General features: G+C 34.0%; 2 protein-coding genes across 4 annotated transcripts in view; one reads left to right on the top strand and one right to left on the bottom strand.

Moving 5' to 3' along the window:
* The window catches only part of LOC105214565 (protein timeless homolog), a 458,589-nt gene extending 440,665 nt beyond the window's left edge, over positions 1-17,924 (top strand). For both annotated transcript variants that reach the window (XM_054230454.1, XM_054230457.1), the window contains 5 exons: positions 4,677-4,818; positions 11,167-11,372; positions 11,754-11,839; positions 15,524-15,724; positions 15,797-17,924. In XM_054230454.1, the coding sequence (XP_054086429.1) occupies positions 4,677-4,818; positions 11,167-11,372; positions 11,754-11,839; positions 15,524-15,724; positions 15,797-17,667 (2,506 nt within the window). In that variant the 3' untranslated portion in view covers positions 17,668-17,924. The remainder of the gene's footprint in view (positions 1-4,676; positions 4,819-11,166; positions 11,373-11,753; positions 11,840-15,523; positions 15,725-15,796) is intronic.
* Positions 17,925-22,574: 4,650 nt separating this feature from the next.
* On the bottom strand, positions 22,575-47,985 carry LOC105214563 (venom allergen 5). 2 transcript variants are annotated; one of them, XM_011188063.3, is made up of 6 exons: positions 47,304-47,985; positions 28,149-28,349; positions 25,923-26,083; positions 24,827-24,924; positions 23,928-24,065; positions 23,337-23,800 (listed from the first exon to the last, which is right to left on the bottom strand). In XM_011188063.3, exons 1-6 carry the CDS (start codon positions 47,392-47,394, stop codon positions 23,569-23,571), a joined length of 921 nt encoding a protein of 306 aa, XP_011186365.2. In that variant the 5' UTR covers positions 47,395-47,985; the 3' UTR covers positions 23,337-23,568. The 2 variants fall into 2 exon arrangements, with proteins under 2 accessions (XP_011186364.2, XP_011186365.2); XM_011188062.3 differs by having other exon boundaries at positions 22,575-24,065; positions 47,304-47,982.
* Positions 47,986-72,089: the final 24,104 nt, after the last annotated feature.

Below are 72,089 nucleotides of genomic sequence, written 5' to 3'. Positions count from 1 at the left end.
CTGTATTATAAAAGAAAAATATTCAAAGTCCACTGTGGTTTAACGCTTTTAATAATGAATAATGATTTGTTACTTATGGCACTGAAATTTATTCCCTTAAGAATAAAGCTTGATAATTTGATTGAATTGAGAAGGAGGTTATTGATCACTGTTTTTGTAATTTAGTAATATAAAAATTACTGTAAAGTACACGCGATAATCAGTGGTCGTTAATGCACCAACTCTTGTTGTAAAGTCAAGAGATAAAGTAAAAAAGACATTTGCGTGAGAATTAACGCTGCTGAACACACCTTAGCCACACAAAAACAGCAACCCTAGCAAATGCGTTTGCACTTGAAGATGCTCTGCTCCCTTTCACTTTTGTGTTATTAAGCGCGCAATAAAAAAGTTTTTAAAGCGTTTTGGCCATTTGGTCAACATTTTGGGCGGAAATTGCATTTTTATCGCTTATGCATGTAAAGCAGCACCTTAATATTTAATTACAAGACTGCATAAACACCGTTCGAAATATATATTAGATATATATATATAGATATAGACACTTGAGCCATAATTAAAGCTAATAAAGTGCGAGTTAAAAGATCAACAGCAATAAACTTAATGTGGCAGCTGTTGGAATAATAACGACGTTGCGCTTTTAAAGTTGCCGGTGAAATGATTTAACACAATAAGTTGTTTGACATGGCGTATACGTAACCTGAAAATTAATTTTTGATCTTTTGGTGTGGGATTTGTAACTGTTAGACTAACTTTTAAAACAATAACTTTTTCAAATAAAACTATATTCCAACTAATCACAGCAGAGGCAACGTAGAAAGCTGCAGCGTATTGCTCAGACCTAACCCTTCAGTTTACCATTGTACCCCTTACTAAAAGAACACATATAATTTCTTAGTGAAGTTTTGCCCAAAATTTGCTATTAATTAAAATTTCCCTTGATTATGATATTTATTTTTGTACTTAAAAACTCTAACCGAAACAGACAAGCTGACCGCACGCTTACGAAAGCATTTTCCTTCTGCATACTTTGCAATAAATAAAACTCATATTGAGAAAAGAAGAACAAAAGGAGAGAATTTTGCATTCCCAATCATTTATAATCGGATTAGTTTACAGTTTACAGGCCAAGTTTTGCAGAACTTGAACTCAACAAACAATGGTCAACATGCAAAGAAGCAAAACATTTTCAAAGGCTGTAGTGAAACTCAGACTAAGAATGTGCTTATTTATGCTGAAGCAAAGGGCGAACCTCAATTATTTTGCTTTCCGAAGCGGTTTTGTAATGTTCACCTCAAAGTTATTATTGACTTACTGGAAGAGAGTAGAGCCCTTAAACGCTGTTGTGCTTAACAATTGAACAGGTTAATCGTGAGTGTATTTTAAACAATAGGCATATTGATTTTTATTGTTTTAGTATTTCGTAATTTACCTAAAAAATGGTTGGAAAGCTATATAAGAGAAATGTAAATTAATTATTATGAGGTTATGAAGCATTTTCTTTGACTAATTTAAAGTAAGAAAGTTGTTCATTTTGAATTTGTCAGTTAAAGTAACGACCATAGACAAGTATTATGAGTTTTTATCCCAAATTACTAATAATTTTCATTCATAAAAAAATAGTTTTCAAATATTTATGATCTCAACATTTCTACAACAAATTGAAATGCATGCTTAAAAACAAAAAAATTCTGTTATCATATTTATTGATAGTTCCCCAAATATTCCAATACAAATAAATTATATAAAATATTATACAAATACCTTTCTATGTAATATGTAATAAAGCTTTTGGAAAGCTCTTAAATTATTTTTAACTAACACACAGCCAGCAGCTGAGCCAGTTAATCGGTCATGCAAACCAGAAAATGTTTTTCCTACTCCCATGACAGCAACATGGCCTAAAAATATTTTCAATTGTAGAACTTTTTGTATTGTCATGTTTTATTGCTCGCTAGCATTGACAGCTTTAAATTGTAGTGGTTTCAATACATAAATATATATACTTTGTTGAATATCATTGCAAATTTTGAGCTGCCATAGCAGCATTTTAGTAGTCACAACTAGTACCGCTACCAAGTTTTTCAGCAGCTGAGCCCACAACAAACAGACATTGGAGCATGAAGTCCTTCAATTGTGTGCATGCTTTATTGTAATTACAGGGTTGCCACGCAGGCGCCTTGTTTATTTTGCAATATTTTTTTTGGTTTGCAAATTTATAGTCAAATTTGTAATTTTTTTTTATCTAGATTAGAAAAATTGAAATTATGTCTTCTAATATGTTTTAAATAAATAATATTGAACATACATTCTTAAGATCCTGGAATTTGTTTTTCAAAAATTCTATAAATTTCTCAAATATTTCCAAAACTGTATATACATAGTTATGTACAGTAATGAACTACTCGGCCGGTAGTTTTCGACTTCAAATATTTTTTTTGCACTTTCTATCAATTTACGAGTTAGAAATGTTCTTGAGTCTCTAAAACCACCATTTTCGAAAAAAAGCAAGAAAATTATTGAAATGTTACAAGTGTTAACCCGATATAATTCTGAAAATCTTTACTTTATGTACATACATGTTTTTCAATTTAGAGACGTTTCGAAAAAAATTAAACGCATAATATTTTCAAAAAAAAAGAAAAGGTTGCTGAAAGTTTCTGAAAAATTTTCACTTCAGGCATATTTGAGTATAGAGTTGCCAACAATATGTTTTATTGCCTTCAATACTTTTAGTAAGTAGTCCAAAAAATCTTCAAAGTTATATCCCGATTACTAAAATATAAAATAAGATATCACTATTTGGAATTATAAGTAAATATCGTTTTCATAAAGGAAGTTGCCATCGCTTAAGGTCGATTTCGAGCTGGTCCATGAATTTCGAATATCTTAGAAATAAACAAATATTTAAATGAAATAATTATTATTCTTATAATTTTTTTTTGTCGTTGTATTCTAGACTACAAATAATTTTAAGTCGTGTTGCTGTGAGTTTCTGACATCTTAAACCTACAAAATTTTGTTGTTGCCATGTTCTGATATTCTGACACTCATGAGTTTAAAAGTATTATTTTTAAAAGTTGTCTAGTTAATTTTCCAGTTGGTCCTACTACATATATAGCATTGTATAAATGTCTGCGTATTTCCAAAAACTACTACTCATATACTATCCAACCTACCAACCTCTTTTCTCTCCAATCAACATTGCACGCCTTAATGCCCCTTCACTTTCGCTTCGTTTCATATGCATCATTCGGTGTTCTGTGTAAAATTTAATTTATTTTTACTACACACCCCATCAGCTACGCGTCCACTATAGGCGCTCAGCTAGTCGTATTTGGTCTCTGCCAAATCTTTTGTCAATTATTTGTGCTACTATTCCTTGCCACACTTTTGCATGCAGACTGCTGCTCCATAGCTGACAGCAACAAATTGTAATCGCTTTTGTAACAAAATGAAACCTAAATATAATATATTTGTCTATTTACATACAGATATATGTTTGTGTGTGTGTGTATTTGTCCGTCCGTATTTCATTGCCTGCCTTTGCAGAGTTTGTAGCAGCTCAAGTTAACAGCATTTGGTAATTTACATTGTAAGTAAAAGGTTTTGTACTTCTCTACTCTTGTTAACCAGCAGCAGCAGCAGCAGCAGCCGCAGTGATAGCCTTGGGAGCAGGCTACGCCTATCGCATGTAGTTGTTGGCATGTGGCCACTGGCAAAGTGTGTTGTGTTGCATGGAAATTTTGAAATTTTTAATCAATTCTGCATGAGATTTGACTCACTCATGTTTGAATTCATTTCGATTGTTTGTAATTCCAAAAGAGATTACATGCTTTTGCTCCCTTGAGTCTCACTAGCTATCTCACTATCTAACTATCTATCTGTGTATGCCTTCCACTTTGTATTACTTGTGACAAAAGTAAGTTTTTCTGTCGAAAATCTTAAATTACAATACAACGTAGAAGTATCACAGCAGCACTGCTAGTCTATTTATTGGCCTGTCCAGTTTAGCACACATCAATGAATTTCATTATCAATGTATGGCGAGTACACATTTTGCTCGGCACTTTATTTCTGCTCAATCAAGCATGGCGTTTGCACCTACAAAGGACTTTAAATAAAAATGCAATCAACTAATGTTCGGTGCGACAGTCAAAATCACGGGTGTGTGTGTGAAGTTATGCTTTTGAATTTTGCAAAACCCAAAACAATTAATTTTGAATACCTCGATGCTCTCTGGCATTTAATGCCGCTCGGCAGCTCATGTTTTGCTCGGTTTTCTTTTACCGTTGCAAAATTTTAATTGAATCAACATCAAACGGTTTGTGTAGAGTGAGCGAGAGAGTCTCTCGAATGCTTTAAGAGCAAAAGCTTAATTGCCTAAATTAAAACATGGCAACTCGATGCGCATGAAACATTAAACCTAAGCGTTTTCAATTAAATATAGATACCTGCTCACTCACACACATGTGCACTTTGTTGTGCTTGTATTTATTTAATTAATTTGAAATTAATATTTAATTCTCTTTCCGCTCGGCTTTCATGTGTAGCCACTGTGTTGGTCAATCAACATTTGTCCCATTCAATATTCCCAATTACTGCCCAAACCGCGCTAACCATTTCATTGTTACTGATTTCATTTTGTTTTCATTATTGTTGTTTTTGTTTTTGCACAGATTACTAAATCCGAAAATCGTACGCGCGTGTACTGTGGTCCTAACCGATTGGAATCATATACCAACAAAATCATTGAAGGCAGCTGTGACCATATTGCATCGCGTCGCCGTTGCCTGTTGCTGCCCGGCCATGTTGTATCATGTAAGTATTGTGATATTATCTGTTTTATAGAGGAGTTGAAATTATTTATAATGAAAAAATGTGATTATTCTTCTCCGAAATGTGTACTATATATTGTAGTATGCTTTTTGGTATGCTTTAGAAATTATGCTTCAATTAAGTTAATGCTATTTGCAATTCTCCATGCATTGGAGAGGAAATATATATACGTACTTCTAGAAGATATGCCTCAAAGCAAATTTTGCCTAGTCAATGTTCTTTTAAGAGTCCACGTAGAACACCAAAACATATTAGAATCTTTTGAATACCTGTCTCTTTAAATTTAGAACTGTACTAGTAGGGAAGGCTTAAGTTGGAGTACAACCAAACTGGTCAACTCTTAGCCATACTGTAAGAATATACATACATATATTTAAAGGATTCCGGGTTAGGAATTTGTAAAAAATAATGTGACACAATACTCAAACGGAGTTATGAACCGATCTTTATATATATGTATATATATTATGTTGGCAAATACCTCCCTTCCGTCTTTTTTGTCTTTTGTATTTCGCGGATCTTTGAAAGGTATTGACATAACTTACATGACACTATGCATGATTAGTTTGGATATTGCGTTCAACAGTTATAGACGTGTAAACATGGAGTTCCATAACGCTGAAATTAGCGCTATTTTAAAGGCAAATCCGCTAGAGAAACGTTCCGTGAGATTAATGATGTTTTGGGGGATGGTACTCTATCACTTCGAACTGCGGAGGAATGGTTTCGACAATTCAGAGCGGATGAAAATTGCACCATGGATAAGCCAGCCGGCGGAAGACCTGTGACGACGAATGCCGATCAAATCATGGAAAACATCGATTTAGACCGGCATTTGGCATCTTCTGACATCGCCCAGGAGATGGGAGTTAATAACCAAACCATTTTAAACCATCTGTAGAAGGCTGGATACACAAAAAAGCTTGATGTTTGGGTGTCGCATGATTTGACGCAAAAAAAAACCTTCTGGACCGAATCAACGCTTGCGATATGTTGCTGAAACGGAACGTACTCGACCCATTTTTGAAGCGGTTGGTGACTGGCGGCGAAAAATGGATCGCATACGACAATATCAAGCGAAAACGGTCGTGGTTGAAGGCCGGTGAATCGTCCCAAACAGTGGCCAACCCGGGATTGACGGCCAGGAAGGTTTTGCTGTTGTAGTATTCCACCAGGACAACGCCAGACCACACACTTCGTTGATGACTCGTCAGAAGCTACGGGTGCTCGGATGGGAGGTTTTATCGCATCCATCATATAACTCGGACATAGCGCCAAGTTATTACCACCTGTTCCTGTCCATGTCGAAAGTCCTTGGTGGTGTAAAGTTGAACTCGCTTGTGAAAAGTAGCTGTTCGAGTTCTACGCCATTAAGGAGGGAGCTTCTACGAGGGGGGTATTATGAAATTGCTGTCTATATGGAACAGAATATCGAACGAAACGGCGCATATTTGAACTAAATCCTCACTCGTAACACTTTTTATAAAACATAATAAAGAGCAAAAAAGCGGAAGTGAGATATTTGACAATCTAATATTATATCACATCATCTTAGAGCACATCTAACATATAAAGGGTTCTTTTTTTATATGAGTGGTTTTAATGAAGAAATAATACGCATTTAATTTAAAATAATAACCAAGAATTGGGATTTAATAGGAAGATAAGTGTTAACATTATGTTCTTAAAATGATTTCGACAAGTGACCGTAGAGGTTGACTCGAATAAATTCAGTCGAGAGGTCGAATTTTGGAGGAATTTTTGTAACAATTGGGGCAGTATGTCAGCGATAAAAGTTGTTCCGGAAAGGCAAATCTAACTGAGAAGAAATTAAGTGAGAGTTGTCAAACGACCAACTTCCAAAAAAGTATTGCCTCATTGGAAAGAGCACGTCTAATAAACATAACGGGTATTGACATAGGAAATCAAGAAGGTCTTGAGTTAAATTATCTTGACCAAGTTCTTATTATTTTACTTTTAGGTTCTGTTTTTTTATTTACGTTTATATTTAAGTTACACACAATTGAAATAGCAAAATTTAATCAGAAAGTGACATCTAACATTTACAGTATTGCCGCTTGAAGCGCTGTCAACTTTTAACAACTTTTTCTCAGTTTTGTCTAATTTTTCGTTTTTGTTTTCGGTCATTCTCCTACATTATTAGATTTCGTGCGCAAATCGCTTGAAATTAAAATGTAAACCTGTGGATTTTAGAAAACCAAAGTTTTTTGTTTACTCTCTGTCCAAACAAGTCGTAGTTAAATAAATGTGTTGCCAACATAAAATTATACCTCAAAAACATGCAAGCAAACCCACGGCCGACCAACAGCAGGTGATCCGCCGGGCTAAGAACTTTGCAGACAAAATGCAACTTTGTGTTTAATTGTGAATTTCTCGGATTAAATATGTAGACGGAGCGCCAACAGCGCCAAATGCTAGACCCTAGACCACAGTCGCTGCCTTATTTTAATTTCCACTGTAATTTAGACATGTACATAGGTAAAATTTTAATTTCAATTTCAAATTTTCGCTATTTGCACGCCATACACCAACACACACACGCAGATATGCACTGTTAAACATGCAAGCGTGGCCATGCCCGACTCGACATGGCGGTCTCCTCTATAGCCGTGGTCTCGTGTTTGCCGTTAAATTTGTTTTGCGCTTGGCGAATTTCCGCCGTATTCTCGCACGCAAAGCAAACATAAATCAAAGTCACTGGCAAAATATTCCCGGCAAAGTGCACAGCAGCCACAGCCGCCAATGAGTGTAAATAGAAATAGCTACTTAAAAATATACGCGCTGCAATGAGCCGGTGTGTGTGTGTGTGTGCATACTCATTTGTGTTTGCTTGCGTTGTGGCATTGCCAGCATCAATTCATGCCACAGCGGTAGCCACAGGCGCAGCAACGCACGTATGCGCGCCGCATCTGCCGCCTAGGCTGGCTTAGTTCAGTCTGGCCTGCCGTGATAACGTCTGCAGGCTGCCTAAAAGGCAGCAGCCTTGTGCATGTGTTTGTGTGCCTTTGGTGGTTGCCTGACTACGGCTGTTTGCTTGCTGTTTTTTTTTTTTTTTTACTTTCGAGGCTTCGCCCGAGGTGCAGCTGTGCGAGTCTGTGTTTGTGTGTTGCAAAAGTTACAACTTCCTGTTGCTCCTTGCCGTTCTTCCGCTCTTCGCTTTAATGCTTGCCGTACTCGCTCTTCTTTTGTTGTGCGCTTCTTTTTTTTAGAAATTAAATGAACTTGAACTTCGCCTGGCTGCTGATCCAGCTGCAAAGATTTTGTGGGGCGCCAAGTAATGACAGCGGCAGTTTAACTGTAATGCAGACTAAATAAATTCTTAGGTGCCATAAGCAGAGGAATTTAAAATGTTTTTTTTTGCGTTAATTTCTGCAGCGAAATTTTATTTTATTTTCCAATTTTTCTTTCGCAAATTTTTTCATTGTAATTTGATATATTTTTGTCCGCTCGCCTTTTTCATTATTCTCATTTGCAACTGCCTAAAGCTGCCTGTGAAAAGCACAAAAAACAGTAAAATTTGAAAAAGTATGAGTAATCATAATTTATTTTGGCGTAATTTGCTTTGTAACAATAGCTGAGCCATAAAGCGAGCGCGCGCAAAGGATTCCTGCTCCTTAGTAAGCTCATAAATCAAGATATGCGCGCGCTCAAGCGGCTTTTTGTTGTTGAAATATTATGAATTGAATTAAAAATTTGCCAAGAAATGTTGGAATTATTTTTGCTACAAATTAATGCTGTATTTTTTTTGTTTTTTTTTTTTGGTTTGGTATGTGATTTATTGCAGTAGAAAAACTGAGCTGTATTCTTACATTAACTGCAGTGTTATTTATAAAATATAAATAATTTTAATATTTCTGCAGCAAGCAGCTTTATTTTTGGTTGCAAGTAAATTAGTTTTGGAAAATAAAATATTTTTTTTTTTGCAATAAAACCATAAAAAATTATATATTAATCATCTGCATCGCTTTAGTTTTCCGCTTTAGTATGAAAAAATATATATTTTGTGCGCCTAAAAGGCCACTACACCGCGTTGTAGCGCTCTCATTGTATTTCGGATAGATTTGATTTCACTTGTGTCTACATCCCAAAGGAGTTTGTATAACTGTCAAGCATACACATTACAGCCACGCCAGTTTCGTATAGTTCTCCATTAGAAAACAGTGATTTTGAGTCATCAAAAATTAATTCAAATATTTTTATTTAGAGATTATCAGCTAATTAAAATATCACTCAATTTAATAAATCTATACATTTCAGAAACAAACTTGTACGTAAGAGTGATTCATTTCGACATTCCCTACTTTTTTAAAGAAAAAAACACAGAAAATTCAAATTTAATGGGGAATGTTTATTATCAGACGAAAGAACATTTTTTGGCATTTATTTTTTAAATATTATATCTCTCAATGCTCTCGTCTCAGATGGTCCATACGTTGAGTCCAATTTGCGATGACTCGTTCGAGCATTTCGTGAAGTAACTGTTGAAAGACACGCGTGATGTTTCGCCCCAAGGCTTAAATCAAAGCGACATTGTTCGCATAGACTCTTCATATCCCCGCAGAAAAAAATCTAACGGTGGCCAATCGACCGGGTCAAAACTTGAAATTATCTGCTCACCGAAATGTTCTCTCAATAAATCCATTGTTTGTTGCGATGTGTGGGAAAACAAACGTAGCTGAGATCACGAGTATCAATTTCAGTTCGTGTTGCTGCGAAAGGCACTGAATTGACTCTCTACGGTCTTCGTTTACATTCTCAGCTATGGCTGCTATATTTTCTAAACTACTATTTTCTAAGGTCTATTCGGTCTAATATTATTCAATAATAAATGTTGAGATTCAAGATGGTTGATGGTGTGGCGAATAGTACGCTAAGTAGGCCCATTATGTTGATCATAAGTTGAGCGAAACACACTCCTTACAGATCGTGAATTTTCGTAAAAAAGTTGAACAATTTGTAAACGTTGTTTAGGCGTAAGTCTTTCCATGATGAGATGCCAAACAATACTGAACAAAAATAACAAGACAACTTGACAACACTCACTCGTGATCTGTCAAAAAAAGGCTATTGAAAAATATATCCCTACTTGGATCACCCGATGACTTTATTGTACTATGTATATTTTTTACGTGGTCGTTGATTTCCGCACGAACGTTACCTTGCCATCGTGACGATCTCAGAAAAAAGAAGAGAAAGTCCAGTCTGTAATGAGTAATTTATATTAAATCGCACAATCTAGACGGCCAAATGACAAACCCCAAACGTGAAATAACCTGTTCACAAAAAATCGCCTTTTTTTCAATAAAATCTTACCACCAATCACAGTAACGTTGAGATAAGCAACTTCTTTGAAGAAATACAGCCCAATGATGCCGTCAGACCTTAAACCACACCAAACTGCGCCTTTTGCTGGATATATTAATAGAACTTGCAAAGCTTTGGCTGCTCTTCATTCCAAAAACGGCAGTTCTGTTTGTTCAAAAAAAGTGGATCTTCGACCAACTTTTCAAGATCTCATGCACTCATGAACGATACCACTATGTGGCAGAGGTTGCTCGGCTTCAATTCATACACCAGTTGTATTTTGAAAAGCTTTACACCTAAAACCCTTCAAAAAAATTGCACGTAGTGGAGCAACAGAGACCCAATTGCTACGAACTGCGCCGAATCTATAATTCATTGTCATCCCTAACACTGTTATATATCATTTCAACCCACTGTGCAGCCAAGCTATCGACTCTCACTGCGGCGGACTTAAACGCCACAGCATGCAATGACACCAGACAACAAACACTCGCCAGCAAATGCAGCAGGATAATTGAATTGCTTTGACTGTGGCGTCTGGGTGACTAACTGACTGACTGTCTGTCTGACGGGCAGGCGACGACGTGGTTTGGACTCAGTTGTGCGCATTGCAACCGCTAATGATTTTGTATATGCACGCCCCTTTGTAGTGCGCGCATAAACACCCAACTAAGCGTGTGTGCGCAGGGATACATTTACATGTATTTAGATTTGTATAACCCTATAACGGTACTTGCGCACGTATATGTGCAATTATAAAATAAATTGCACGTACAACCAACAGCTGGCACTTTGTCTAATATGATGCTGGAAGACGGCACTGCCTTGCGCCGCCTTTCGGTTAACCGCACTTTCAAGCCATTTTCAAACAAGTCATCACCATCACAACCTCTTCAACACTTTGTTATTTTCGTATTTCACTCCACACATTTTCAGCGAATTCCTGCCTAACCTTAAGCTCATTCATTATTAATATTATTTGTTTGTTTGTTTGTTTGTTTGCAGGCGAAACTCTTTCGCATCTTCCAGCAAGTCTTCGCAGTCGAACGTGATGCCCATCACGAGGAGTTGCGCCGTCTCGGCATCTATGTGGTGCGTAAATTTGTCGAAGCGGCGCCCACAAATCCGAAAATCTACGCTGAATTATTATTCTGGAAGAGTGTCAAGGAGGCCAACGAGCTGGAAGGCGGCTATTTGGATGCATATGAGCCGTAAGTATGAGCGCCGACAATTATTAAAGCCAAAGCAGCGGCGGCGACGGTGGTCTTCGGTTATAAAGGACTGCCGGTTTGACTCCCTGGAGCATTTTTCATTTAACCGCGTTCATTATTTAATAAATTCTGTTCTAATTCCTTTTTTGGAGAGAAACAGACAGCATTATTGCTTTCTACTTGTGAACCGACGCCACTCAACTGCTCATGTGACAGCGGCAGTTGAGCTATTCATGTATCCGTCAGGCGACCTGCCTGCCTGCCTTGCCGTGCCTTGCCGTGCCTTGCCGTCTGCTGCTGATGGCATGATAAATGATTGTTTCGCCTTTGTATTACTAACTTGCTGACTTTCCTCTTATACTCTATCTCCTACTCTTCTAGCGCTAAGGGTGTTTGGACTGAAGAACAGGAGGACCAACTGCGTATGCTCTTTGAGGAGAATCAGCGTAATCCTGAAACTGATAAGGGTAAGTTGTCACCACCTATGTTTATACATTTGTATACAGTTATATCTAACTGTATCGCTATGAATGTCATATCTCCAGTGTACGCTTCTAACCTCAATCCAGCCAGCCTATAATCATTCATGCGCTCAACTTAAAATCACAAATTTGTAATTGCATCCATCATAGAGAGTGCTTTGAATAGATTGCCGTCAAACATCAACCGACCGACACCACACCACACCCACTGTCACACAAATGTCAACATTATTTCTTCACTTATTTCACCGTTCACCATTCGGCCGTGACTTTGTACGTGTGTTCGTGTGGTGGTGTTGGAGGCGCTGTGCCTTTTGTGTCCGTCGCGCATAATTGCGCACATCATTTGTGTCACTTTGAGACAGTTTTAACAATTCATTGAAATTGAGATGGCATTTTAGATGTGTATATATGCGTCTCTCTATGCATAGGTATTCGTTTAGTGGGCAGCGCGCTGACAAGTGATGACACCATTCGCCGTTGAAATGACAAACTAATATTTGTTTTTATTAAACTGTCAGAATTGTCGAAATTAATGGGGTTGATGTTAGAGAAATAAATATTTGTGAATTGTGCAGGCGGAAGCGGCGGTTGATTTATTGTTTATTCAAATTGATTACACCGACTTTCGAGTGCCAGTGAGTGAGGAGTGGCAGCATTGCTATGCATTTTTTTGTTGTAAGTCTATTGTGTTGAAGTGCCTTTTGATAACATAATCGATTTCGTTTTAACAGTCATTGCTCTCATTGTAGTAAATTAGCTTGGCTGGTTGGTGGAGTAACTTTTGATTTTTCAAATTATTAATATAACTTTAAAGCTATGATTTTATAGCATTGTACACTATGAGTCGATTTTCGGGCCTAGGAGAACCGCGTCTTATGGGTCCCACTCTCTCAGTTGAATTTTGCACGACTCTTCCAAAGTATCTGCATATCAGCTCAGACTATCGACTGACGCGTTCCCTCATTAAAATAGTATAACGGCCTAAACTAAGATGACAAATTAATAAGCTAATTTCTTGATATGATTCCGTCTCAAAAATTCGGTTCAATAAATGGATGGCTTTGCATGGTGCATGGTTTACAATACGGTTGGATTCGGGTCAAAAGGCATGAGAAATTTGTTTTCGGTGATCAATACGATAATCTCTATCTTTATTTTTTGCAAGACCCGACTGTCATGAGAATGGATCACATTTCTTAATGTTTCTAAATTTTTAAAGTAGAATGGACGCACAAGTATGTTCCTTCCTACTAAAGAAAAACCTATATGAAACCTATTGAGTACAAAAGCGATTCGGGAAGCACTAGCTCACGGCTAAATTGGTTCGTTCTCTAGGAAACAGGAATGATTATATGCAATTTACTATAGAAAATTTCATTTATTTTTATAGCTAAAAGCGTCCATGATGATGTAGTTACGGGGAGTCGGTTATAACTCCAGTTTCACATACCCGACTGTCTTGAGAACGTGTCATATTTCTCAGTGGTCATACATTTTTAAAGAAGAGTGTACTCACACGAAATTTTCTTCCTTCAAAAGAAAAACCTATGCGGGTCACTTCTTGAGTACTAAAGCGATTCGGGATGTACTGGTTCATCAATAGATTGGTTCGTTCTCTATATAAAGCAGCAATACTATCTACAAACAACGTTATACAACATCTCAATAACATCGACGACCCGTTCAATATTGTATTATAATACAGATCTCGGATTGGCCGATCAAACTACAGATATGTTCCAATGATGCCTGTTGGATTAGTTTCAAACGCATTTAAAATACTTTTTACGGACTGTCACATTCGTTAAAGTTCTGTAAGTGACTAATCTAACAGATCTATCTCCCCCTTCATAAAAATTAGTTCGAGCATATTGGTGATTATTTTCTACACTGATGGTTTCTTATGTTTAGACTTGGCTTGTTCTAGATTTTTGCTCCAAAGCAATACCATCCTACCATATCCAATTTATCTGGCTAGTCTCGTATATATAACTCTGCTATATAGTGTATTCAATGAGTTTCTTTCTAAAACCGATTCTTGCGAAAACCGGCTGTTATAATGTCATTGCCTGGATTCTTCCTGTGTATTAGCAAGAGTTTTTCAATAAGAGCGCTAAACAAAAATGGTTTGGGATATCAATGAAATTCTTCATTCCTGCGAAAGTACATTCGCTGTTATTATGTACCGATTTTATTTTCATGGCCACCACGGGCACGCTTGCAGAAGTCCAGACGCTGAAACCAATTTTCGACGGTTTTCAAACATAAATCAGCCGATACTGCTTCAATTTCCCGTTCGTTCATCAATCGTCGCTGGCTTGGTTTTCAGTAAATCACTGTGTGGCTTGTGGTGTCGTCCTGTTCGAACCACATATTGTCCAAAACCATATCATTCAAGTCGGACCAAAATATTGGGTTATCATTTAGCAGTAGTGTATTCCCATTCACAGTAACGTGCCGGTCTTGATCATCATGGAAGAAGTACGGTCCAATGACACCGCCGGCCCATAAACCGCACCAAATCGTAATTTTTCCGTTGTGCAATGGTGATTAATGGAGTACGAGTGGATTGCTGCCTGACCAATAACGCATAATTTTCTTATTGACCATTCACCAGAAATGAGCCGACCATAAATTGGACGTAACGCTCTTAAAGTTGAAGATACTGACTTTGAATTTCGGTAGTAATTTTTAATCATTTCGACTCGTTGTTGGATAGTATATCTTTGCGTGATGAAAAGGCTAACTTTACTGAAGAGAATTGTCAAAAGCGCAGGTGTCGTTTGCTGTCCTTGTCGGTCTTCTTTTGTATCGTTCCTTTTGAAAAACACTTTACATATGGGTCTCACAGCATAAGTCGCTTCGAACCATTCATGGTAAATTCTTACTAATATTCGACTTCCTTAACACACCTCTATCTATTAATTAGCAAATATATTATATAGTATTTCCCGCAATGTTATTCCATGCACTTAAATTTAAAGCTTGTTAAAATGTAATGGCACTCAATCACACATCCACTACTTAGTCAAGCGATTAGCAGCACAACTCACACGCACAAATTGTCGAACTGCAAATCACTCTTCACACACACCAATAATGGGATAGACACATATGTACGTTGATTTGAGCGCATAAACACCTTCCTTATCAATCTTGATTGTTGGCAGCCGTCGTCAGTGACGCGCAAAAAACCGAAGCCGAAACCGAAACCGCAACCTCAACAACTAGCGAATGGCAAAGTAGACGACACTTTCAACAAATGCGCCAACAAGCCCCAAAAACACCAACAACCAACAACGAACAACGAACTTACTTGCATACGGTTAGTGGAGGCCCAACAACAATAACTACTTGACCACAAGCCGAAAAGCACTTCATCACTTCGTCACTTTTTTCTAATTCGCAACCATTTAGTTGGTGAAAAGGGTTTACCGTAGTTGAGGTCCGTGGCGAAGGGCGCATTTGGGCAAATTAAATTTAAATCCTTAAATGCGCGGTTTGGGGTGTGACAGAGAGGAATAAATATAACTATTTTTTTTTGTTTCTGGTATGGAAGTACGAGAGTGGAACAGATTGATTTGTAGGCGGCACTTGCTGATTGAGGAAATAGTTTTAGTTGCAACCTAATACATTAGGCAAATTTTTACTCATTTGTCTTTGCAGATGTGATTGATTGGATATTGGAGCATATGAATGAGCAGACACGCACGCGACGCATGGTGCTGAAGAAGATGAAGGAGATGGGACTGGTTTTCAAGGCGCCCACAAAGCGTACGACAGCCAGCGCGGTCAACAAGAAGCTCTGGTCCACAGTGGAAGATGAAGAACTGCAAAGCCTCTACGATGAACATCGCTTGGAAGATGGTAAGTAGCTTGTGGAAAGATTTTCCAACTATATTTGAGCTTTACTTACCTACACGCATCTCTCGCTTACAGATTGCTTGCAACGTATCATCGACGAGTTCGTGGATCGTCGCACGAAACGTCAAATTATACAACGTCTGCTGCAATTGCATATAATCGCGGATAAATCAGAGATTATGCCAAAGAAGAAAGTCAAACGCAAGTCGAAGAAGGCGGGCACCAACTCGGAAGGCAGCGATAACGAGGGTGAATATATGGAAGAGCCGCAATTTGGCGAACCACAATCGCCCAGTGGTCTTAAAGCCTCGAAGTCTTCGAAGAAGAAGAAGAAGGATAAATTGAAGAAGAATAAGTTGGCGGCAGCAACCAAAGCCGCCAAACCGGTGAAACGTAAAATCGTGCGTACGCCACTCGATGTGGGTACTCTGCGTGCACTGATAACACAAGTCACCGATAAGTATCAGGAGGCAATTGATTGGTTGAAAGAATGCCTGGACGATGCAGCCGAAGACACTGAAGAGCCCAGTGAGGAGGATGATGGAGTGCCATTGGTGCCACTGCAAGAAGTCGCACGTGAAGCCATGGAGAATGCTGATTTCCATAAGATACTCGTCGCTTTGGGCATACAACCACCCTTATTGGGCACAGAAAGCTATTGGCGCATACCCATATACCTCAATTCGGCCGATTTGAAGTTGCGCGCGAAAATCGTAGCCGGCGAAGAGGTCGACATCGATATGGAAGGTGTAGAGGAGGAGGGCGACGCTGATGCAGATCCAGAAGTGGAGGTCGCTAGCGATGACGAATCGGATAATGATGATGATGAGTCAGATAGCGATTCAGATAGCGATGCTGGTGGCGCCGCAAAGCAGGACAGTGAAAGCGAGGAAGATTTCTTCGATAAGTTCGCTGAGAAACATAAGAAGCGCATGGCGGCAATGGACCAATTCGTCGAGAAGCGTGCGCAGAAAATGCGCAGCATTATGTTTAACAAAAGCGATGAGGAGGACGTTGAGCGTGCCGGTATCGGACAAAAGAAGAAGCGTGGCCGTAAACCCAAAGCGAGCAAAAGTAAGAAAGCGGACGAAAACTCCGACAATGATGCGGCCGAGGTTGATGAAATCGTAAAGAAACTCGAGAAAAAGCGACGTCAACCAGCAATCAGTAGCGATGATGATGACGATGATGAGCATGAGGATGTGAATAAAAGCCATGCCAAAGAATTATCCGTTTCAGAGAAGAGAACCGATGTTGTGAGCGATTTATTCGATCAGCTGAAATCTCAAACTGCCAAGAAGAAACGTGAGACGACCACTTACACCGAGGAAATGGACGAACTCAATTTCAATTCAGAAGACTATCGTAAGCGACTGGCGGAGCTGGGCGACAGCGATGAAGACGACGAGGACGCCACAACCAGCAACATGAACAATAAGACTCGCACGCGGCGCGCTAATATAATTGACTCCGATAGCGAAGAGGAGAGCGGCAATGTAATTGATGAAATGATTGGTGGCGACAAAAAAGACAAGGACATCGACGAAGACAACAAAGGCGTCGACGATAATGATGGCGTCGTTGACAAAGAGGTTGCGGCCGTTTCCGTAACCCGTGGTGTTGCTGATGGCGACGCAAGCGGTTCGGTTGCTGGCATTGTTGACACAGCAGGCAATCAGGCGCATGTTGATGACAGCACAGAACCTGTTGATGAGATTGCACCACACACAACAGCAAATAAACGTAAACGAGATATTTTGGACGATAGCGATGAGGAAAATAATGACAGCAATGGCAAGGAGATCGATGACGACGACGAGGAAGAGGATACTTTCATCATGCGCCGGAAGCCAACCAAAGAGGAACAACAGCGTTTAGACAGCGGTGAGGAGCCTGCCAAACGGCGTCGTATTGCCATCATCGACGATGACGATGATGATGAGTAGAAGAGTGCTGCCCCAAACGCCAAGGAATAATGTGTACTGTACGCCACATCTCGTTTCTCAACACCTCGTGGCGCAACAATTTGAAGTTTTGAATTAATTTTGCATTTAGTTTTCAATATTCTTTTAATTATCATATTTATGTTCATTATCTACACAACTCATTACTTTGTATGCCAGGCTTATTTGTATTTGTTTTACTTGAATTGTACTTTCATTTTCGTTTGAATTGAATAAAAGATTAAATATTATTAAGCGAATTATGATTTTATTGCATCGGTAACATTTTTATTAAGCTCCTAACTCCTTAGAATAAAATATTTTTGAAATGCTATAGTCTACTGCATTTATTAGGCAATTGCAGCAAAAAAGTTGGCACAACTACTTCCGGTAGCCAGGAAATGATAGTTATTCGTATAACGAAACATACCCCTAAAAGCAGACAACATTTCAGCATCAAAAATGTCCAGCCACACACTTCCGGCAGCAAAGAAAAAATTCAATCAAATTGCCCAATTTCACGAATTCTACTAGGCGCCCAGAAGTGACAAGTAAGCAATTGCAGAGTGGTTTTTTCGAAATATCTCGAAAACCCTTAGAGGTTTTGACTTTTGGTAAATTGCATAGCCAGTGTAATCGCTTGGTCCACATTTCTGCAACGAAAATTTTGACCTAGCTCTATTAGCCTGAGCGGGAGAATCGATTTTTGAACGAAAACGGCGTTTTTTGGTATATAGGTTGTAATATCTCGGGAATCGGCTGAGATAATATATTTTTGATATATCCATTGTCTGCCTCATCGCTTGGGCTACATTTATGCATTAAAAATTTTGACCTAGCTCTATTAGACTGATCGAGAGAAGTGGTTTTTGACCGAAAACGGCGGTTTTTGGTATATCGGTTGACATATCTCGGGAATCAGCAGAGATAATACATTTCTAAAATTTCCATAGCCTGCCTCATCGCTTGGACACCATTTCTGCAACAAAAATTTTGACTCTACTGCTTCTATGGCCTTGGAAATGTGGATTTTTGTGCTGAATCGATAGGCTCAATTTCCACCCACCATTGTGCAGCGGAAGTGTGATACTAGAATGCCCCTCAGCATATGCAACATTTTTGCATCAAAAATGTCCAGCCTCACACTTCCGGCAGCAAAGAAAAATTCAACCAAATGGGCCAATTTCACAAATTCTACTAGGCGCCCAGAAGTGACAAGTAAGCAACTGCGGAATGGTTTTTTCGAAATATCGCGAAAACCATTAGAGGTATTGACTTTTGGTAAATTGCATGGCCAGTGTAATCGCTTGGGCCACATTTCTGCATCGAAAATTTTGACCTAGCTCTATTAGCCTGCTCGGGAGACTTGACTTTTGAACGAAAACGGCGTATTTTGTGTATATCGGTTGTAATATCTCGGGAATCGGCTGAGATAATGTATTTTTGATATATCCATTGTCTGCCTCATCGCTTGGGCTACATTTCTGCATCGAAAATTTTGACCTAGCTCTATTATCCTGATCGAGAGAAGTGATTTTTGACCGAAAACGGCGGTTTTTGGTATATCGGTTGAAATATCTCGGGAATCAGCCGAGATAATACATTTCTGAAATTTCCTTAGCCTGCCTCAACGCTTGGGCTACATTTCTGCATCAAAATTTTTGACTCTACTGCATCTGTGGCCTTGGAAATGTGGATTTTTGTGTTGAATCGATAGGCTCAATTTCCACCCACCATTGTGCAGCGGAAGTGTGATACTAGAATGCCCCTCAGCATATGCAACATTTCTGCATCAAAAATGTCCAGCCTCACACTTCCGGCAGCAAAGAAAAATTCAACCAAATGGGCCAATTTCACGAATTCTACTAGGCGCCCAGAAGTGACAAGTAAGCAACTGCGGAATGGTTTTTTCGAAATATCTCGAAAACCATTAGAGGTATTGACTTTTGGTAAATTGCATAGCCAGTGTAATCGCTTGGGCCACATTTCTGCATCGAAAATTTTGACCTAGCTCTATTAGCCTGATAGGGAGACTTGACTTTTGAACGAAAACGGCGTATTTTGTGTATATCGGTTGTAATATCTCGGGAATCGGCTGAGATAATGTATTTTTGATATATCCATTGTCTGCCTCATCGCTTGGGCTACATTTCTGCATCGAAAATTTTGACCTAGCTCTATTATCCTGATCGAGAGAAGTGATTTTTGACCGAAAACGGCGGTTTTTGGTATATCGGTTGAAATATCTCGGGAATCAGCCGAGATAATACATTTCTGAAATTTCCTTAGCCTGCCTCAACGCTTGGGCTACATTTCTGCATCAAAATTTTTGACTCTACTGCATCTGTGGCCTTGGAAATGTGGATTTTTGTGTTGAATCGATAGGCTCAATTTCCACCCACCATTGTGCAGCGGAAGTGTGATACTAGAATGCCCCTCAGCATATGCAACATTTCTGCATCAAAAATGTCCAGCCTCACACTTCCGGCAGCAAAGAAAAATTCAACCAAATGGGCCAATTTCACGAATTCTACTAGGCGCCCAGAAGTAAGCAACTGCGGAATGGTTTTTTCGAAATATCTCGAAAACCATTAGAGGTATTGACTTTTGGTAAATTGCATAGCCAGTGTAATCGCTTGGGCCACATTTCTGCATCGAAAATTTTGACCTAGCTCTATTAGCCCGATAGGGAGAACTGACTTTTGAACGAAAACGTCGTATTTTGTCTATATCGGTTGAAATATCTCGGGAATTAGCCGAGATAATATATTTCTGAAATTTTCAGAGCCTGCCTCATCGCTTGGGCTACATTTCTGCATCGAAAATTTTGACCTAGCTCTATTATCCTGATCGAGAGAAGTGGTTTTTGACCGAAAACGGCGGTTTTTGGTATATCGGTTGACATATCTCGGGAATCAGAAGAGATAATACATTTCTGAAATTTCCATAGTCTGCTTCATCGCTTGGGCAACAATTCTGCATCAAAAATTTTGACTCTACTGCATCTGTGGCCTTGGAAATGTGGATTTTTGTGTTGAATTGTTAGGCTCTATTTCCACCCACCATTGTGCAGCGGAAGTGTGATACTAGAATGCCCCTCAGCGTATGCAACATTTCTGCATCAAAAATGTCCAGCCACACACTTCCGGCAGCAAAGAAAAAATTCAACCAAATTGCCCAATTTCACGAATTCTACTAGGCGCCCAGAAGTGACAAGTAAGCAACTGCGAATTGTTTGTTTCGAAATATCTCGAAAACCATTAGAGGTATTGACTTTTGGTAAATTGCATGGCCAGTGTAATCGCTTGGGCCACATTTCTGCATCGAAAATTTTGACCTAGCTCTATTAGCCTGCTCGGGAGACTTGACTTTTGAACGAAAACGGCGTATTTTGTGTATATCGGTTGTAATATCTCGGGAATCGGCTGAGATAATGTATTTTTGATATATCCATTGTCTGCCTCATCGCTTGGGCTACATTTCTGCATTAAAAATTTTGACCTAGCTCTATTAGCCTGATCGAGAGAAGTGGTTTTTGACCGAAAACGGCGGTTTTTGGTATATCGGTTGACATATCTCGGGAATCAGAAGAGATAATACATTTCTGAAATTTCCATAGTCTGCTTCATCGCTTGGGCAACAATTCTGCATCAAAAATTTTGACTCTACTGCATCTGTGGCCTTGGAAATGTGGATTTTTGTGTTGAATTGTTAGGCTCTATTTCCACCCACCATTGTGCACCGGAAGTGTGATACTAGAATGCCCCTCAGCGTATGCAACATTTCTGCATCAAAAATGTCCAGCCACACACTTCCGGCAGCAAAGAAAAAATTCAACCAAATTGGCCAATTTCATAAATTCTACTAGGCGCCCAGAAGTGACAAGTAAGCAACTGCGGAATTGTTTTTTCGAAATATCTCGAAAACCATTAGAGGTTTTGACTTTTGGTAAATTGCATGGCCAGTGTAATCGCTTGGTCCACATTTCTGCATCGAAAATTTTGACCTAACTCTATTAGCCTGATCGGGAGAACTGATTTTTCAACAAAAACTGCGTATTTTGTGTATATCGGTTGTAATATCTCGGGAATCGGCTGAGATAATATATTTTTGATATATCCATTGTCTGCCTCATCACTTGGGCTATATTTCTGCATTAAAAATTTTGACCTAGCTCTATTAGCCTGATCGGGAGAATCGATTTTTGAACGAAAACGGCGCTTTTTGGTATATCGGTTGAAATATCTCGGGAATTTCTGAAATTTCCATAGCCTGCCTCATCGCTTGGACAACAATTCTGCTTCAAAAATTTTGACTCTACTGCATCTTTGGCTTTGGAAATTTGAAATTTTTATAGGTAATTAATCAGGTTAAACAATATCGCATCAAAACATTTTTAGATATATATATATTATTTATTTATAATGCTTTATAATAATTTCCGCAAGAATACTTCACACAATAACTATATTCGCTTAAATAATTAACATTATTGCATTAGTGTTTACAAATTATTCATTCAAAAGCGTTTTGCATAAAAATTACCATGGAAATTCAAATCTACAAGTGTCATTTGAAAATAAAATCGCATGCGATATTTATGCAAAACTCTTTACACATTCATTTAATATATGTATATAATTAAATTATAGATAATATTGTGCAAATTTAGCATACAAATATACAAATATGTCTACATATATACCGTTATACATATGTATATGTATATGTATTGGTTAGAATTTTATATTATTTATTTTTATTTTTTTTGCTTTAGTTGCTATTGTTTTGCATACTACATGCTATGCGTATTTGTTAATTAAATGTGGGTACAAACATTTGATACAAACATTCGTATCATTCGTATCATAGGCGATTTTGTTTACTATGTACATATGCGTATGTATGTATTTCTTTACTTATTTTACTAATACTAAAATGATAGTTTATGATTAAATTGCGTTTATATATATAATGTATGTGTGTATATGCTGAACGCTGTTGGCAGTTATCCGCAGCAAAAAAGTCGTGAAATATCAAACGCAAGCTGACATATGCGGAATGTTGAGATACATATGTATCTATGTTTATATTGATGAGGCGCACTGAATTGAGGCTGTGTATTTTTTTGTTTCAATGAAGTCTATTGTAGAATTCTATTAAGAGTATTTCGAAGCGTGTTTCTTATTGTTGTTGTTGTTGATTTGAGGTGACGTGGCTGTCGGCAGTGGTCGGCAGTTGTGTACTTTTTTGAATGGCTGTGCGTGATTGATTGCAGGCCTAACTAGCGAGCGCTCTACTTACTAACTAATGAAAGCTGTGTGAAATTTAAATTCTTACATTTTTTACCTAATATTAGGAATTATTTTTTTCGATTATTACAAATACAATTTGAATGGCAATACAACAATGGCAGGGCAAGCAATAAATCAAGTATTTTATCAAGCTTATTTCGTTTCATTTCCACATTAATTTTTAGCGGCACACATTTATTAACCGTTACTACACAGTAGTAATCGCTTGGAAGATTTCTCTAGCCACACCCATCAAAATGAAACGAGAAGCCTATGCTACTTTCGAAATACGCCCCCCTCCAATTATGCTCTACATTACTCGCCGCATGTTCATTACATATGTAAATGGCAAGCGACCACCCCCACTCACTACTGGACACACACACACACACACAAATGATTTAGCCACGCCACGTCAGTAGGCTCCAGCCGCGCTTAGCCGGTTCCGGTGTTACATTTGCTGTTTGTTGTGGTTGTTGTTTGCTTTCATCGAAAACGTATACTTCGGTGGCAACTGTCGCATCTTTATTACCATTTTGTTGTTGTTGTTGCTTTTGTGCTTCCTGCTGCAATTGTTGTTCACTCAAATTGGGATTGCTCAAGTAGGTTCTCAGAATTGTGTGTTTCTGTACGGCCCTCTGGAATTCGCTAGTGGACGGGCGATATGCCTCGAGTTTGTTCTTGTATTTGTTGTTGCTACCGGTCTGAGTTGTGTACGCCTTATTGCCAGTTGTTGTTGTTGTTGTTGCGGTTGCTGTTGCTGTTGCCTTGTGTAGTGTGGCACTAAACGCGGAATTTGTTGTTGTTGTTGTGGTCTTACGTTGACCAAATGCGTTCGTCGCCTGTTTGGAAGAATATACAGAGGAAGAAGAGGAGGAGGAGGAAGAAGAAGAAGAAGATGTGGTTGTTGTAGCTGGTTGCGTTGAATATGCGATTTTTTTGTTGTTGCTAGTGTGTTTGTACTCATACGTGTCAATTGCGTTGGCGCTAACAACTGGCGCTACCGATGGTGCGCATAAACCCTGATAACGCGATGACGGTCTCAAGCCATATGTCGCACATGATGGCTTACCTACCTGATACGGATTATAACCGACGACGTTTCCACTAAAATGAGAAAGTTGAAAAAAATGTCATGTCATGATGTTAATGTGGGTTGGTATAATCAATGGAATAAAATATAAAATATAGAGCGGTCTGCTCAAAAAAGTTAAAAACTAAATAGAGAGGATGAAATATGATTTAATGTTCTTCTCATTTTTTTGTAATATAATATCATGTGTCATATTAATCGTTTAAAAGTTGGAGAACGATAACTGAGATTTGATCTATGTTGGTACATATTCACTAGTCATTCGTACAAACTTTGACAGATAGATGACAGTTGTACAATATTTGACAGCTTCTTATTTAAGAAGCAAAAATTGGATTGCGTTTTTAACTATACAAAAGATTTCCTGCATTTACTAAAATTCTCAAACTCTCTAAACAATGACATTCTCTGTTCTTTCAGTCGTGACGTCAGAAAGAAAAAAAAAATCTGTCAAACGCACTTCAAAAAGTAACTTGGCAACACTGTCATAATCTCCATTACTACCATTCTTGTTAGTGAACATAAGTATTTAATAGGAATATATTTCTTATAACAGGAATATGGAGTTTATGAAGCCGTAAAGAAAATTGAGCTCGAAAATATTCTTCAGGCATTAAAGTGCTCGAGAAGATTTCAATTGATATTTTGGAAATTGAAAAATGCTTCTGTTTCGATCAAACTATATGGTTTGAAATATACCATTTTAATGGAAATTTAATTAATCAAAATCTGATTAAATGCTTAATATTAAAACAACTAAAGTTTTGGTACTTACCCTGGTCCATAATTACACACGTACAGCTTGTTATATTTGGTTGAGTCCTTGTATTCAGAGAAACCACAACCAACTAAACTTGTTTCACCCCAGACGAGCTGAAAATATACATAGATACAAATTATTTAGCAAAATATAATTATAAAATAATTTTAATAGTACTATTTATATGGGCTGTATAAAAATTCTGCTAAGTTAAATAAAACGAACAACTGATCTTGTGGAACACAAATAAAAAGGAAAATATACTTCAAAATGTGGAAATTAACTTAGAAAAATACAAAAAAGGCGGACTAAAGTTAATTTCAAGGTGAACTCAGAATCTAGTTAACATTTGAGAGACTTTCTACTGTTTTTTAGGCTTAATACCGAAGAGAATATTGAATATATTAAAATGATTCTTTAAGTTTAGTAGCTTCAAAAATGGATCTTAATACAATTTGTCATACATTCCAAATTATACAGTGGAATTTCTCTAACTCGAATTACCATTATCCCCAAAAAATCTTCGAGTTACAAAGACTTTTAGTTATAGAATTTTCATTAAAACATAAATTTTTCACAAAGCTGTAATATACGAATATAGGGACTCCTTTAAAATTGTTTCTTGATAATACCTTTTTAAACTTTGTATAATGCCCTGGTCGAAAAGTTCGATTTATGGAAGGAAATTTGTATGAAATTTGACTTCTATTGCCAATTCAAAAGTTCGAGTTATGGAGATCTTCGACTTATAGAAGTTCGAGTTATGGCAGTTCCACTGTATATTTTTTATACATCTTAAAAATTTCTTCAGGTACATTTCTGTTTTCTATAATTTTATTAAGAGTTTCATGAACTAAGAAAGACATTATTAAATAAATTATTGACAATACCCTACAGTCCAGTAGTAAAGTAGTATATTTCAAATTTCTTATTTCGAAATTGTGCACCATAAAACCTATTTGAACTTAGCAGTTAGTTAACTGTGGATAGTTTCTGAACAGCATGGCTTATATGCTCTTTATACTACAAACTGATCTATAATCATTTGTTCTTCAAAAATTAAATATTTTAACTAATAAATTAAACCTTAATCAATAAGCTCTCCACTCACCTGAGAGTAATGACCAGTTTTCGGTGACCAAGCATCGCCAAATGAGTACTTTTGCACTTCATTGAACCAGCTTTGGATGCGTGATGGAAAATCGCCGTCGGTAGGATCGAGCGGGGCTGTGCTCCAGATAATTGCCAGATTCTGACCCATAGTGAAGCGATCTATTGTGAAGTTGAAGATGAGGAGTGATGAATCCAACGGTGGCGCACAAAACAGCAAACAGCGAACGGGAACAAAATTGGAGGAGAGGGCAGCAATGAAGATAAGCAGGGTGTTAAAAAAATTGATGTTGGAAAAATAGAAGAAAAGTAAAATCAAGTTAATAATTGTTAAACTCATAATGCGAGTAGCTTTTTTTTTTGACACAGTGCAGCATATAACGGTTAAGACATATATAACATTCTCGGAACGAGGAACATAGACATGCAATTTTTTTTAGTTACAATTTGGTGTTTTTGTGTTGATTTCTGTATATTATTTTAAGGTTTTAGAATTTAGAAAACAAGAGTTGTGTGGTTATTTAACAAAAAAGTCATGTCATGAATAGGTTAGATACACGCCGGTGGTGAATGTAGTACACTTAGTTACCCTTGGAATGAACGAACTTTAGTCCGGTTTCGTGTTGGTGTTTTTTGTATTTTTTTGTGGTTTTTATATTTTATAATTTCTTTTTTTATTTTTTGGTGTTTTTTTGATTTTTTTTGTGTTTTTTTTTTTGTTTTTTTGCGATGTTCTGTTTACCCACATATTGCTTTGCGCCCATACGGTGCTTGCATGCATGCTGCGTGCTGGGAATTTGATATATTAGATTGTTTGTATGGAGTATTTTCTAGAGTATAAGATTAATTAAACATTATGATTTATATGCATATGGTTTGGTTACGGTTACTTTCTGTTTTGTTTGGTGAGTTTTTATTCCAAAATCGCAAGGATTTGCATAAATTATATATATATTTTTTGATTTTTTTCCTGATTTTGTGGATATCATTCTAATTCTTTACTTTTTAGTACTGTTTGTCGTTTTGTGGGTGAGTGTTTTTCATGCTGTTAATTACAAGTATTCTGTAGGAAATTAATGATTCCGCTTGGAAATTTTACATTAATATATATTGTATTTATTTTTTTTTTATATTGTATACGATTTTTTGCAGTTTCTGTTTCAAAATGTTTCTACTTATTTTTTTTTTAATTTTAATATTCACTTTTTCATAATAAAAATTAATTCAAAAATTGAAAAAAAAATATTTTATTAAATTTTTTGATTAAGTTAAAATAAAAAAATTTTAATAAAACTAATTTTTAATCGATTGTGTCACAATTTAGTTAAAATCATTAATAAATTTTTCTCTAGAAACTTAAAAAAATTATGTTTAAATTGAGATATATGTACATATATATATTAATTCTCTATTTAAAAGCATTTTTATTAAAAAAAAATAAAAAAAAATTTATTTGAATTCAAATCTGTTATCTATTTATATTTGAATAAAAAAGTTTACAGTGCAAAAAATACAAAATTAATTGTATTAAATTAAAAAATTAATTAATTTTAATTTTAAATTGGTTTATAAAAATATTTTTTTAAGCAATATCATTTAAAAAAAATTAATAGTTAGGAATGTTATTTTCTATTTTCTATTTAATATTTTTTTATTAAATATTTAAAAAAATATGACTTTTTTTAATTTTTAAAAGCAGTTTATATATATTTTTTTATAATTTAAACCATTTTTTATAAAAAAAAACAGAAATATTAATTTAATAATTTTTTCAAATTTTGAAATTTTTTTCCTCTTATTTTTGCAGCCCTTTCGCACTTAAATATAAAATTAACAATTTCCGAAACATAAATTTTGAACAATTTTGTTACATGCAAAGACCAAAATTTACAACTGCCCACAATCCAAATGGAATTTATAGCTTTATGTATAGCGATTACAAAAACAAATATTATTTTTTGTTAGTAAAATTAGGCCCAAAACAATTTTTTTTTTAATTTTTAAGAGACTTCTTCAAAGTCCAAAACCCAACAATATATATGTGTTTTCTTTATTTCCACGCAAAAATCCAATTCCCTGTATATATGTAAGTAAATGTTGTTGTTGTTATTAGTTGGACAAAACATTGAGATTAATAAATGTATTAACACACAGTGAAAACGTTTAGAAATACAAATGTCGGTTAGTTCATTTGAGTGACATACAAAGCGCACATTTGATAACTTACTGATCGTTCGCAAAGGATCATGACGGAATTCACAGTTATTAGCCCATTGTTGCGCACGCGCCGCCAACTCGTCGTCCCAAACGATTTCACGCATATTTTCAGCGCCCGGTTGACCTGGATAGCGCCCGGTTGCCACCAGTTGGCGCAATTTGTTGTGCTCGTGCATGATGATTTCACGCTCGCCGGCGGACAGGCCAGAAACTGCAAAATGCAAATGCAAAAATACAATTTAATAAATATTGATTTTAATTTAATGACCGTTAAAGAGTTGCAAAACTCAAATAAAAAAATCACAAAAAAAAATTGGTGGCTTAATTTGCATAATATGCGGTTAAATGTTGCAACAGCGGTGCTTTTTTGTTGTTTCTAATTAGTTAATTTCATTTGTATAATCAGTTGGCGAGAGATAAAACGGCACTTTTATGCAGTTTTTTTTTTTTTGCCGACTGACTTCTTTCACCAGCTAATGCGCTGAAAGAGCCTAATTTGCAGTTATATGCTTGGAAAAAAATAACAAAAAAAAAAAAAAATAATAAAAAAATTAAAAAAAAAATGTTTGAAATTAAAAAAAAATGAAAAAATTTAAAAAAAAAATCCAAATAGCAAAAAAATGTAAAAAAATAGCTTAAAATAAAATAAAAAAATAGAAAAAAAAATTATTTATAAATATTTAATTTGTGCACAAATTGTGTTACACAAGCAACTAATCGCGCGCATTGGGTTTATCCCACAGCCGCTGCCGCTCGTTGTGCCGCTTAATCGCCGCTCGAACTAGCGCAGAATGTTTGCGCGTGCGCACTCTTTCGGGATACAAACGCTAATCCCAGACCATTTGCCAGCTAAATATTGGGAATATCGGCGATTAGTGCTATTTAAATTCAATTTAATATGCGATTTCATTAGTCGCATGCTGTTTCTTTTTTGTTTTTGTAGAGCATTCACTTTTTTTTGCGCGTGAACTCTTTTTCATATAAATATTTTGATTTGGTGCTTTTTAAATTTTATTACTTTTCACCACTAAGCGGATCGTTTAATTTGTACGCTTTTGTTGTTATCGATTATTTTTATTTGCTATACGTGTGCACAATTTATGTGACAAGTCGCGATTATAAAATAAAATATTTTTTTGAAAAAAAAAGAAGAAGTCACCTGGCAACAGCGCCGCTAGACGCTCCAAACTATTTAACGTATTACAACATTTAACTGTTTGCTTTAGCGATTCTTGGCGCCAATCAAATACACATTTGTCTCCTTACAAAGGCCATTAAAACGATTGCGAATATATTCACATGTAAATTGAGTTTGGGTGAAAGATGTAATCAAATATTTATAAAGCCACTAGCCGGACTATGGCTAGCTACATATGTATGAAGAAAGCTATTGAGCTAGCTGTAAAAAAATGTGAATCTTTGTCAACTGTTTGGAGATTAATGTATAGGTTCACAAACCGAGATAATGAAATAAAAGCTCAACTTCCACAGTATTTTAGCGATTTTAAAAGGCTTTTAATGTAAATGTGTCTTAAGGGAGCTGATAAATTGAGTTTAAGTCTGGCAGTGACATCACTGCGCTATTTTAGGGCGCAACAACAACAAGTTAGTTAGTTATATTTGATGAAAAAAAAATATTGTTGTAACCCTCTAGCGCTCTAACTAGTTGAAGACATGACATAGAAAAGCCATTAAAATACAGTTACAATGAAGGCATATTAGTCATATGACAAGCAGAGTTGATCTGGGGGAGCTCAAAACACTAAACTATAAATATTACTTGGAATTGGCATCTGATGTTTGATATTAAGTTCCAAATAGCGCTCTTAAAACTACTTGGCAGTTGGTTAGCTTTACAGGACTCGCTATTTTCTGGTTCACATCAATAACAAACATTCACTCAAGCGTTACAAAATAGCTCTCACGCATTGAAATGAAATCTCAATATTTGTCTGCAATCAGTCATGTTTCTTCTGGTTCTCAATAAGCACCGAACTGTCTCCCACCTCTTACCGGTCGTTCTAGTTAGTTAAGTTATGCTTAGCGCTCGCTATTGTCTTGTTTTGTTTAAAGCGTAACAAAATGGTTAAAGCGTGAAGACACTAAAGCAGCTCAAGTGGTTATTAAAATGCAAGAATTGGTGTTGTCGCAACAGTGACGGCTTAAGGCAACAGGCAGATTTGTATTGTTGTTGTTTTAATTGAACTTGTGGTTATAGGTGTATATGCTCGCTCGTGTGTATATTTTTTGACTGCATTTTGCTGGCGGCGACTTTAATTTCGCGTAATGAAGACGAATTCCTGGGAATACCGAATTCGAAATATAAATAGTGCACGCTCACGAAAGCGACGGGCAGGCGAGTGAGCAAAGTGTGTGTGTGTGTGTGTGTGTGGCAGAAGGTGTGCTTTCATGCAAGTATCTGTATTAAGAATGCTTGTATTTATTGTAATAGGCGCTAAAGTAGCGACAAGTGAGCGACGATTCTCACTCATTGCTTTGCTCTTCCTGCATTTCGGTTATTTTTTTGTTTAATTAAAAAGCCGCTATGTGCACATACATATATACATATATATATATATTTATATACCTTATATATATATTTATATATATATATTTATATACATGTAGCTGCTGCAATTCGGCGGCAGCTTAAACAACCACTTGATATGTAATGATCATGGACATCAGGGTCGAAAGCGTCGCAAACATGTTGCCACGACACTCGCGCACCGCCAGTGCCACTGTCACACAAACAAACAAACACATGTCTTTATGTATGTCATACAAGTCACATTAACACATATCGCAAGCGAGTGAATGAAGCAAAAGGCAGAATGTAGAAGGTAGAAGGTATAAGGTACGCTGCACTATAATCAACGCGGCGACAAATAATATATACGAAAGCATTGAAGGTGGCAAGTGAATCGGTGAATGGAAAGGCAACGCCTGAGAAGCACAACGAATTGCCGACGACCATTCATTGCTCTGATTTTAAATGTTGTGTCAGAAGAATAAGGCTAAGAAGAAAAAGGAAATCATTTCGTAAGTTACGTTAATTTGCCGCGACTGCGTGTAAGGTGATAATAAATGCCCAAACACAAGCACACACACACATATGAATATATGGGAACGTTCACTATATGACTTTGATACATATATATTCTACATGAGCACTTGGCTACAATGGCTATATTCAATGAAATTATCGTCTGAGCAACCAAGAACGCTGCGCCTTCATTGTTCATTTGCCTTTTGAGTGGCCTGCAGGCATTTTAAGAGTCGCGACTGGCACTTTCGAAAATGCCAAATTCTGAAATACGAGCTGCTGTTGTGGCACGTTTAATGAGCGTAATTTGCAGTTGAGCCTGCCACATTCTTTATACTTGTAGCTGCAATTATTGATTGTGTTTCAAGTGTTTGCAAATTTTTTATTTTTGTATTTTTTTAGAGATGTATATGGGAAGCGTTTGTTTGTATATAAATATATGCTTTGTAAGTTTATAAATGCAAAACAATAAATTCGAAAAAAAGTAGTAGAAACGTTTTGAAAGCTTGGTAGTAAAGTAAAAAATATTTTTTTAAAATATTATTTAATATGAATTATTGAAATTAAAGAAAAAAATTTCAAAATACTATTTTATTGACAATGGAAATTTATTGAGAAAATTAAAAGAAAAGTCAAATAAAAAATCAATAATTTTTTATAAATTAACAACCCTTCCTATATGTGTATGTACATTCATATCTAATATTACTTAAAATATATAAAAAATAATTGTCTCAGAAGTCGTAGAATGCATACCAAAATAATAAAAATTATCTTTATCTTTCTAAGGATTATTTAAAATGATTTGCAAGAAAAATATTCATAAATATTTTAAGAATTTTTTTTATAATTTTCTATTTCTTGACAATTCCTGACCACCCCATCACCTATGAATGAAAGTGGCTAAACAAAAGTTCCTAAACCAACAAAAAATTAAATTTTTTTTTTAAGTTTAAAAGAAAAAATAATAATAAGAAACTCTTTTAACTAATAAATTTCACACTGTTTACATTATAATAATTATTTAAAATTTATTTTCTTTGTCTTTGTCCGAACATATTATTTTTATTTGCCAAATTTAATTTTTAGTACATATACATACATATATGTATGTATATTTAAAGATATATAAATTTTGTGCTTATCTGTGATTATGCTTTGCTTATTTCCTTATCATACATCATTTATGATTATTTATTTACTGCTGTTTTTGTAGCTACTTTTTTTTTTTATACAGACAATGACATTTTTATAAGTACCGTTAATTTAGTCAGGGTCAAAATTGTTTATATTAATAAATTGGTTCCGCTTTATTATTATTCTATGCAAAAATTGTTGATGAACACAATTTTTTTAAATGCTTGATTATAGCAATAATGTGAAGTGTAGGTATTAATATTAAGTTATAAGCAAATATTATACAAATTAAAACAAAAATAAGGAATTATTTGGTACAATTTATTTAATTTCTTTCAAAGTGAAATAGTCATAAAATATTGTTTTTATTAAAAAAATTAAAAAAAAAAATATTCATTAAAAAAATATATTTCGTTTAATAAAAAAAAGAAAAGCAATTATTGAAAAAATATAAAAAAAAATTGTCAATATTGTTTTATTAATAAATAAAATTAGATAAAAAAATAAATTAAAAATTAAATTATTATTAAATAATCGAAAATGGCAAAGTAGTAACACAAATATGCCGCTATTATAATTTCTAAATATTTATATAAAAAAATGGAAGTCTGGTATCTTAGCCGAGGCAGAAGTCGAAATGAAAAAAAGCGAAATATTATTTTATTCATAAATTTTTTTTTAAATTTATTTTTTTATTATTTTTTAAAAACTAAATATTTTATATCATGTAAGCATTAGCATTTTAAAGATAAAATTTAAAGCTTCCCATCAAACTGTGTCGTATAAATATATTATATTAAATATTTAGTAGTTTCTATCGCCCAATAACTCTTTAAAATTCTTTAATAGACCGTATAGACAATGAAATTAATTTAGTTGTCTGATTTGAATGGAAACGCGAACTAGTACAATTAATATTTGAATCATCGGTATCAGATAAAATGTTGACAGGCACGTGTTGTCACAACTCACCCAGCAAAGCAAGTTGGTGACAGAAAAAAATCACCAAAAATAATATAACAAAAGCAAAGGAATAGAAAGAAAAATACCAAAAAAAAATAGAAACAAAAAGCAACAAAATAATAGCAGTGAAATAAATAGAACGCCTTAATTTTTAGAAAACACACCTCATTTTCTATGTTCTCTTGCTATACCAGCGGAATAACAATAATTTTAATTTATTCACATTTATTTAATTTTTATTTTTATTTTGCAAGCTGCTGCTTCTCGTCAACTAATTTGTAAGCGAAACCGCAAACGTAATACAAAAAAAAAATGAAAGATAGAAATAAATATCGATTTGCATTTGTTAAATTAACTCCAAGCAATAACAATTGGCTTTATGCACAGACATCAGTCATTCGCTCAACTATCCAACGGTCAATTTTTCTATAAAGATTTGTTTTTGTTACAAATGAGAAAGAATGAGAAGTTAACAAAAAAATATTAATTACAATTTTTTTTTTTAAATTACTATATATTTTTTAAATATATTTTTATTATCTAAAATATTTTTTTTTTAATTAATTATTTTTTATTTTTATTTCTTAATATAATTTTGTGTTTTTATTGTTTAAAATATTTTTTTTATTTTATTATTTTTTTTCTTCTTATTTTTAATTTATTATTAATTATTTATAAATAATTTTATATGAAATGTTTTTTTATTTCTTATTATTATTTGTATATTTCTTGCATATATTTTTTTATTATTTTAATTTATTTTTTATTTCTAAGTGATCATAATTTTGTCTCATTTATAAACTCTTTATGCTTATGTTTATTTGTTTTTATTATAGTTTTTTGTATTTATTTCTTTTTTGTTTCTTCCAATCATCTTCTTGCCAGATTTGCTTAATTTCTATCAATTTATTGCTTTTGTGTCATCCTCTTTTATTGTTGATTTATGAACGAATCGAACAACCATAGTTGCCGTGTCGTGTTGCTCTTTGTTAGTTACTGAACATACAAACAAGCATATGCATACAATTATATATAACCATTTATATGGATATTTGGACGGCTTTATCTTTTGATATTTCAGCTTTTTTCCGATCCATTAATTTCTTGTTTCATTATTACACTACACAAATCACATTTATTTTCATATTATTTAGTGATTTTTTTCTAACAGTTACTGTTTTTGTTCTGCCGCAGACAAATTGTCACCGGATTATCAATCAAGACGCAGCTTTGAGTACAAAAGAAACTTGTTAGTTGCAGGCGAGTAACATAAAGTGTGAAAGTTATGAGCTTTTAGGCACGAAAGCTCGTTTTAGTGTGGCTTATAAAAGCTCACAATTTATTTAGACATTTTATTATTAATAAAAAAATTCAATATTAACTAAAACTAAGCTTGTTAGTTAACTGAGTGTGTTGTAGACTTCCATAAACTATTTTTAGTTTTCAATAAAAATTAGTGAAAGCTTTGGCTATTGTTTTAGCTGCATTTAAGCAGTAATAAAAAAGCTATTAATTTGCTCTTAACAGCAGAACTATGTTAATCACTTGATTATTTTTAGATTTTTATGGTTTTTTAAAACTTTATATGTGCAAAGTGCTGTCTTTCATGCGCCGTTTTATTGAGAAAGTAAAGCAAAATAACTGAACTTATTTAAATACGTTCTAAATTTAGCTTTTCGCAGAGACAAACAAGTAGTTGCTTCTAGGTATGATAAATACTAAAGATAATGACGGGATTTTAAGTGAAGAGTGTTAAAAAAAAAAATTAAACAAAAAAAATACAAAAAAGAATAATAAAAAAATTTTTGGGAATAAAAATCAAAATTCATTGAAATCTTAAAAGAATAATAAAATATTAAAAAAAAATTTAAATATTATAATAATTTAATATTATTATAATTTTGGATTTAATCTCTTGCGTATAGTTTCTACGTTTTCTTTGTTTTTCCGGAAAATTTGCATTATTATAATTTTAAATTATTTTAATTCAAGACAAAATACTAGAAAATAATTAAACTTAAGATCGATTGAAATATACTAAAGTTTTGACTACAAAAAAAAAACAAAATCCACTGATTCGCAGTCAAAAAAATGTTTATGCTTCTAAGTGAAAAAACCACCATCGACGTCACTTGTATTAATTATGCAAAACAGTTAATCATTATGGGAAAAGTGTTAATGGCCGCACGTTTTGACGCATACGTCACTGCGTCACACTACTGTATAAGAAGCGCAAATAAAATCACAAAAAAATCTGCTTTGCGTTGACAAATTGCACATAAAAATGTCGCTTAATTTCCGTAAATATAATAAGGCAAAGTATGCGTGCATAGTTGTTATTGTAATTTTTTTTAACTTTATTTTTATTTTTTAATTTTTTAATATATTTTTTTAAATTTTATTTTTTTTTTATTTTTAATATTTTTTGTTTATTTTCAGCAGCCTGAAACGCTACATAAAAATTTCAACAGCTACAATTTGAATGGAACGCACAGCCGCCTTATCGCGCTGCTTAACATTTTTATCGCTTAAATTCACCCTTTTTCATGCCTCAATGAGCGGCGTAAGTCATTGCATTTCATTAATGATCGCTTGATAAGGGCCAGGACGTTTAGCGCGCGTAAAGAAAATAAAAAAAATTAAAGCAAAAAAGGGATAAAAAAGCGCCGCAACCACACAGTGCGCCCAGCGAAACAAAAGACTTAAGCCACAAACTCGCTGGGGCCAACATGCGGCGAGCGCTTGCTTGCTGCCACGCAGCAGACGACAAGCGAGCGCGCGCGCGCGTTTAAACCGTGTTCCGTTTGCCCGCCGCATACGGCGATAACGATCAAAATGCAACAGCGCAATTGTTCAGGCGTGTAAAGAGTGCCGACAATATGTTAACAAGTGGTAACTACGTCAGTCGTGGCAAATGACGGATGCGTTCAACTTAATTTTACTTAGTTGAAACAAACAAAAGCAAAATAAATATAAAAAAAATATTTAAAAAAATAATAAAATAAAAAATAAACCAGCAAAACCGTGTGCTGAAATAAAATATAATATAAAATTGCGCACTTTTTTCCAGCGCACAAGCGCGTCTGCGTATGCGCGGCATGCAGCCGACTACACACCATTGGTAAGCTGGTCAACCTTGATTTCGCATCCGCTTAGCGGCACAATTTTGAACTTATTTATGCATTTATTTTCATTTTTATTATTTTTTATACTCTTTCGCCGCCTTTTGTTTTAGCTCTTGATAAATATGCAACTCATTTATTTAGCTATACTTTCGAGCGCATCGCTGTCAGCTTGCTTACTGCCGGCTGCACTAACTGCCTGCTATTGCTGTTGTTGTTTTTATTATTAATTTTTTCTTCTTCTGCAATTTGTGTGCTCATTTATCATTTGACAACTTGCAATCGTGCATTTAATTGCATTATTAGCACGAGTTGCCACCGGAGTGGCAAACTTAGTGAAGAGAAAATGAGAGATTTGCAGTTGAAAGAAGAGAGGGAAGAGTTTAGCTAAGAAAAAAACCGATTTTTTCATATTCATTATCACTAAGCAGTCGTAAATGAGTTTTGTTGCTTTTTAAAAATATTGCATATATATATATTTACTATATAAGAGTATGTAGTATATGCTTGTGCGTTAGTCAAAATCAACCAGGTTTCATTTTTCGCGGTCACTGTCATCTGTTACCGTTCAAGTTGTGCCGGTTGATTGAACGCGCTACGCTTGTCCAGCTGTCGGTCTGTGCAGCGGTCTGTAAGTCGTGTCTGTTATCGCCGCTTCGACTACCATTTTTCGGTGCGTTGTCGGCTGTCGCTTGCCGTTTGCCTCAAACGGCAGCTCACACTTGCCTTAACGCGTCTTAGTGTCGGATTTCGCGGCAAATTCATTGCGAGCTTGATTTCGCGATCTCAATTTTCATACAATTTAAAATTTTTTTGCGCACAAAATTGTTTAAAATAAATTTTAATTGCAGCTACAAACTGCTTAAATATTATATAAATTAAAATATAAAACTTGAAAGCTTTGAAATATATTTTTAAAATATTTTTTTTTTTTTAATTTTTTTATTTCAATTTTTTTTTTTAATTTATATTCATCACAAACGCAATTTCGTAAATGTTACTTCGCTTAGCTTTTATATCGGCCATTAATTACGCGCAATTATAGGCGTGAAATTTAGTTGTCAAAACGCGTTGAGCTGCTCACACATTTGCTGGCAGGCAAATTGATTTTTAATGCGAAAAAATGCAATTTCTAATCGGTTTTTATGCATTTGGTTCAAATTGCATTGCTGTTGTGTTGTTTTTGCATTTGCACTAATTGCTTTAAATGGCATTGTCGGCGAACTTAGTATAGCTTTTGAGCAAAATGAAAAATACAAAAATGCAATGACCCCATTTCAAAGTGGAATTTATAATTTCTAAATTGAATGTTTATAGAAAATATGCAAATGTTTATAGAAAATTTAGTAGCCACTTCGGCGGTAATTTAAAAATATGAATGAAAATAACATCTAAGCAAAATGCTGTTTAATTGAAGCAATTTATTATATTTGAGTGCCAGGAAACAATATTTTTGAATATTTAAAAAAAAAACGAAGTGAAATCAATTAGAAGTATGATAGAAATTTAAAAACATGTAAAATCAATTATTAAAAATGTTTTCTTATTTTTTTCGAAAAAAAATGTATCTTCTGAAAAAAGTAAATGTGACAAAAAAACGGTTTAAAATTGGAGCATTTAAATATTTAAGGCATTAGGAAAAAGTAAATTTGTAAAATGATGTAAAACCACTTAGAGAAGAAATATCGCCTAGTGAAAATTAAAAAAAAAAAATTAAAAAAAAATAATAATTAAAAATATTTAAAATGTTATACAAAAATATAAAAACATGCAAAATCACTTCAAAAAAATCCAAAAAAGTAAATTCCATTATTTTGAACATTTTTTTTTTTTCAATTTTGAATAAATGAAAAAAAACAAACAAAAAATATATATAAAATTTAAAATAAAATTTAAAAGGTAACACAGCAAGTCAAAATGTACTTGTAGAACATGTCAACCCATTTATCTTCTTTATCTTCTACCAAAAATCTTAATCATTGCCAAACACATTCTGAATAAATTTTTAAATTAAATTACATAGGAATATAAATTGTATTTTTTAATAAAAAAAATTACAATCTTTTTATACTTTTAATATAGAACGAAAATTTAGTTGAGTCAATATCGATCATATACAAACTCAGGTGAGCACATTTGAATACTTTAAAGTGCATATTTGAGCCTTGAGATGATTATCGACTCTATTTGGAACGAATAATTGCAACATATTATAGAAAATGGTTCTTGAAATTTGATGTATGTCAGCCAAACACTAAAAATTCTGTAAGACATCAAACAGTAAGCGGAATTCGAACAAAAAAGATTTTTAATATTAATTTGACATTTTAATAACAATTCGTTTCGAAAAATACTCAGTTTTAGGCAGCATCGATTATGTATTATAACACAGGCCAACACTCAATTGGCTTCTTTGAATTGATCAACTGATTCTAGTTAATTTTGGCGCGCTGAATTCAAATTTTTTTTTTTTAATTTTGTCGGGCTGTGTAATCGATACCGATTCACTACAATAAATGTCATGCTATTTTTTATGGGACTGTCAATTAGTTTTGAAAAGAGATGCAAGCTGTATGGAATATTGTTTAATATGTAATGCATAATTATTTAAATAGCTCTTCCTTCGAAATATAAGCCTTATGCAGTCTAATATGCATTTGTGACAAACTTATAATTTTAGTCTTATGTTCATGTCCAATGCATATTTTATGGAATTACTTTTAATGAATATTAAATTTAATATCAAATATGGACTGCAGAAAAGAAATTATACAACGTATGGTGATATATTCAGAATTCTCTAATACTCCATACAAGTTATGTAGCATAAGTTATAAAAAAAACACATGCAAAAAGCATATGCAATCCATAAAAAAGGTTAATATATAAAAAAATAATAAAAAAATTAAATAACAAATATTTTTTTATACTACAACCACAAGCAAAACCAATTGAAACTTCATTAAATGTTTTAACCAATAAACCGCAATGACCTACAATAGCAAATCAAATGATGTGTTAATTAATTGGCGCCAAAAGCACGAAAAAAAACATGCAACTAACATGCCGCTATGAAATGTATACAATACACAAACAATAACAAAAATAATATATCAAATATGTGGGTATGTGAATTCAACAAAAAGCCACAACAATCATTAACAACTCTCAGCCACTTGACCTTCAAATGAAAGCGAACTCACTTGTTACTCAGCGGTAATTATTTTTTCTACAAATTTTTTGTATCTATTTATAAATACGCTCAAGTAACGTTATTGTAATAAAATTGCTGAGTAATTGCCTACAATAAGTTAAAATCAAAAAAATTCACTTCCGACTACAGCAATCAAGCAGGCGGTGCGCTATGGCGTATGATGAACAAAAAATAATGCGAAAAAAACCTTATTAATTAAATGTGTTTGTTATTGTAGTTGTTGTTGAAGATTACGATGATTGGTGGGTTGTAAATTAGCAGGCAATTGTTTGTTGGGGTATTTTTATTTAATTTTTAATTTTTTATTAATCCTACGCTATGCTAGTTCAAGTGATTATAAGCCGAGAAATTTATTTAATTTTAGTTATATATATATATATACAAGCATAGTTTGTCGTATATTTATATATATTCAGATATATTTATTAGTCATTTCACGAGCACACACACCTCACTTTATTTGTTTGTAAACATTTATGTGTTTTCGTCTACCGCATATATATTTATTTTTTAACTTTTTAGTATGTCAATAGAACACAAACGCCAAGCAAGTTTGTTTAGCAGTAATTCATGTTAGAGCATTGTACTTTTATTTATATGCTTAGCTTATTTTAAGCAAAAACTTCACTTATTTGAGCGCGCTTGCTTCAATCATTTTTGTCATTTACCTTGTAAACCGCTTATGCGACATGACATGAGAGTAGCTTAGCGCGTTATAAACAAATACACACGCATCTCAGGCAAATATATTTATATAAGTATATAAATATGCATGTGGCTATGCAAATAATAGCTGACAAGCGCAAATGTTTATTAGACAAATTTTTATTGCTGCTCAAGCATACATATGTATGTATGTATGTACTCTAAAATGCTAAAAATATGCGTATGACTTACTAAGATTTCTCTTCGCTCAAGCGCCGCGCACTTGCAGTGTTGTATTTTTTATATTTTTTTTGCGATATTTGCTTAGACTAAGTTATGTATGTTCATCTCTACACTCAGTAAATATGCTTGAAGCCACTCATAGCTGTCTGTTTATACCGTAATGCCATAAATAGCGCTCTTCAGTGATTGTCTGTGTGTATTTGTACCTGTGCGTGGGTTGCACAGTAGTCGCTTGGTAGCTGCGGTTATTGAATATTTACAAAACTCAAGATTTCTTAGACTTTAAATTGCTGCTTATTTGGTTATTTATGTGGGTATTTTCTTTTTTCTTGCATTTTTAATTTGTGCTATAGTTTTCTGAGTGTATACATATATGTAACGGGTGATTTTTTTGAGGTTAGGATTTTCATGCATTAGTATTTGACAGATCACGTGGGATTTCAGACATGGTGTCAAAGAGAAAGATGCTCAGTATGCTTTGACATTTCATCATGAATAGACTTACTAACGAGCAACGCTTGCAAATCATTGAATTTTATTACCAAAATCAGTGTTCGGTTCGAAATGTGTTTCGCGCTTTACGTCCGATTTATGGTCTACATAATCGACCAAGTGAGCAAACAATTAATGCGATTGTGACCAAGTTTCGCACTCAGTTTACTTTATTGGACATTAAACCAACCACACGAATGCGTACAGTGCGTACAGAAGAGAATATTGCGTCTGTTTCTGAGAGTGTGGCTGAAGACCGTGAAATGTCGATTCGTCGCCGTTCGCAGCAATTGGGTTTGTGTTATTCGACCACATGGAAGATTTTACGCAAAGATCTTGGTGTAAAACCGTATAAAATACAGCTCGTGCAAGAACTGAAGCCGAACGATCTGCCACAACGTCGAATTTTCAGTGAATGGGCCCTAGAAAAGTTGGCAGAAAATCCGCTTTTTTATCGACAAATTTTGTTCAGCGATGAGGCTCATTTCTGGTTGAATGGCTACGTAAATAAGCAAAATTGCCGCATTTGGGGTGAAGAGCAACCAGAAGCCGTTCAAGAACTGCCCATGCATCCCGAAAAATGCACTGTTTGGTGTGGTTTGTACGCTGGTGGAATCATTGGACCGTATTTTTTCAAAGATGCTGTTGGACGCAACGTTACGGTGAATGGCGATCGCTATCGTTCGATGCTAACAAACTTTTTGTTGCCAAAAATGGAAGAACTGAACTTGGTTGACATGTGGTTTCAACAAGATGGCGCTACATGCCACACAGCTCGCGATTCTATGGCCATTTTGAGGGAAAACTTCGGAGAACAATTCATCTCAAGAAATGGACCCGTAAGTTGGCCACCAAGATCATGCGATTTAACGCCTTTAGACTATTTTTTGTGGGGCTACGTCAAGTCTAAAGTCTACAGAAATAAGCCAGCAACTATTCCAGCTTTGGAAGACAACATTTCCGAAGAAATTCGGGCTATTCCGGCCGAAATGCTCGAAAAAGTTGCCCAAAATTGGACTTTCCGAATGGACCACCTAAGACGCAGCCGCGGTCAACATTTAAATGAAATTATCTTCAAAAAGTAAATGTCATGAACCAATCTAACGTTTCAAATAAAGAACCGATGAGATTTTGCAAATTTTATGCGTTTTTTTTTTTTTAAAAAGTTATCAAGCTCTTAAAAAATCACCCTTTACATATGTATGTATTTTCAATGTTGACATTGTCGCTTTGTTGATGCTTGCTGAGATACATATGTAGACCGCTCATTTACCATATATGAATACTGAAATTCAAGTTCAAGCGCGTTTGCGCAAAAATTATAAGCAATTTGGGCAAAATTTCACAAACTTGTTAGCTAAATTGCAACCAAATTAAGTTCAGTGCGGGATTTAATGAACTCTCCAAAAATTTTATAATTTTTTTTTATGACTAGGCGGGTAAAATCTAGCGACCTCTAACTTCTAAACTGACCCTGCATAGTAAAAATACTGTTTCAGAAGCTTCTTTATGCCACAAATACACCTGATAGCTGGTCAAAATCTACTGGAGGGCAGCTACTAATAATAAATATGAACTCTCTTCTTATTCAAAATTATTTCTAATACCGTTATTTATCATATTTTTTCTTTAATACCAAAAATATTTACGTTCTTTCACAACCAGCAATCTCACAGCTCTTTGTCACCTAAGCAACTTTAATCAATTTATCAAAATTAAACTGCTGACGTAATTGGCTTATGCGGTCTTTAATAGTCTATAACAAATCGATTTGAAACGTTTATGCGCGTAACAGAAATTATTGATTTTTTTAATTGTATTTACATATTTTAAACGGTATTTTAATCAATTTTAAGTACTAGGAGTGTCCCGTGAATGGTCAGCAAAATGAATATTAAAGTTGTTTATTAATTAAATTTATGTCAACATAAAATATGACAGTATATAATTTACAGATTTTGGCTATGGTGACAAAGCTGTGCGTCCAGAGAATAGCAGATATTAATGTTATATAATAATATGCAGTGTGAAGAACACACCTTCCCTATTTTTTAGAACTACTTCAAAGCAATTTTTTTTAATTTTTATTTTTTACAGTTTATTATGAACGCGCTTTGGCAGTCAAACTTTATTTTTACGCAAATGATTTCATTAACAGCTCAATGAAACACCTTGAACTACTGGCGAAAAAATTATTTTTTTTTTAAATTTTTTTGATTTGAGAGAAAATAGAATAACCAAGCTAAAGTGTTATCAAAACGCTTGCATAAATTAGGCGCAACTAAATCAACTTAAAAGCCAGCCATTTTTTTGCTTTTAAACAGTAAAAAGCAGCTAGTGGCAGCTAACCGCAAATGCGTTGCGTTTAATAGAACCGGTTGGGCCTGACGTCAACCAGACGCTATATACACAAATATATGAACATATATATATTTTGGAACAGCGATTTTTTAAAATTTTTATTTTTTTCGTTTTTACCATTTTTTTCAAGTTTTTTTATAAATAATTTTTACTAAAACCGCTCGTGGCTTCGTTAACATAATTTTATTGCCAATTGGCCACTTTGAAAATTCCCCAAACAAAATTTAAATTTAAATATGCGCCAACTACAAAAAAGACAACAAGTGCCAGTCGGGCGGCTTACACGTTGTGTCAATAAACCTTATGTTTTTCTAAATCAGCATATATTTACTACACTACAACAAATAAAAAATTAAAAAAACATAAAAAAAAATCATTTTTATTCTCGTTCTTATACTCGCGAATTATGCAGTTCTGCTTTTATTTCGTGACATATTAATTAATATGCCACAGCGCGCCGCACTGGCGAAACGTGATTGTATGCTAAGCAAGTGGGAATAATCAATTCAATCACAACAGCATAGGGAAGATAAAAATAAATAAATAACAAATAAAAAATATCAAAAATAAAATAGTATTTGAAAAAAAAGTTGCATGCTTTAGTAAAAAAAAAACGAAAATATATATCATGCTATGATGATTATATCATTTTAAGCGACAATATGGATTAGATCTTCACCCAAATCAATTGCAGATTTACCCCCCAAAATACACAACGCGCTTGGCATATTAATAGTTGGCGGATTATTAAGCTTTAAGCTTTAACATGCAGGTAGCTGGGTTAGTAATGCAAGAGCAAGCTTTAAAAAAATAGCATGCAAAAAAAACAAAAATACTTTCATTGGAAATATACTTAATGCGCTGAGAGAAAAAAGAAGAAATTAAATGAGAACTGCGCCAATTTGGCGTCAATGATGTTTCTTCGATTTTAACATATATTTTTGTTATTGTATTGATCGATTAGGTATGGAGAATATCGAGTATGTTTGTTATGACCTTGTACAAGGCATGCGATTTTGGTATGTGATAGCAAAAAAAAATTGCATGCAATATATCACTATTAGAAGTATTTGAGAGTTTGAAAAAAATAAAATAAAAGTATGTATGGGCAAGTAATTGCATATGTATATTTATGTATCTTTATGTATGTATTTTTATGTATGTATATATATGAAATCATGCAATTGCGTATATTTTGTTTGCTTCTTACTCTCAAAAACGTGATTATACGAATTCAGCGCACATGCTTTGTTAGAAATTAAATATTTTGTTTACATAAAAGTTAGAATTTTTATTATTTTGCGCCACGTGTCATAGTTCTATTTGCTCAAAAAATTATTTTGTTAGTATTTAGGCGATTATAAGTATGAATAATGGGACTTGGCTTACTTTGATTGTGGATAAATCAGATAAACATTTTTGTTATTTTCACAGAAAAATTTTAATAATATTTTTTTATGGAAGATATTTGGAATTTCTAAACATATATAAAAAATTGTTTATACTTCTTACAAAGCCTAAACTATAGAGACCGCGTAAAAATCAATTCTGATGACCTATACTTTTTTTCACTTTGGACAGCCTCACCGTACGTATCCGAAAGCATTCGATGAGTCTCAGCCGCACTTTTCTTGGAATTAAAAAAGAAAAGCAAAATTACCCGCAAATGTCGAGAATTCGGCTCAAAAAGTGACATTTTCAGTTGAGAATAAGTTTAGGATGCAAACAGATCTCTACAAACATTTTGTTGGGTTAAATTGACATAAATGTCCAAGATCGATATAAAAAAATCGATTTAATCGACCAGTGCTTGACCCTAGAGACATCTATTGGAAAACGGCGGAAGCATATTTTGTTGTTATTACTAAAAAGAAGCACAATTGTTTTGTAGAACACGAACTACCTTTATAATTATATATTAATTTGTAAATGTTATGTATTTTTATATTTCAAAAATCAGACTAATTATTTAAGATCAGATCAAAAATAAACCGTTTGAATCAAATATAAATTAAATGGAATAATATTATTATGTCGGATATTCTGGAATATTTCTAGCTAATTTAACACCATAGAAACGTAGAAACTTTCAGATTAAAACGCAGTTTAAACACTAAGTCACTCAAACTCTAAACAAATTGGCACCACTTTAAGATCGTATCTGCGTCATTTGTACGCTGAAGACGCAAGCAATTAAGACCAATGTAATATGCTAAAAAAAATCAGCATTAAAACTAAAAAAATAAGGAATATTTATTCCCAGCGTATCTCACAGGTTTTACTACGAAAATTTGCGCCAAAGACTTGATTAGACAGTGGCCTGGCCAATTAAGCAGATGTGTCTGTAGATAAATATGGCGTGTCAATAAAACGAAAGCTAACAGCAGAGCAGACAAATTAACATAAGCAAAATAAGAGGAGAATAAAATTATAAGAAACAAATAAATTTGAATATAATAAAAAATAGCAGAAGAAGAAGAAAAAAAAACAAAAACTATGTGGAATGATCAGGCGAAAAAAGGTATATAATTCGTACAACTCAAGCGAACTGAATACCAAATGAAACGAATTATTCGTATATTTGCAAAGCATAAAATGAAGGTAATTTAAAGAGTGTCACAGTAGTATGTTAAACAACACAGTTACTGAGTGGCGACTACACACATGCGCATACATATTTATGCGCGAATAGGTATATTTAGCAAAGCAAAAACCTGTTAATTTAGAACGAAAAAGAAAATCAACTAAATTTCATGCAGACCCAACAGTGAATTACAAATAAGCGCGAAATTTTGAAATTCTTAAATGTCACACAGCAAACGAGTGGACAGCATATGCCTTTGCTTTGGTTTTGACTTGTGAGCGCCTGCTAAGCTAGGCTTAATAACTACTAAATAGCCGGCATGTTGAGCCTAGCAGCCTTTGACTTTACTTTTTTTTTAATAATTTCGATTTTATCTGCATTATTTTGTTGTTGTGCCGCTCAGAAGCTGGTTTCTACGCTAAAACACTATTTTTGTCCAATTCAAGTTTGCTTTAATTTCAATTTAAAAACTTTCGTAGTAAACATAAATATTTGATTGGCAAAAAATATGAATTATGCATTTTAAATTGTTTATTTTTAGAATTTCTCCATAATTTCGGCATATAATAAGGCAGTAAAGGGTTATTGTTGGTGGAGAGAGGTTTGCCTACGTGACTGTTAAATTATTAAATATTTCTAATATAAATATCAGATATTATTATGTATATTATAATTATCAGATATTAATTTTATAATTATTTATTATTTTTTTATTAATTTTTTTGTTTATTTTAATTGTTTAAATTTTTTCATAATTTCTTTTAAATATTATTAGATACGATTTTATAATTATTTATTATTTTTTTATTAATTTAATAATTGTTTTTGTTTATTTTTAAATATTTAAGTTTTTTTTTTAAATTTTTTTTTTTAATTCTTTTAATATTTATTTTTTTATTTAGGCTTACAAATATTCGTATAATTTAGTTAAAGCGTTTTCTAAAAAAAAAAAGTAATTATATTTTAGTTTAAAAATTATGAATTAATAATTAATTAAATAATTTGGGATTTTTATATATTTTAATTTAATAAAATTGTATTTAATTAGCTAAATTTAATATAAAATAATTTAACTTATGCAAAGTGTTTATTTATTTATATTATTTTTTTTTTTTTAGTTTTTACATCTTTCTTTCACAAATATTTTGTATTTTTAAATAAAAACGGATAATTGTCCAAAGAAATTAATTAACAATATTTGCAACAAAATACATGACTTTATAATTTTTTTTCCAATCTCATTCATATAACAAAAAATTTAATTTAAATCCTTCATTTATGAAATAGTAGCATTTAACGGCACATTCTAGGTTAAACCACCTATATTATTCATATTTTATCAAAATATTCTCACTTACCCAATAATTGTCCGCGACACGCCAATGCCACGCTGCAGGACACCAGCAATAGCGCTGCATGTAGTAGATATTTTTGCGGCAATATTTCCATTATAAATATGTATATTTTCCTCTTTTTCTTTTAATAAAACAAAAAATCAAGCTTCAACTGCTTGATGTCAAACACTTTTGCTGCTACTTTCTCCAAACGTTTGTTTGTTGTTGTTTTTGTTTTTGTTTCTTAGATTTTCCGCACGCCTCCAACGCTGACTTTGAACACTTTTACGGAGTTAATTTTCTTCACTTTTCAACTTTATTTTGTATAATTACAGCACTTTGCGCTATATGACTTTCTTCTTAGCACTTAAAGACAAAGGTTTACAAAATAACCGATAATAATTTTGCTTTTGCTGCTTCGACTTTTTTTTCAAATTTGGAACACACTTCAATTTTTTCCTTTTCAAAACTTGGTTTTTTAACTCTTTCAGATAATTATTTCACCAGTTTTCAATTAATTTTGGCTTTGCCTTTTTCAAATTTAATTTGTTCACCAATCAATAATTTTAATATAATTTTATTTTACGCCAGAAACTTATTCAAACGCAACGAAGACAGACAATGTAATTCCAATATCCACTCTCGTCGTTCGTGTCCAGTCAGCTAGACTTGAAGGCGTCTTATGGTTGGCCGTACGCGGCTGTCGTACGCTTTTATATCACCCAACAAATCAATTCCACTGAAAAGTGTGCGGCGATCGAAAAAACGGCAGAAGAGTGAAAATAAGCGCACAAAACGCAGCGGAGACGCGCACACCGACCACATCGACGACACCGACAACGATCGGAAAGCGCGAAATGGCCCACCGCAGCGTTGCGTCGCGTCGCCGATCGCGAGTATCGATCGGAATATGCTAATGCACGCGTTCGGTGTCTTTGCTGTTGGTTTGGCCGTATGCTCATTAAAGTGTTGCTTCGTTTTTGTTGTCTCCAATTTCTCATTTCGGTTTGTTTAGCTTTTGTTGTTTTTTATGCTTAGCGTTTGTGGGGTTTGCGTTACAAAAACCCAGAAAAACAAAAACAAAACCAATATTGAGTATTGACCGTTGTCGGCAGCGGTTGGAGCGCGTTCGATTTTGTTTGTTTTTATCAGTTTCTCACAATTACTCTCAGCGTGTTGATAATATTGATGTTGCTGGCAACATGTTGCAGAACATATACTCACTGTTATAAACATTTTTAAAGATATAGCTGAGCTCTTTATAATTTTTTTATATTTTTTTAAATTAACTTTTCATGATGTATATTTGAATACTTTGAACAGTCTTACGAGTTATATGTATCCAAACAAAATTGAATTATTTTTAAATTCCGTTCTAAATATTTGGGTTTTTAAGAGTTTTTGAGTAGGGCACTCTAATTTTTTGCCGAATGGATGTTGATATGGATTACTAGTCTTGGTTTATACGAGGCGAAGATCGGCTATATCTAATTTTTCTGTTATCTTCTTCTCTTCTTGACTGGCGTAGACAACGCTTACGCGGTTATAGCCGAATCCACAACAGTGCGCTACGCATCTCTCCTTTATGCTTTTTGGCGCCAATTGGTAACTTCAAGTGAAGCCAGGTCATTCTCCGCCCGGTCTTCCATCGGAGTGCAGGTCTCCCTCTTCCTCGGCTTCCACCAGCTGGTACTGTATCGAACACTTTCAGAGCTGGCGCACTTTCGACCATTCGAACAACATGACCTAGCCAGCGTAGCCGCTGTCTTTTTATTCACTGAACTATGTATATGTCGTCGAATAACACATACAGCTCATCACTCCATCGTCTGCGGTATCCACCGTTGCCAATTTGTAAGGGATCGTAAATCTTCCGCAAAACCTTTCTCTCGAAAACTCCTAGTGCCGTCTCATCTGATGTTGACACCGTCCACGCTTCTGCACCATAAAGTAGGACGGGAATGATGAGGGACTTGTAGAGATTAGTTTTTGTTCGTCGAGAGAGGACTTTACTTTTCTATTGCCTACTCAGTCCATAGTAGCACCTGTTGGCAAGAGTGATTCTGCGTTGGATTTCAAGGCTGACAGTATTACTGGTGGCTAGGTATACGAAATTATCTGCGACTTCAAAGTTATGACTGTCAACAGTAACGTGGGAGCCAAGACGCGAATGCACTGGCTGTGTGTTTGATGGCAGGAGATATATCGTCTTGTCCTCGTTTACCACCAGACCCATACGCTTCGCTTCCTTATCCAGTCTAGGAAAAACAGGACAGACAGCTCGGTTGTTGCTTTCGATGATATCAATATCATCGGCATACGCCAGCAGCTGTACACTCTTGTAGAAGATTGTACCTTCTCTATTTAGCTCTGCAGCTCGTATTATTTTCTCCAGCATCAGGTTAAAGAAATCAGTCACCTTGTCTGAAACTTCGTCTGGTATCGAACATCAGCTTACATAGCCGTATTAGTTTTGCAGGGATACCAAATTCAGACATCGCGGCATAAAGGCAACTCATTTTGTACTCATTTGTGCTGTCGAAAGCAACGTTCCCATTTGACCTGTTTGATCGTGGTGAACGAATTTTGTACTGGCTGAATCCGAAAAGCTTAGAAATGGAATGAAATTGATGAATAAGTGTGGCTTGTTGAAATTTTGAATTAAAAAAGGAATTATATCTCGGTCAAACAGCTGATTTCTAATATTCGAAATTTCTCGAAAATTTTTCTCTTTAGGGAAAATTACTTAAACGTTGCTTTTTTAGATTTTGAGTTATTTATTACATGTTTTTCTTATCTCTTAATTGAAAAGGTATCTAGTTGTTTTTGCTTTTCAAATATTTCATTAACGCACCAGAAATGAATCATGGAATTTTGTTTAACCACTTTATTTTCGTATGTCTACTAATTCCCATAGTTGCTAAGTAACAATGAAAATATTTGCTAGCAAGTTTCTTTAAAACTTTTCATGACGTTAAAATTTAAATATTTGTTTATTTAAATATAATTTATAACTATGCTTAAGCATATAATTTCCTAACTTTTTCGCATAATATACTAATATTCACAGCTTCATGCGGACAGCCCACACACACCAGCACACACACTCGCGCTGCACATTCATAACTGCCATTTAATTGTATTATAACTCTTAATTACAACCGATTTGCATATTAAAACACTTTCGATCAGGCCAAGTAGCTAATGCTGAGAAAATTATATGATCATACCGAGGAATAGAGGAGAAATAGCCAACAAAAAAAAAAAAAAAAAACAAGGCCCACAAAAACAAAAATGAAATATATAAAACTATATTTATGCATCACAACTTACCAAACAATTCATAAATATTCAAATTTGTGCGGCTACTCACTCGTAAATGTTGTTGACCAAAGTCAAGCTACCAACAAACCAACCAACCAATCGACCAGCCGGCGAATTGAGTTCGGCAGGCAGCGCTTTTTTTTGGAGCCACCGGCTGGGAGGCAACGGCTTTTTGTTTGATTGTTTATGACACAGCCGCGACACGAGCATCCGTTGTTCCCTGATCGGTTTATTATGTTTTCTAGCTGTTTCTGAAAATCGAAAACAAACAACAAAAACATAGCTAAATGACAGTAAATTGCTAAAAAGAAGAAGATCGTCTTCTTCTTTTTTTGCTTAGTATAAAAAATCTTCTTGTGCTTGAAGTGATTTTTTTAATGAAAGTAGTTAGTCAAGTGATTTATATAAATGTACAAAATGTAGGTGGGATTGCGGAGAGTTAGGTTAATAAAAAAATAGAGCGCCATTTAATAAATTCTGGGGTTCTCATACCTATTAGTTATATTATTCAATAGTAGAGAACATTTGTATATAGCCTTATCGATCTTAATTTTATCGATAGATATATTTCGCAATATTGCCTTTATGCCGCGATGTCTGAATTTGGTATCCCCGCAAAACTAATACGGCTGTGTAAGCTGACGTTGAGCAACACCAAAAGCTCCGTCAGGATTGGGAAGGACCTCTCCGAGCCGTTCGATACCAGACGAGGTTTCAGACAAGGTGACTCACTCTCGTGTGATTTCTTTAACCTGATGCTGGAGAAAATAATACGAGCTGCAGAGCTAAACAGAGAAGGTACAATCTTCTATAAGAGTGTACAGCTACTGGCGAACGCCGATGATATCGATATCATTGGAAACAACACCCGCGCCGTTAGTTCTGCTTTCTCCAGACTGGATAAGGAAGCGAAGCGTATGGGTCTGGTGGTGAACGAGGACAAGACGAAATATCTCCTGTCGTCAAACAAACAGTCAGCGCATTCGCGTCTTGGCTCCCACGTCACTGTTGACAGTCATAACTTTGAAGTCGCAGATAATTTCGTATACCTGGGAACCAGCATTAACAGCAATAACAATGTCAGCCTGGAAATCCAACGCAGAATCACTCTTGCCAACAGGTGCTACTTTGGACTGAGTAGGCAATTGAAAAGTAAAGTCCTCTCTCGACGAACCAAAATCAAACTCTACAAGTCTCTCATCATTCCCGTCCTACTTTACGGTGCAGAAGCGTGGACGATGTCAACATCCGATGAGATGGTACTAGGAGTTTTCGAGAGAAAGGTTTTGCGGAAGATTTATGGTCCCTTAAGAATTGGCAACGGCGAATACCGCAGACGATGGAACGATGAGCTGTATGTGTTATTTGACGACATAGACATAGTCCAGCGAATAAAAAAACAGCGGCTACGCTGGCTAGGACATGTTGTTCGAAAGGATGAAGGTGCTCCAGCTCTGAAAGTATTCGATACAGTACCCGCTGGTGGAAGCAGAGGAAGAGGGAGACCTCCACTCCGATGGAAGGACCAGGTGGAGAGGGACCTGGCTTCGCTTGGAATAACCAATTGGCGCCAAACTGCCAGAAGGAGAGATACGTGGCGCGCTGTTTTGGACTCGGCTATAACCGCGTAAGCGGTGTCTACGCCAGTCAAGAAGAAGAAGAAGATATATTTCGCAGATGGTTGATATGTAATGGCATTGAGGAATAGTCATAGACTCCGCTGTCGTGGGAACGGCCGATTTGTATTATTCCGTTGTTTTAGGGGACCCCCTAATACTTGATTTAAAATTTTTACGATTTACAATGGGCTGGTAAATGAACATAAATTACTTGTTAGGGTTGTAACTATGCATACATTTGAAAACTTAAAAAAAAAGAAGAAACAAATTTTACAGGTTTTTTTGTTGTTTTTGTTTTTTTTTATCAAACAATAGCCCTACATTTCTGCGGCGCATGTGATTTTCGCTCACTGGAACATCTGAAACCAAAAATTTTAACGGGTTTAGAAAGAGTACTTTTTGGATCTGCTGTGAACTAGATTATTAATTTCGCACAAAAATTAACAAAATGGCGGACCTTTGATTTTTTCTTTTTTTTTTGAAATCTCCTTTTCTCCACCAACAAATCAAGTTGGCAAGTAAAGAAGAACTTCCCCGATTTGATTTATCCTAGTTCATACCATAGCTATATGTATGTAGAATAACGTACTAAAATTTGGAACCGATTGGATTAATAGGTTTTGAGTAACCTAATGCGCCAGTCGTAAAACCACTGTTTCGAGAAAAACGCGTTTAAAGTTTTGAGGCGCTCTCTCGCCTGACGCTTCCACCATAAATCGGCTATATCTTCAAGAGTTTTTGAAATTTTCACTTGAAATTTTCTTGAATGGTTCGAATTAAATAAAAAAGGAGAAAAACGAGAATAAGTGGGTCTAAACTGCGCAGGCTTGGCCTTCGAATACATTTTTTGATAGTTTTGATCATAAATAGTATATCATAATATATATATAAGATCATAGTTTTGGATTTATCTAATAATTAATTATAAATATCTTTAGCGAAATTAAAATTCATACAATTGGTAATTCTGATAAATTACTTATTGTATTCACAAACTTATGCACATTATTAACACCCACTGTGCAGTTTAGACGCTGAATTGCCGAACGAGACCCGTAAGCTCATCTCATCGTTGCCAAGCCTTCACTCAATGTGAAGATATTTGAAAGTGGTCCTGATAAGTTGGGATTTACAGAGTCATAGACTTCAATTATTTTTGAAAAATTTCACCGTATTAATAGTCGTGGTGTGATAAAAATCCATTACGGTTACATTGATTTAATTGTGAAGGAAATGGATTTGAAATTTACTTTTGCAACATCTCTCTTTATGTACTCATCCTTTTATGATATGAAATTTTAATTTATAAGCAGCGTGGGGTCCAATTGAAGCTCTCTAACTTCTTTCCAACAAAAACCGGGAATGCGTTCACCAAGGGAGTCCAGATTTTGTACACATAGTATCTATACGTGCTTTTTCTGTGGTCCATTGGACCCAATTATGAGAGCAATAATGTCAGCAGACAGGTCGAACAAATGGAAATCTGGATCGATCATTGAACAGACCTCGAAATCCTGCACTGTATGTGTTTGTTAATAGCAAGAATTATAGATAGAGGTATGCGTCGCGGTAGCCGTACTGCCTTCCCTAAATAAAAGCGTTGGCGGAACGTTTTTTTCCGCTCAGCGTTAACGCCATGCGCCATCCCTAAATAAAAGCGGCAACTTTACGTCAAATATCAAAATGTTTACTTGAATTGTTGTAGTGAAATTTTATTGAATAGAGAAACTTCGTTTTTCGCAACCAACTTTACATCGGAACGCTCTGTCAAAATAGAAATTTTCAACCGTTCAGCGCCGCCGTCGCGTTATTTAGGTATGCGCCATACAAATTGTATGGGCATGAGAATTTTTTGACAGACATTCGCCGCTGCCGCTTTTATTTAGGGAAGGCAGGTAGTCTGTCCGATACTATCGCCATATAAAAAGTTATATCGGTATCGTGAAGATTTATGTTGCAGTACATTTCATACTTATAATTCGGGAAATATCTTGTACGAGGGCTTTCAAAAATTCCATACTTTGTAGGGGCTATTTCGACACTCACTATCTTATCACCTTCTCCCACGTGATTAATACTACAAATAATTGCCAATTACGTTAAAGAAAATAATGACTCCACTTTTCCACAAATTTTAGATTCAAAGAAGTGGGGAAATGTTGGTGAGTAATTTTATAGAGGCACACTTTGGTGGCGTGTAAGTAATAAGCTCAAACCACAGTTCTCTAACGCATGATACGTAGCTTAGTCAGCCATGCTTTTTGCAAATGAAATCTAGAAAATACTGAAAATTATTATATATAATTAAGTAAAATAATTCTATTTCATTTGAAGCCAATATTCTTATTATATTTGTATGCTCATATTATTGGAACTGTGTACAAGTGTACAGTTCACAAGAAATATGAGTGATTACTAAAACAAAAAGGCAACAACTAACACGCGATTATGCGACAGGAAAATCCTGCAGCATGAAAGTAGTAACGCTAGCATTAGTCGTAACTCACTTCTAATTCTTTCTGTTAAATTTTTTTCATCATTTCCGGCGCCATATCGCGTGTGAGCGCTCTTTAAGCTGCACATGCCACACCAATGCATATACATACATATAGATTCATCTAATTAAGCAGTTAAACGCAACCCCAGCCCCACTGGGTGTCTGACTATCTGGCTGTCTGTCTCTATGCTGCCTTATGTAGCTTGTTGATTTCCTTTTATTCACGAAATTAATTCTTTTTGCTGCATTAATTAGTGTGTGTCTGTTATTCGCTTTCCCAGCTGCTAGCTGTCGGCAACCGACTTGTGTCTGCGCTGTCAATCAGGTGTGTCGGCGCTGTTGCTGGGACAAGCCACACGCGCGCATTTACTAAAGCGACTACAAAGCAGGGAGCCAGTCAGCTGGCGGAGTGAGTTGCAAAATTTTGATTTATAAGACACGCTCCAGGCTATTTCGCTTTTCATACATATTAATTTGGTGAATTGATTTTTTGCATAAATTTTGGGTTATATATAATGTATTGTTGTATTTTCTGAACAATTTTTCATAAGAAGGATTTGCTTTAAAGAAGAAGATGCAACTGCAACTTCATTTATGAAGGAATTCCAATAACAAAAATTTCATACAAAAATTAAAAAGGCAATTAATTAGGAAAATCGATTCCCGTTGATAAAAAACTTTTGAGTACTCTACTTATGTAACCTTCAAGTTAAAAATATATTTCTAAGCACTGATAATCAAAGAAGATAAGAGCGCTGATAAGGTTATGTTGAGAGCTGGTATACAATTGAAGTGACATTTAAAGAGTAGAGAAGAGCGTCAGTGGTAATGGAGTGACCTAGAAAGTGTTCTTAGTTTCATAGATGTTATATATATGATTCACAAGGTTATCAAACAAGATGATATGAAGCAAGTTAAAGGTAGTTGAACTTGTGTTATGTTCATGGTAACTTGACAGTACAAACATTGGTGTTGACTCCACAATATAATAAATATTAAGAAACTAATAAACCCACAAATACTATACATATTTATTCCAGATTAGTTTATGCTGTCTTCGAGTCGCCAAAGCGTTAGAGATTAGCAAATCGAACCAACCATACAAGTGTCATTTACACTATACTTTGTGTAATTGTACATAGAAGTGACAACATCAGGGTTTTTTTCGAAAGCTTGCATCAAAGCTAGTGAAAATAACCCATTGCTTGGTTACTAGAACAGTCACTTATGTAGTATACATATGTACATAAATATGTTGAATTGATAATGTCAGCTGCTATATGGGTCTATTTCTAGTAAAATGTGCAGCTTGGAAATTCCGAAGGTCAGTTGGCTTTAATAAAGCAACATACTACTCTATTTTAAGAATTCTTAATATTTTGCTTCCGTCTGCTGGAAACATAAAAAAGAAAACAGCAACTATAAATGTGTTTAAGAACCAGTAAACATATAACTATCTACAAATATATGTATTAAGTCTTAAAGATAGTACACACATATATATAATATATGTTGGAGTATGTGGGGGGTCTTATCAAAGTTCGATGGTGTTGTAATGCTACGAGCATTTGTTGATAGAACCCAAGAAATAGATGAATCCACTGAAAGATGTTACAATGTAAACAAATTTGAAAGTTACTTAAGAGTTACTAAGGTTCATGAATGTCTCGTAACTGGTTTCATCTGGCACGCGAAAAGTCGGAAGTTCGAAAAAGCTTCGAGTTTTGAACTGTACAGTTATTTAAATCGTAAAACCATAAAACATTTGCTCATCTGATTAGAAGAATGTATACCTTTATTCTATACAGTATTTAGAATAGGGTTAGATTGCTCAAAAGATATCAATATGACAGAGAAACGATCTGTAATGATTTCCGATTTGGGTTGAATAAGGATCATAGGATTCAAATATCAATTTATGTATCTCACATGAAATGAAATTGAAAATTAGTCAAAACGAAGAGTGTTACTCATCTCCTGAGATAGGTTAGACATAGCGCTATGGTTGATTCCTAGAAAGGTATCGACAAAGTGCACAAAACGTACATCAAAATTTCTTAAAATTTCAAAAATGAAAAATGAAATTCGTCGTAAAATTAAAATTTCAAAATATCGAACCTTCGTAAGTCCCCCCCACCTGTATTTTACACAATTTATATGTATAATTTTCTCTCTCACTTATTTTACGTGCCGCCACTTTTAAATCGATTAAATCCTTCTGTCCAAAATCACTTGTTTGTACCGCTAAAAAGAGAGCATAAAAATATAAATAATCGTTGCCGCAATTGTTCGCATAAATTTTAATAATTGTGATCTTTTCGCCGTTCCACGGAGTCTTCTTGTCTTGGTGCGCACAAAATAAATCACACAGTTGTGAGACATTGTGCCACCGTCAACGCCACCACCGCCAGGCGAGTCTGGCGGAAAGCACGTGCAAAAAAAGCCGCCAAGTCAGACGGCGGACGACATGTGTGGCGTTCTTCAGTGTTCCCCAGTTGTATACCTGTTTTCGTCCGATTGCATTCATTTTTCACAGACAAAGGAGTGTATGTATGTACGTATGTACTCACAATTGGCCCCGGCGGCAAGTGCAATCATCACCAAGAGCAGCGCGGTGTGAGTCCACGAGCCCCTTGCCATCAGCAGTTGGTCGTTGCGGCAGCATGTTTTTTGGCATTATTTATTCTCTTTACACATACAAGCGTCGGTATGCTTTCATTGACTCATTTTGTTTCCCCCCACTGACGCTGACGAATAATAAACAAATTGCAATTGTTACGGGAGCGTGCTTCTTCTTCTTCCCAAATCGATTTTGTGGTTTTTCTTACTAGTAGTTAACGGTATTGCGTGGCTTTCGGCGAAGCGCGTATGACAGTGCCACAGGGATTGTTTTGTTGGCTCATCACTGACCCATGTTATGCTCACTCACTCTTTTATTAATTACAGTTTTATAGCTTTTGTGTTTTGTTATTTCTTCACTGCAACGCCATGAATCATTTCATTATCCCTTATGCTTTCTTGCACGGTGTCTTACAAGCATATGCGTTTTTCATAATTTCAAACAGAGTTTTGTTGTTCCTATATCTCGTACATATTCATTCTTTAATTTTTGTTTTCTTTCTGCCTGAGTGAGTTTTCTTGTAACATTTCTAATGATGAATATCGTGATTAATAGAGCGAAGCAGTCAATTTGTTAAACACATGTCTACTGTGTGTTGCACAAATATTCGTACTGGAAGTGGTTTATGGTTTATTAAATACTACTTTAATAACTTACTTACCTAATAATTAAAAACACTTTTGAAAACGCATATAATCACTGAAACAACCGACTATTCACAAATAACTACCAAACTATGGGAACAGTGTCACTTTCAGAAGAGATCTGAATGGTTTAGGTGTACTTTTTCTACGAAAAAAAATATTTTGAATCATTCAAAATAAATATATTACATATATAGTCATAGTCTCCATTTCAGTTATGACAAACTTCTGTCGGGACTTAGGTGTCCCAGTAGGTCCAAAAGGGCTACACGTTAATTAACTTATTATGAAGTACGGTTTAGTAAAAATACTCAGCTCCTAGTTTCCACAAAACTATAAAAGAGGAAAATATTTCACTTATTTCTCGAAAGAGATCAGTGAAAGATAGAAATTTTTTGAGTTTCAATAGTTTGTTAAAAAACATTATTTTTTTGCATTTTCAAACTACCAGATTAACGTTGACGTTATTCGAAAATAAGTTGTGTGTTCAAAACAAAAGCGAATTGTAACGGGTGATTTTTTTGAGGTTAGGATTTTCATGCATTAGTATTTGACAGATCACGTGGGATTTCAGACATGGTGTCAAAGAGAAAGATGCTCAGTATGCTTTGACATTTCATCATGAATAGACTTACTAACGAGCAACGCTTGCAAATCATTGAATTTTATTACCAAAATCAGTGTTACCAAAATCAGTGTTCGGTTCGCTTTTTTATCGACAAATTTTGTTCAGCGATGAGGCTCATTTCTGGTTGAATGGCTACGTAAATAAGCAAAATTGCCGCATTTGGGGTGAAGAGCAACCAGAAGCCGTTCAAGAACTGCCCATGCATCCCGAAAAATGCACTGTTTGGTGTGGTTTGTACGCTGGTGGAATCATTGGACCGTATTTTTTCAAAGATGCTGTTGGACGCAACGTTACGGTGAATGGCGATCGCTATCGTTCGATGCTAACAAACTTTTTGTTGCCAAAAATGGAAGAACTGAACTTGGTTGACATGTGGTTTCAACAAGATGGCGCTACATGCCACACAGCTCGCGATTCTATGGCCATTTTGAGGGAAAACTTCGGAGAACAATTCATCTCAAGAAATGGACCCGTAAGTTGGCCACCAAGATCATGCGATTTAACGCCTTTAGACTATTTTTTGTGGGGCTACGTCAAGTCTAAAGTCTACAGAAATAAGCCAGCAACTATTCCAGCTTTGGAAGACAACATTTCCGAAGAAATTCGGGCTATTCCGGCCGAAATGCTCGAAAAAGTTGCCCAAAATTGGACTTTCCGAATGGACCACCTAAGACGCAGCCGCGGTCAACATTTAAATGAAATTATCTTCAAAAAGTAAATGTCATGAACCAATCTAACGTTTCAAATAAAGAACCGATGAGATTTTGCAAATTTTATGCGTTTTTTTTTTTAAAAAGTTATCAAGCTCTTAAAAAATCACCCTTTAAAATTTAAAGATTCACGAGATATGGGAGTCCACATGTTTTGAGAAGGGTTAGTTTGAGAAGAGACAAATTAGTAAATAAAAAAAGAAATTTCCCGTTGTTTGAATATTACCAGAATTTATGAATTCATTGGCAAATTTCCTCAAAATGAAAAGGAATAGTCATAAATTCTCATCATTCAGTGGTATGTAATGTAAATATAAGTGTTTCTGGAAAATGTAAATTATGTGAGGTTAAGGTGTTCGTAAAAAATCAGATTTTTTAATATGATTTTTTAAACCTTAGCTGAGTAATTAACACCATGTTTTTCTGAACTAAACTATTGGAAAACAATTATTCAATTACTTATTTACTGTGTTCTAATCGTATAGCCTTTTTAAACAGGAGCTAATTGATCAATAAACCAGCCTCTACTCGACGGTAGAGATCGCTGCTAAAAATAGCAAACAGCTGATGAAACTTACCAACTTCTTATGAAAAGTAAAAACAAAAATGTACAACAGCTGATCGGTTATCGAGTAGCCGGTGTGGAGGGAAAAAAAGGGAAAATTTTAATTGATCAATTAATTTGGCTGTGTTAAAACGCTATTAGCAAGTTACATTAATTTTCATTTTGGTCATCAGAAGTCTAAGAACACATATTTGAAATAATTAAAAAGATTAAGTAGAATATTGAACATGTTATACAGTAGAACTTCCCTAGCTCGAATCACCATAATCCACAAAAAAACTTAACTTCGAGTTAGAGAGACATTGAGTTGTAGAAGGTTTCATTGAAACTCATTTTCATTTTAGATCTGATGACCTTCATCGTAATCTTGGTGAGAATTCAGTAGTAAACAAAATAACCAAACTTGCAAAGACTCCGAAATGAGGCTTATACAGCATGTAAATGACGAGGGATCCAGACTCGTCAGAACTGCTGAACGAGAAAACCGACTGAAACGTAAGAGGCCTTCAGACTTAGCAAGGCAACTGTAGCAGCAAATGAATTTCTCTAACATTTAGCTTTTAATTATTATTTTTTAAGTTATTAGAATTGAATTGTTGTTAGTATTTAATCATTGTATACTAGGTACAATTGTAATAAAAAAAATGTTGTTTGGCTCTTGACGTCTGTATCCCAAATGATTTATGCAGTCCATAAGTGTAATATTATATTTTTTGTTCGCCTCCATAAGATTTAAGGACTATTTTGAAACTCTACCTCGATAGTACAATTTTTTTATATTATGTCCTAGTTCGATTTATGGAAGGACATTTTTATGAAATTTGACTACTATTGCCAATTCAAGGGTTCGAGTTATGGAGAAGTTCGAGTTATAGAAGTTCGAGTTATGTAAATTCCACTGTATGTAAGTACTTGACAAATATTCTACTAATTTCATTTCCTTAAAAAATGTAAAACAAAACACATACTTTTATCACTGAGTGTATGCCAACTTCAACATGAAGTGTGCCTGTATGTGAATTTTTTGTTTGTTGATCATCATATTACTTTTTGTTTCCGTGTTTTCATTTCGTACTCTCCCACAATCTGTCTACCTACTACTATCTGTTCTTTGCATCAAATTTATGCTGATAATAAATTCAGGTTTATAATTTATTATTATTGTATGTATTAGCTGATATACCGTTATATTTCTACGTATAGAATTTTTTAGTACTCATAATGTGGCTGGACATTTTTAGGTAAATAAGTCTGTGTGTGATTAAAGAAAAAAATATTTAATAATTTAATGTAATTAATGTTCGAAGTTAAATTAATGTTCTATAAAAAGCTTAAATAAATGGGAATTAACATATAACCTTAGTTCTAAATGCTTAAATAAAATATAGTAAATAATTCACAGAAACTATAAATATGTAAGTAAACTTATGAATGCCTATAAACAAATTTAAATTACTAAAATTTTTAAATTGGTTTGATCACCCAGAGACAATGCCTTGGATTATGTTTTAAGCAACAAAAATTATATAATATTATTAAAGAAAGTATGTAAATTAAACTAAATGAAACTCGAACTGGAAATGATGAATTTAAAACAAAATGTACACAAACGGAAACTGCACCCACCTGTTAGTTTTATGTTAATATTAGTTTAATTTTCCCTCCCTCCCTTTATTAGTTAATTAAATGCAGTGCAACAAATACTCTATAAACGCTTGCGATATGCATTCCTATTAATAAACTCGCACGCGACGCTTCACAAATAAACACCGACATATGTATATTCATACATATGTATGTATGTATGTACATATTGGATTCACAAATAAATTTAATCGCAAATTAACGACTAACACACTAACGCTAATGTTATTGTTGTTGTCGGTCGTTCGTTTGGCTGACAGGCAGTCTGATTGATAACACACCCAGCTCCAAGCACCCAGCACCCAGCGTCCCAGTAGCCAGGCTGAGCCATTAATTAAAATACGTTTTTATGCACAATTAAATGCAGACGATTATAAATATATAATTATATTACATTTGTTGTTGCTATAATTGTATTTGACTAATGCAAATTAGTTATTGGGGCGCGTAATGCGTTGCGTTGCAGTGCAGTGCAAGTGCATTTGATATGCAAATTAATATGTAGAGGCAATGCAAATGCATTTTTATTTCGCTTTATTTAATTTATTTATTTATTATTTATTATTGTTATTTTTTTAGTTTTGCTGTAAATTAGCGAATTAGCGGTTTTATTGTAGTAATTTATATTAGTGGATGTGTTTGTGCTGGCGATTTGATAAAAATTTATAACATTTACAAGCGATTAGTTTGAATGCGTTAATAATGTATTGTGTGATAAAGAATTTATTTTTGCTTGCCTTCATTGGAAAATTAACGGTAATGCTCAAAGCATAAATATATAATTAATTATAAACGCTTGCATAATCAACAATTTTTGTTTTTTTTTTATTTTTATTTTTTTTTTCTAAATATATTACTTTTATATACATTTGTATAATATAATGTTGTAAACAACAACAATTTACCGTTCATGTATTTTGTAAGTGAATAACGTTTAATTTGATGTGTCATTTTCCATTATCTATTGACACCGAGCAGACACTTCCTCAATCAATAATATTGAATATTGCAAGCAAGATTTTGCATTGGCCCCTGCCCCTTATGACATAATATAACAGTATCTAGGAAACTCAATAGGCATCAATTATCGATTTTAAATAACAATATCTATATATACTTGTTTATACATATACATACATATGTATGTATAAAATACGTTTATCACTAGTAAAAATGCCAAAGATCTTAATTCTCATCCTGTCATTTGTCTTTAAAATTACTTTAAGTATGAAAAATAATTAGTTCAATTAAACAATTTAAGTTGTCAAATATCAGGACTTATATTGCTGTAGTAATATGTGTTAAAGATTCGAAACAATTTGTTTTAATGAATTTATTTGATCAATTAAAATGACACTTGTGACTAATAAACCAGCTAATGCAATTCAATTTTCTAATATAACTGAAACTATTTACATAATATCATTATAAATGTGCATAATTTACATGTTATTAAGTATATCATCGTTTGACAAGATTTTAGGTCAAACTAGTATTAGTTTAATGTTACTCATTTTTAAGTAATATTTAAACTACTTATGTATATTTTCACATATTTAATTGAAACCTACAGCAATTTAAACACTAATTGTTCTTAATTAAAAAAAATTGAGCAATTAACTAATTGGCCAATTTATACGTACATCATTAATTGATATAAAAGTTACCATGCAACGCTGTAAAGTGAGCGCAGGGCAAGAATGAACGTTTTCAAAGAATTTGATACGCTGATATTTAAATGAGTTTAATTTTAATTATTTTTTAAGGCTAATAGCCTTTTCACACAGCCAAATTTATTGATCAATTTAAATTTTTATTGAGAAACCCTTTTTTGCCTTTTATACTGCCGGCTACTCGATAATCGGTCAGCTGTTATACATTTTTGTTTTTGTAAGTTTCATCAGTTGATTGATATTTTTTAGTAGCAACATCTACCGTAGCTTTTTTTATCAAAAAATACAGCCAATCAAGACAAAAAACGTATAAATATAATAATTACAAATACGGTCTTTGTCGCAGAGTTGCATTTCATTTTCAAGTCGATTAAAATTCAATTAAAAATAAATGTAGATTTTAATTTGTATGGTAAATTGATCTTAATAAGCGAGCGAGTACCGGTTAATTGATCAATTAGCTCCTCTCTAAAAATGCTATAATATTCCTATTTCACACACAAAGTCAAACAAATAATAATGGAGTGGACCATAACTTTCAATATGTCTACAATTAGCTCATGAAATTCGAATTCAAAACAGGTTTATCAATTGTATTCACAACTAAATTGAGTACATTTGAATACCAAGTGAATTTATGTGTTAATTGCTTCAGGTAATGAACCAGTTTATCGATCATAAAACAATATCCAAAGGAATATGAACATTAAACGCATCTTAAGAAATGTTTTGCTTAAGGTTAAAGGAAAAGAGCGCGTAACATCTCCTATATAATTTGAATCGAATATTAATATTAAAATTGAAGAACAGGCTCTATCGGTAAAGACTCTTACACGAGTTGAAATATAAATTCTGTCAAATAAGTACCCCGAATTTCTCATTTTAAGATTTTCCGCTGAGAATATTTCAAATTTTTTTTGACACAACTGTCAGCCACTATTATGTCAGTTTTTATTGCTATGTGTCATTTAGTTTGTTTACGGCGTCATTAGGAACAAGTCAACCTTTTGTGTGCGTTGCGTTTTTTACTATAGATAAAAACATTTAACAAAAAGTGAAATTGGGTGAAATTTTGTGTTTTAAACGAAATTTCTTGTGCCAAAACGTTGGAAATGTTGGAAAAAACATTTGATGATTCAACCAAGTCGAAAACTCAAGTTTACGATTGGTATAAATCGTTCAAAGAGGGGCGAGAAGAAGTGAACGATTTGCCACGTTCAGGACGGCCTTTGAGCTCTTCAACTGAAGAAAACGTCGACAAAATAAAGGAAATGGTGCATGTGCAATGGTGCAAATTTTGGGCATGTCTCATGAGAACGATCGTCTTCTTTTGGTTGATGTTTTGGATATACAGCGCGATCGGTCGATCGATTTTCTTCAAAAATTGAATCGCAGTAAGGTGGCTGAAGACATGCTTGAACGCGTAAACTTCGATCCAACGTTCATCGAACGCATCATAACTCGTGACGAGACATGGGGTTTCGTATAATACATGCAAACAAGTCAACAATTATCGGAATTGCGTGACAAAACTGAGTCGAAAACGAAAAAACCGCGCCGAAGCAAATCTAAAATCAAAGTGATGCTGACCGTTTTCTTCGATACTCGTGGAGTTGTTCATTCGAAATTCTTACCGGAGGGCAAAACCGTCAATAAAGTACATTATCTTGGCGTTATGAAGAGTTTGAGAGAGAATGATCGTCTCAAAAGACCAGATGTGTGGCGGAAGAACAAAGCAAAAATTCAACAAATATCATCGAACAACCACCGTACTCTCCAGATATGGCCCCGTGTGACTTTTTCCTGTTTCCAAAACCCAAACTACCACTTCGTGGAACCCCGTTTTGAGAGCATTGAAGACATCAAAACTAATTCGTATCGAGAGCTGAAGGCCACACCGGAATATAGCTTTAAAAAGTGTTTCGATGATTGGATTGTTCGTTGAAAGAAGTGCATTGTCTCAGAAGAGGCCTATTTGGAAGGGGATATAATAAATTTAAATTATTGATGAGATGTTTATGTTTTATTTCAAATTTCCGGGTACTTATATATTTCAATCTACTGCAAGCACTTATTTATTTATATATGTATTGTAAGTGTATATTGTAATCGCTATAAATATATATAAATTTATGTTAGTTATACTATTTACACACAAAATTAAATTATTATTGATCGTTGTAAGTTCATAAAAATTAACTTGCTAATCTAAACAACAGTACCCATAAATACAACAACAATGAATAATTATTTGCTTATGTTTTCATGTTTTCATATGTTTCATATTCATTTGTTCATTGCCAACATAATCAAAAGCTGTTGTGAAAATCTGTCAGGCGTCTGGCGTATTTATTAATTAAAAAGCTATTTAGTTTTGTTGTTATAGGCTGTAACAACAACAAAACAATGTGCTAATCACAAGTTGTTCTAATACAAACAATCTATATACATATATACATACATAAATACGCAACGTAATAATCATTCTCAATAATATATTTCCACTTCATTTTCATAGATCTTGTTGACGAGTTTGAGGCTAGTTTAATTAAATCCTTGAAAATGTGAGGCCTTGAATATATAAAAACGTTCTGAAACTTCTCTCAACTTTGCTTTTACTTTTCACTTTCTTCTGATGCGAATATTGAGTGAATAAAAACAAAAAATCGAAGAGTGAAGAGACATTTTTAACAGAGCTTTTTCTGAGCTTTAAGAAAGCGTTTCCATAGTACTATGCTATCCCAGCTGATTTTCAACACAGTTTTTTATTGAGTTATTATAAGTAACTTGTTTCCAAAAAGTACTGTTTTATACTCGATAGATATTTGAGTAGTGAACTCCATTTCAAACAATAAAGGTCTCTCTTTAAAGTCTTTTGAACTTTTTATTATGCTATATATATCCAGTAAAGCTATGATTCACAATTATATAAAGAATATAAAATATAACAATGACAATGAGATTCTAGAATCTAGATTATAGTTCAGCTGTACTGACTAATAAATACTCGTATAGGTGGCGAGTTGAAAACAAGCCTAACCTTATTTGCATTTGATCGATATTATATAAAATGTTTTCTAATGTTTTTTTAATGATGACAGATATTTTAACCGTTACCTGTAGACAGGTTCTATTTGTAAACAACAAATTTATTTTAATTTGCAATACAAATTGATTAAATTTAGTTATATTTCAGCAGAATTTAGTAGCAGGTTTGCCTTGAAAATTTTTACCTATTGGGAATGGAGTATTTTTTATAGAATTTTGTAAATATTTGAAAGATATAACTCGTTAGAAGTTTTAAATGTGTAACAATTAGTATATAAATACATTTGTTTATGTAGGTTACCAGTTAATTTAATGCGATTTTCGCAAACGTTTCGAATATATGTCACAGATTTTTAATTGAATTTTCCCGTAAATTGTAGAAATGATATTTGATCGGAAATGGTATTTGAGCGCTTCTATATGGTGGCTATGTTGTTTCTATAATATAAATGAATTTTTAAGATATAGCGAATTCTCAAGATCTCATTATGAAAGTCTAAGAGGTACATTTCTTAAATTTTAAAACAACTGCTAAGAGCGAATATTCATAATAGCCTCCAATGCCTAAGTTCTTAACAGAATCATAATCCGGAATCCTCGCATACCTTGACATTTTTTTTGGCTAGTCAGCTACTAGTAGTAATAAAACGCCTTAATAGATTTATGATGGGTTGAAGGAGGTATGTGTTTCGTATACCAAGTTTGATACACATCTCAAAGATCTTCAACAAAACCTAACTTTTGACTTTTTAAAAGCTGGTGTTATCTCGTTGAAAACAAGAGGAGGGTAGTCATGCAGTACATATTATATTTTGGTGTGAATGCTTAGTTCAAATAATATTTTTATCTATCTATTCAAACATTTGACTTGAAAGCACATAAGATTCACTTCCGATTATTTTCATGAATTCAATATCTCCTATATTTATATCACAAATAAAAAAACAAAGAAAAAAGTGCTCACAAAGCATTCACCTCATTAATCATATCTCTGTTGTCATTTATGAAAGCTACTGTCAAATTTGCATTAAATATTCACCACTAAAAATAGTGAGTCAAGAATCTGTAGCATTCTTATGCTTTGCTTTAAGCATTATAATTAAATACATAAAATATGTTTTTTGTCTAGATTTATGTTTACTTTATTGTGCGTTGTATTTCAACAACTTCCGTAGGAAACAACTAAAACAGACGCAATAGCTGGAACTCCACCCAAAGCAAATAAAAGTTAATTGAAAATTCGGTTGCGATTTTGAAAGTCAGCGGTGTGTATGTAGCTATAAAATTAAATAATTCTTGATACTTTTTAATAAGAGAACAACAACAATAAAATCAAATTTTAATTGAATTATTAACTAACATTATTTACTATTATCTTGCTGTACTTAAGTTTGAATTTAATAACATAATTATGTATGAGTATAAGATAGTAGTTTTCTATAGTTCAATAGTTGCAATTTATTTACATAACTACATGTGTAATTGTCATCTGCGAACACATGTTATTACTATCGATCTTGAGAATTGCTAATCACGTCGCTAGTCGCGCTTTATGCAAATTTCAAATTATTTGTAACTACCTTATTTAAATATGATTGTAAGCAAGATGAAGATACTTGTAAGTATATAATTCGAGAAGAGTTTCAGCGAAGCTGATGCCGACAAAGCGCACGATTGCGATTTTCATAATTTTATTCAATTACCAACAACACCGATGATTGATTTCCAATCATAAAGAATCAGACAATGAAACATAAATCATTGGAAAAACATAGACGAATATAATAACTTAATAAGCAATTTTAAGATATACTCGTAGATACCTTTTACCAGAGTTAATAACGGTTTATAGTTGTATGAATATAATAAAATACTTAAGTATAGTGGAAGCATTAATATGGCGTTAAGTAGTCATAAAAATAATAGAAAAGTATTGAACTTGTACCTTAAGAAACGGTGTCTTATATTAACAACTTATCTGTGGTAAAAATCTATTTAACAGTAGATTTACGCCTTCAAAGAGAAAAGCGGAGCATAGTTTTGTATACGACAGTGGTCCATTTGGCGCAAGCTTGCATCGGAAGTGCTGGAATTTGTTGGAAGTGCTATTATTGTTGCTTCGATTCGCTACTCTCTAAAGCTTGGCGTATCGAATACAGCTTCTTATAGTTTAGATTGGAATATAGAATGCCATAAACTATATTTCTCTCACAAATATACGCATAGATATGTCTATAATCTAATTCTTAAGAAGTAAGGAAGGGTTAAGTTCGGGTGTGACCGAACATTTTATATCCTCGCAATTTATTTATTTAATTTTATTAATATAACACACAATTTTACCCACATATTCGTCATATATATGGTTACAGTCCATTGAAAGTTGGAGACCCTATTAGGTATATGACAGACATATTATTAAAAGATATATTAAAATAAAGAAATTCCCTCCGAATTTCTTCAAAATATTTATTATCTATATCTATTTTTTCGGTAAAAAAAATTAGAGGCACTTAGGTCCTCATTTTCGATATATGGGGCCTTGAACACATATAGACCGATTTCGACGATTTTTAGAGGGGCGATGCCACACTATAAATTCAGTATTTTTGCAAAGTTCTGTTTCGATATCTTCACTATATTGTAAAGTAAATGATTCAGATCGTCTTCCAAGTTCTGGTATATAGAAGTAGGCGTGGTTGTGAACCGATTTGGACTATTTTCACAACATATTATTGGGATGCAAGGAAAATATTACAAACCGAATTTCATTGAAATTGGTCTAGTACTTTCGGAGATACAGTTTTTGACCCATAAGTAGGCGGAACCACCCCCATTTAAAATTTTATATACCATTTTGAGTGCAGCTCTGCTGTGCCGACTTAATAATAAAATTTACTTACAAACAACCGTTATGTGGACAAATCTATTATACTCTCTTAGCAACTTTTGTTCCTTCTTCTTCTTTTATGGAAGAATTCTATTATATCGAAAAAAGAAGGTAGTCAAAAGATGCCATTTTTTGTCTATTGACTACTTTCTTGTAGTAATTCAATAACAATTTTATTGCTTTACCGCTCATAGAGCTGAGATTACAATAAACTGGCAATCAAAACATGGAAATTTAGTAGTATAATTATCCAACAAGTCTGTTAATATAGCAATAAACAGATGTATCAATTGTATTCATTAGTAAAAAAATTAATTTTATTACAACCTAAAAACATGTAATTAAATACAAAAAAAAACACCTTTATATTTTATTATTACCTATAAAGTCGTGTGTCCAACCACTACGCATCGATTGAAGATTAATTGCTGACCATTGAGCTGTGTTTACTATGAATTCGGGGGTAGCCCGATTCGCTCGTGCGTCATACAACCTGTTGGCAGCCAAGATACCCCCAGAATGATAAATGGCCAAATGAGCAGCTAGTTTTTGCTATTCAACCAACCCATTAGCGCGTAATTCTCGAATATAGCTGGTAGATATCTCACCTTCATATACATATGTTAAGCTATACAGCTATCAAAACGCAGATATTTTCATATCAAAAATATTATTAACTGTTGCTTTCAAGACACGTGTCTGCATGAATTTAAATTTTTTTCGTAAGACGTCTAATGCTTGTTTGTTTCTAGCGTAGAATTTGATGTTTTTGTTGTTCATTTTGGGAAAATAAAAGAAGCGTGTCAACAAGTGACATTTTTGATAAGTGGCTACTCGCTCTTTGGTTTTGTGGTGAATACAGTTCGAAATTGTTTATTCATGATGAACATTTAAATCTCAATAGAACTTTCTTATCTGTCTCTGATTCAATTTTCAAGAACTAGTAATACATATGTATGTACTAGTAATATATATTTAGATTTACATATGTATATTCGATTCAGAAAAACAGAAAATTATTGCGTTAAATCTTTTTTGTCCTTTGTAAATTTTTATTGTGATATTTTCTAGAAGAAAACTTAAAAAAAAAAAAAATAAAAAAATGTTATAGAGTATTTTAAACATTTCGATATTTTTATAATATAATTTAAATTTAAAAAAATTTAATTAAAAAAAATAAACACAGAACAAATTTTTAGTACAATTTTGAAATTTTTTTAAAGAAAAATTTAATTAATACAATTTTTTTTGTTATTTTTTATTCATAAAAATTTGTTTACTAACAATAATTATTTTTTTATAATTTTTTTATAAAACCAAACAATTTCTTTACAAAATTATAATACTAATATAATGCAACTCTTCCAATTTATGGTCCATGAAACTTATTTTAATTTAAATGTGGGTTATATAACAATTTCCATATATCTTTGTTGTTCAACTGAAATTTCGAAATTAACCTTGTCACCTTACTATGTAAGTAGCAATGTGTGACTCAACAAGTGTCAGATTAACCAATCATTGCCAAATTATGAGCGCATATTTTCAATGTTAAATGGCAGTTACTTGCAATCAACAAGTGTCAAAAAAGTGTTCCTTATTTTCAAACGATTCACTGTAGGTATAAAATGAAAAATAAAAATTATAAATAAGTAAGCTGGCGAGTGAACTCAATTGGCTAAATTGGCATTGAAAATTGGCTAAAAATATATTTGTCAAAGGCTTAGTTGAAATATTTCAACTGTGATGCACCATTTTCCAGAAAAAACAACTATGGTAATGAAGTTCAAGAGGCTGTTGACATATCTTTTATCTGAATGTGTACATAAGTAAATAAATTTTTGTTATTTGTGTACCGTTTCATTGTTGACAAACAAACTCATTCAACTTTTTTTTATTAGACTCACCACGTCATAATGATGATATATGATAATCTGTGGTACTCACTTAGTTATTGAAGAATGGCGGTTTTTTTAATTTCTTTTGGGGTCGAATGGATCTGGAGAGACAAGGGTGTAAAATTAGACGCACAAAACGCATAAGCCTATACTGGAGTTTGAAGAAGGCTCTATTATGATGTGGGGATGCATGACGACCAATGGTGTTGGTCAGTTGGGGAAAATTGGAGAACGAATACAACATTAATACCCTAGATTGACCTCCACAATTTCCGTACCTGAACTCGATCAACCACATGTGAATTATATTAAAATAATCGGACGCAGGCGAAATCGAGTGAATTATAGCCTAAGGTGCAGCAGGTGTTTCTATTTCGTCAGAATTTGAATGATTTGAAGAATCAAATCCATTAAAGACTTTAAAGGTGGTTATACGAAGTATATTAATTTTTAACCCTGTTTGTAACAAAATTGATAATACTGACATAATTATACTCTAACAACAAAAATCATAAAACTAAATGGGTCAAAACGCACTTATGGGTCAAAAGCCATATCTCAGGAACTACTCGACCGATTTCAATGAAATTCAGTATATAATATTTTCTTGACACCCTGATAACACGTGTATAAAATGGGTGAAATCGGCTTACAGCCACACCTACTTCCCATATAACTGATTCGTTCACATTATAATATATACATTAGGAACCAATGAAGATAGCGAAATAAAATTTTACCCAAAAACGGTATATGATCTGTGGCATCACTTGTGAAAAATTGTCGAAATCGGATTATAACTTTTCAATGCCCCGGATATCGAATATGAAGAACTCCTTGCCTTAGGATAATTTTTCACCGAAAATAGCGGTAAATCTCTCAGATATCTTAATTTAATTCAGAGGAAATCGTTTTCTTCTAATAGTGTGTCTCTGTATCAGAAATGGTTAAAATCTGATCATAATTCCCCTAGCTCTCACATACCTAAATATAAGGTTTTCAAAAATACTATGGTCTTAATAGCTTATAAATTTGTTAATACGTAAAATA

The sequence above is a fragment of the Zeugodacus cucurbitae genome, chromosome 2 (assembly GCF_028554725.1).
Source record: "Zeugodacus cucurbitae isolate PBARC_wt_2022May chromosome 2, idZeuCucr1.2, whole genome shotgun sequence".
In the NCBI taxonomy this organism is placed as follows: Eukaryota; Metazoa; Arthropoda; class Insecta; order Diptera; family Tephritidae; genus Zeugodacus; species Zeugodacus cucurbitae.
Note: the sequence above shows the minus strand (reverse complement) of the source record. Positions and strands in the feature narration are given on the sequence as shown.

What these genes read in the sequence shown, in the direction of transcription:
- LOC105214563 (XM_011188062.3), bottom strand. Translation starts at nt 47,394, where the DNA reads ATGGAAATATTGCCGCAAAAATATCTACTACATGCAGCGCTATTGCTG. An exon ending in AAACTGGTCATTACTCTCAG is followed by an intron (nt 24,925 to 25,922) that starts GTGAGTGGAGAG and finishes GTATATTTTCAG; the next exon opens with CTCGTCTGGGGTGAAACAAG. An exon ending in GTGTGTAATTATGGACCAGG is followed by an intron (nt 24,066 to 24,826) that starts GTAAGTACCAAA and finishes TTCTCATTTTAG; the next exon opens with TGGAAACGTCGTCGGTTATA.